At 33.1% G+C, this 72,089-nt stretch overlaps 2 protein-coding genes across 3 annotated transcripts; one reads left to right on the forward strand and one right to left on the reverse strand.

The window, feature by feature from the left end:
• Nucleotides 1–1,256: 1,256 nt before the first annotated feature.
• LOC148271752 (uncharacterized) lies at nt 1,257–16,748 on the reverse strand. 2 transcript variants are annotated; one of them, XM_088240986.1, is made up of 9 exons: nt 16,588–16,748; nt 16,425–16,498; nt 14,085–14,419; nt 12,495–12,572; nt 8,645–8,875; nt 6,512–6,642; nt 5,984–6,104; nt 4,060–4,148; nt 1,257–1,623 (listed from the first exon to the last, which is right to left on the reverse strand). In XM_088240986.1, the coding sequence occupies exons 1-9, from the start codon at nt 16,613–16,615 to the stop codon at nt 1,427–1,429; spliced, it is 1,284 nt and encodes a 427-aa protein (XP_088097112.1). In that variant the 5' UTR covers nt 16,616–16,748; the 3' UTR covers nt 1,257–1,426. The 2 variants fall into 2 exon arrangements, with proteins under 2 accessions (XP_088097112.1, XP_088097111.1); XM_088240985.1 differs by having other exon boundaries at nt 16,326–16,498.
• Nucleotides 16,749–17,938: 1,190 nt separating this feature from the next.
• LOC148271753 (uncharacterized) lies at nt 17,939–24,835 on the forward strand. Its single transcript, XM_088240984.1, has 3 exons — nt 17,939–18,215; nt 20,470–21,899; nt 24,326–24,835. The coding sequence occupies exons 1-3, from the start codon at nt 18,048–18,050 to the stop codon at nt 24,696–24,698; spliced, it is 1,971 nt and encodes a 656-aa protein (XP_088097110.1). The 5' UTR covers nt 17,939–18,047; the 3' UTR covers nt 24,699–24,835.
• Nucleotides 24,836–72,089: the final 47,254 nt, after the last annotated feature.

A 72,089-nucleotide genomic window follows, 5' to 3' on the forward strand; every position in this document is an offset into this window, starting at 1 on the left:
GATAAATGCGAGGCAACGAGACAATGTCCTATTCTCATTCTTGATATTAAAGAGATGTTCAATTTTGATTGCTTTTCGATTTCAAACCATGGCGTAATGGGGATGGAGCATTGAATACTCTTATAAAACAACCCAGTCGAGGAATTCTGCCAGAAAATTGTCCACTCAGATCTGATTTTATTAATTATAGTTGGTACACAATCATCAGTAGGACGACTAAAAGAGTGCGGGATGCTTCCATGAAGGCATGCTTCCTTGACAGAAATTATCAAGAAGAAAAATGTTGAAGTTGGTTGATATGGATATGGAAAATTGTTCCCATAGCAACCGTAGCTGCCCATGGCTAAAGAGACGAGGAGAATAACAAACATTGAAAGTTGGGAGATCACCGGTGGTCCATCCAGCCACAGACCACTCAATCCCATCAACCACTCGCGCAACCAATATCATTTTTTCATTTATTTATTTAAATGCCTTTTAGGCTTTTACGTGTTTTACATACATGTATACAAATAAAGACAGACGTGTATTTTACAAAGAAGTAGCAAAAAATATATAAATGATTTTTAGAAGAAAAAGGAAAATATCATCTTTACATTAGTATAAAAGTGGAAAGAACAGAAGTGCATCTTTAAATATGAAGACAGAAATGCATTTTACACAAAGCAAGGAGCAAAAATAAAAATGAATTAAGAAGAGAAAGAAAAATAAAAATTAAATAAAAAAATATAAAAAAATCATTACATATTAGTTGAAAATATATGAGGATACATAATAATACATGCATGTATTGCAGTGGAGAACAGGTGTACATTTTTGCGAATAAGTTGCATTAAAATAATCTTAAAATTATAAGTTAGAAAAATACTTATTTAGAATACATATATAAGTCAATAAACGGTAAACAATTGAAATCAACATAGTATTATTTAGGTATTACAATTTGAAGATAGTCAATTGATACACTGCCTTTTAAAATTCAAAAGTGTTATATTAAATATATCTACGTCATTTGCGTATTCATTTGCAAATGTACGAATTCTCCTTATTGGCGAGTGTGCGCTGTAGTTTGTTGTAGATACATTTACATAGAATAGTTTATTAAATCGGGTAACCCGGCCCGGAACTCGCAAGTTAATCGGTTGTAACGAAGATGAACAGTATTGGGCCCAAATGGGAACCCTGTGGCACACCACTAGTAGCACATAAAAATTGGGATAAAGTGTTGCAAATTTTCACCGTTAATGTTCTATCAGTTGAGTAGCTTTGAAACCATTCATAGGACCACTTATTCCTAGTTTAGATAGTTTGGCAACAAGAATTTTTAAACACACCTCGTCAAAGGCCTTGCTAAACCCAGTGTAAATAGAATGTAGCTGTTTCCGTAATGTAAATGAGTTGTGAGGGTTTGACGGAGATTCTTTTATTACCTGTAGTGGCAAATTTTGCACACGTGTTCCCTTTCGTGCGTCTTCTTATGCCGCTTCAAGTCGTGCGTCGCGGTGGTGGTGTACTCGCACAGGTGGCACGTCTGCGCCGGCGGGTGGACGCGGGCCGAGTGCCGCTTGTGCGCGGACTCGTTAGAAAACGTCTTCTTGCACGGGAGACATTCGTACAGTTTAACTAAAATTAAAAATAAAATTGTCCGCATAAATATTACATCACTCGATAAGTTCATAGAATGTCATATAGTTATATGTTTGGATAATTTATATTGGGCTATTTTTGTGAAAATCACCTCAAAGGCGCTGTACAGTAAATAAATATCCTAGCACGTCTTGCAGCTACAGAGCGCATGGACAGTAAGAAATCTAGCCCCTATTTACATTTTTTTTTTTATTTAACAGTGAAGTTAAAAGTTTAAGTGATATTTTAAAAACGAAATAAAAAGCAAATTTATTTATTTTTTTTTTTTTTTTTAAATAAAAAGAAATATTTGCGTTCTTATGATTTACCCAAATATTTAATTTTGAGGGCCATTTTCAACGAGTTGTAAATAACTCACTATTAGAAAATGGAATCAAGTTGGGGTAGAGTGGGATTCGAACCACGGACCTTCGGTCCGTGAGTCCGAGACACCAGCCACAGGACCACAACCCGATTTCAAATAATAGAAGTAAGATAACAACAAGTCTTGCATCTACTGAGCGCATGGACGGTTGAAATTCTAGACCCCATTTACTAAATTTAGATATTTGATAGTTGATAACATTTACAAAATATGATAAATATAATATGATGGCTAACATCACAAAAAGTCTTGTAGCTTTAAAACGCATTGACAAGTGGAATTTCAACAACATAAGAATGATTTTAAAAAGTTAACAATAAAAATAATTTTATAAAACACAATAATAATACATCGAGCAAAGAACTAATAAGTATGGCAATTAAGTGAACATGTCACAGCACAAAAAGTAAACGATAAAAAACTAAACAAAGATAGCATTCCTTAACTTATAATTAAGGTTAACAAGATGATAGACGCTACTCAAACTCGAAGGGTCCCCGTTTTATTTAGGTATGCAGTTTACAGGATCTATTGTCCTTTTCCTAGTAAATAACTAAAAAAAATTGGTTCACATTTGGCTGTTCCCTGGGAGATGATAGTAGAAACGCATCTGTGTGCGCAGTGTAGAGTGTAGGTACCAAGGGATCTATCCGCTTCTTGTCAATTTTGGTTGTTATTATTATTAGACGCATGTTTCCCGCTTAAAATTTCTGACTATCATTATTTTACTTTGATTAAGATGTCTGATAAACTGTGTATTACTTTTGATATTTGAGCAATTTTACGTGATACAGGAAAAAAAAAGTGTCATTTGTATTTTTAAACGAACGTAGATAGGTAGCACTATATTATTATACAAAATATACAAAACAAATTATTCTTCAATGTTTCCAAATGTTTTGTAATGGCATACACAAGAGCATCCAAAACAATAAACTATCGTTATCTCATGGACGGAGTGAGGCTTGAAAGGGCTTCAACGTCCAGAGATCTCGGGGTGTTGTTTGATGCTCAGTTATCTTTTAATCTTCATATGGTTAATCTATGTAATGACTCCCTTAAAATGCTTGGTTTTGTTCTTAGAAATGCCAAGATCTTTTTTAACACTCAGATTATGAGGACATTGTATAATTCCTTGGTAAGAAGTCGTTTGGAGTTTAGTTCCATTATTTGGTCGCCACATAAGGCTCGATACTCTTTGATGGTGGAGAGAGTGCAGAAAAAATTTCTGCGCTATCTGTACCTAAAAGAGTGTGGATATTATCCTCGGCTCTTCCCAACCGACTTTTTACTGGGAATGCTAGGCTATCAGTCATTATGGAGGAGGAGGGACGTTCATTTGGGTGTTCACTTTTTCCAGGTGATCGGTGGTCGCACACATAACTCAGAAATTCTGACGGATGAAGGTCTGTTCGTACCTGATAACTATCTTCGACAAAGACAGCATCGATTGTTTTACCTACCCCGATGCAGAACCAACCTGCCAATGGTTATGCCGGTTGGTAGAGCAATCTTGCTACTTAATCGCATCGCCTCGGATGCCGACATATTTCACGACAGTGGGCCTTCCCTTAGGAAAGCACTTTCTAACTTTTAATTTTTTTTTTACATTTTGTTATATTATTTTAGTAACATAACTATCTACTGTAATTTGTGATCTATTATTGTATTTAGAATGAATTGGGTCTTTTTTCTGTAATGTTCTAAATATCTGAATAAATAAATAAATAAATAAATGAAATATTATTATTCAGAAATGGTTTTATAATAAATAGTTAAATTTCGGCACTTGATCTTCACAAATTCAGACATTTTCAAACAGTTTTAACAGAAGCACAGTTATAAAATAACGAGAGTTTGTGGCGTTTAAATATATTTTGGTTAGAACAAAGCGTTGAATATAATAACATGTATAAAACAATGCTTTAAATTAATTATTTTTCTTCTCACTCATTGTTTATAGAATGTCCACACCTTAAACACATATTTTTGAATTTTATTTTATTAATGAGCCACTATTTAAAAGAAAAATATACACTCATTATTACCTGGAGCATTTTGTCTGAGAGAGAAATCGGTATCGTCTATCCCATGTTTAGTGCTGATATGAGAAGACAGCTTACAGGAATCCACAGACCTGATAATATAAACAAAAATATAAATATACATTTTATATTTGAAGCACTAACTTTGTTGTTATTCATTATAATAAAATAAATAAATAACTACTTATTATGAAATCATTACCAATCAGACCAATTACAGATTTCACACTTATTTATTATGAATACAGGAGGAGAGGGGGAAAACAATTGAATTCTAAAAAAGTCAAAATATAAATATTAAATAAAAAGTACATAAAAAGGAGAAGACATTGTATAGCTACTCTACTTTCCTCTCTCTCTCTCTGCTTCCATGAACATTTAAATTTATTTGTAAAAATTCACAACCAACAATAATTTATTAGATGCAGGTAGTAGATGTAAGTAATTATAAATGAAGAGTTGAAATCAAAAGTTTAAATTAAAATTAAGTTAAAAGTTTAAATTGAAAGTTAAAATTAAGAATTAAAATTAAAAAGTTAAAATTGAAAGATAAAATTAAAAATCAAATTAAAAGTTAAAAGTCAAGCAGGAGATAAATTTAAAATGTCTTTAACAGATCTGATAAAAATATGGTAGTCACTAAAACTGTCATTATAGGTAATCTGTATTCTTCGAAGAGTGCTATTTTTCATATAATTAGTCATTGAGTTAGGAATGTCGAAGAGTACAGATTGACGAGTTCTACGGACAGGGACTCGATATGAAATGCCTCTAACAATTTCTGGGCTATCAACTAGTTATAAACTCAAAAGGCGTGAAACAGAGATAAATAATGTCACCATGGTTGTTTAATCTATACATGTACATTGCAAGCAAGGTATTGAATAATGCAACTTCATATATAAAAAAAAGAATCTATACATGGACAACTGTATGGAAGAGATAGAATGTGTGGGGTATTGGAGCAAAAATGGACAGTTTTTCAGTAAGCTGCTTGTTGTATGATGATGATGCAGTTCTGTTAGCAAGCAGCAAGGATGATTTGCAACAAATAGTCTCTAGAATGTATGATGTAAGCCTGGAGATTTAATTTGCGATGAATGAAAGTAAGCCAAAAATGATGGTGTTTGAAAGGGGGAGTGAGGTTACTGACAACATAATAAATGTAAACAACGAATGTCTCGAACAAGTAGAAGAATTTGTGTATCTGGGAAGCATATTTTCAAGAGATGGAAGAGTAGAAAAAAATGTTGAAAGGAGAGTGAATGCGGGCAACAAAATGAATGGCGCACTGAGCACAGTAATTGCTAATAAAAATATGTCAATCGAAGCTAAACAGGCAGTGCACAGCGGAGTTTTAGTGCATTTATGTATGGAAGTGAAACGTGGAACTGGCAGAGGAAGTATGACAGGGTTACGAATGATGAAATCAGGCAAGAATGTAAATCTGAGTCAAGTATAATTGATAAGATTAAGGAAGGGTCTCTGAGATGGTTTGGTCATGTAAAACGAATAGACGACAAAATAATGGTAAAACAAGTATATATGTTGAATATGAACGGTAACGGAGACGAGGACGACAAAGGGAGACGTGGCACCATCAGATAAACCAAAATCTTAAGTCTGGTCATGTCAAAAGCAGACAGAACCGAAGGGCATGTATGACAAGATGTATGAATGTGGAACAAGGATAGACGTGTGTGGCGGTTCATTCACTCTGCCTATCCCTACGAGAAATGGCGTGATGGTAGTATTAATTTTTAACAAAAATTTAATTTCAATTTTAATAATTTATTTTGTTAATTTTATTTAAATACGTATTTTATTAGTGTTTACGTAATTGATGAAAAATGTGTAATGTGTGTCTTTTTTATTTGAATATTATTTTTTACTGTTTGTAGGGAATGATGAAAAATGTTTGTTTTACCTATACGCGCAGTGTTTACAAGAAAATGGTTTGATTCCACGGTGATTATTCTTATGGACTCGGAGGTATCCTTTGGTTGTACACCGGAAACTGCATTCATCACAAGAATACGGCTTCTCCCCTGAAAAACAACATATTTACTACTGTGATCAAAAAATAAGGTGAAATTTTTCATTTAAAATACGCGGGCTCTTCGACTCTGGCAAATCTTTTTTTCAGGTTGGTAGTGCTGTCATCGGTGACCGCATCTGTGTCAGATTTCATGTCAATACCTGCATTTGTCCAATAGTTACGCACGTGTTTTGCCAACAACAAAAAGTTAATTTGGCGATTTTTACGTCTGATTTTGTCGAGCAAAGAAGTTTCATTGAATTTTATATGCGGAATGAAATTTTAGCTGCAGAAACGTTCAGAATGTTGCAGGAGACCTTCGGTGAGCAGGTTATGTCGCAAAAAATGTTTGCACTGAGTGTAAAATAGAGTTCCAAGGGTTAAGAAATAAGCATCGGACTGTTCCCAATGGATTACCTGAATGCTTCCGAATATGAATGATCAGGGTATGCTTGGTGGCCGCTGAGTACGGACACTGATCACATCTGTACGGCCGCAGACCGCTGTGAGTCCTTAAATGCTTGTTCAGAGACTCCTTTTTCTTAAAACTGTAAAAAACACATAGAGAAAATAATTTAAGTTAATTTGGTAATGTGTCCAAAATAAAACAAGTTTATTGGATTGTAATTCTACTTTATTTTTTATAAAATATACAAAGGGTATATTGTGACGCGTTTCGTCTTGTTAGGACATTTACAAAATAAAACTGTATAAATGAAATCAATATTTTTTAACGATGTTTGATTATGTCCAAATGCTTGCAGACTGGCTGGGTTTCCTCCCTAGGGAGTTGTTCATATTTAAATTCATTTCAACAGAGAGGGAAAATTTTTTTGAGAAGGGAATATGGAAGTCTAGGCATTTACAGGGCTTATGACCTGTCATTGGCTGGTTTAAGTGGCCACTTTACACACTGTGTAAGATTCACCATTCTGCCCATGTTTGAACATCCACATTTCCTCAACTCTTCCATCTGTTGACTTTTGTGAAGTAAAAGAGCTGAAACCTTTATCAATGTTCAAACATGGGCAGAATGGTGAATGTTACACAGTGTGTAAAGTGGCCACTTAAACCAGCCAATGACAGGTCATAAGCCCTGTAAATGCCTAGACTTCCATATTCCCTTCTCAAAAAATTTTTCCTTCTCTGTTGAAATGAATTTCAATATTTTTTTATTATTACATTAATTTTAAAGTCATACCCTTACAAATAGTTTTAAATAATGGAAGGTTTTTCCCCAATATAACCAAAATATGCCTCTAATATACTCAGTATACCCTAATTGAATTTTAATTACTCTACTTATTTTGGCTTGTATAGAAATCCACAAACATAAAATAGCAATTATTTTTAGTATGTAAGGAAACTTTGTAAATATTTAAGTTAGTTTGTTTGAAAATGTCCTAACAAGACGAAACGCGTCACAATATACCCTTTGTATATTTAATAAAAAATAAAGTAGAATTACAATCCAATAAACTTGTTTTATTTTGGATACATTACCAAATTAAATATGGAATTCTACCAATTGTCTGCATACACAATAAATAATTTAAGTTAAGACAATACTTTATCCTTTATTAGTGTACCGGTTTTTATTCTTCATTCGCGTGGCACAGGCGGTGGCGCGCGGACCGCGGCGCCATTATATATAATATTTCTAGTCTACAAAAATGTAGAACTAATATTGACTCCATATATATGTTCGGCATTCTAAATGGTATAATCGATGTTCCATCATTACTGGGACAAGTAAAATTCAATATTCCGACTCGTGGGTTGAGAAACAATGAAGTACTGTTCATCGATCAGCATAGAAGAAACTATGGCCTTAATTCTCCAATGACCCGTCTTTGTCGTATTGTTAACTCAAGACAAGATCTGGACTTTTTGGTTGAAGTTTACAAGGATTTAAACGAGCACTAAATAAATAGTCCAGATCTTGTCTCGATGTCCCTTATGTTTGTCAATGCTTCTTTCTTTTTTTTTTCAATGTTTTAAACTATTCTTTTATTGTAATATTTAAACCTTATAAATTGTATACATGGACCATGCCCGTTAATAAATAAATAAATAAATGATGTGAAAAGAAGATAGTTAAAACAGTTATTATAAAGTGAGAAACCGTTTTGCCGCGATGTAAATGACAGTTGAAATTTTGTGGTGCCATACTAAAAAAAGTGATGCCATATAAATAAAATTTCACAATATTTAGGGAAAAAATCGTTGTATGCATTTTATGCAAATTAAAATTTTTATTTTTGTGTTTTTAAGGTCGAGTACTTACATAAAATTATTTAAACATGTTTTTTTTAATTCAATAAAAAATAGCACATTGTAGTATTATTTTTAAAAATACAAAATATTTTAAACTTAATCATTGGTAAATATATGTATGAATAATCCCCAATTAGATTATTAAATTAAATTAAATAAATAAATTATTGTTTATAGTTTGTAAGAGTAAAATATGAATAAATAAATTAATAATTCATAACAAAATGTTACAAAGTAAATTCCAATTCAATTCAAATAAAAAAATGTACTTACAAACTCCCGCAAAAATCACAAATCCAAGAAACTTGACAGGTGTGCTTGGCGTTTCGAAGACTAACTTTGCAATCCACTTCAGCAGCTCGGGTAGCGTCATTCTCATCAGCACACGTCTTAACGCTGTCCGAGTGACTTCCCGTAACTTTGGATTGATTGGTTCTCTCGCAAGCGAGACAGTTTGCTTTGGAAGCCGCCTGGCGTAATTTACGGCGATGGAGAATTTTATTTCTGAAATATAAATAAATAATGTCGTGAGCGCTCACCCCCTACCTAATAGCCGCTTACTTTAAGGACGTATATTTATTAAGGCCAATTTAAATATGCATTCTAAATTTCACGTCTCTACGACTTACCGTTAAAAAGTTTGATTCTGTATCGAGTAGAGGTTGAGTCAAATTTGATTTGAAAATATCACCGTTGACCTAGAAACCGTATCTACTGTACATTCACGGAGACTGGACCGCCCACGAGCCCGCTGCGTGACATCGCATGATTGGCCCATTTCACACCACGTCAAAAATCTACACGGCATGATTGAATACTATACAGTGAATCGATATTTATTGTTTTACAATTATTTATTTATTTAACGCCTGGCAAACGCAATAACGCAGATGACTTAGACTTAATTATTATTATTATTATGGATAACTTATATAGCGCCATTTTCATAATAAAATACCTCAAGGGCGCTTTTACATAGTGATTCTATTGTTAAATTAATTTAATTGAAGCTTTTTATTTGTAATTTAATTAAAACAATTTATTTTGTTGTCACATGCTACAGATTTATTCAAATGATTTAGAGAACAAGTGGGTTTTAAGTTTTTTCCGAAACATCACTTCACTTTCACAGCCTCGCACCTCTGCTGGGAGAGCATTCCATGCCATAAGGCCTGCGACCGCAAATGCGCGTTCACTAAATTTAGTGCGCTGTTTGCGTAGAGGTATAATAACTTTTCCTAGACGGAGCTGATTTAAGCGTGAGACGCCTGTCAGCTAGTTCATCTGGAATGCATAGTTCCCTTAGATATTCCGGAGCAGAGTTGTGCAGTGACTTGTACATAAGCCAACAGAGTTTGTATTCGACCCTCTGTGGAAAACGTAGCCAGTGTAGTTTCCGAAGTAGTGGAGTGATATGACTGAACTTAGAGATTCCGAAAATAAGTCTCGCTGCGGCATTCAATACAGATTGCAGGCGAGTCATTTTGTTCATTGGTAGACCTGCATAGATACCATTACAATAATCGACTCTAGACACTACAAACGCATTTATTAATTGACGGGCGGCATCAACCTCCAGAACTGTGATTAAAAGATGATTTCTTAAAGCTTGAAATGGCTGCAAATGACATGGGTCTTAAAATAAATACATCTAAGACTAAATAATATTTGTTTGCAAGAAAGTCACAAATAAAGTATGTACAGCAGGCATTTGACGTTGGGTCACACCGCATAGACAATGTCGAAGCCTTTAAATATTTAGAGGTACTGAAATGACTAATGATAACAATTATAGTAGCGAGATTAGAGCACGGCTATCGGCAGCAAACAGATGTTATTATGGCTTGCTTAAACATCTGGGATCCAAATTGCTCACTAGAAAAACTAAGACCATTATTTACAAAACTCTCCTCAGACTGGTCATTGCATATGGTGCCGAATGTTGGGTTATGACCAAAAGAGATGAAAATATGGTATTAGTATTCGAAAGAAAAATATTAAGGAAGATATTTGGTGCTGTCAACCAAAACGGAGTGTGGAGGAGACGGTTTAATCACGAATTAGAGGCACTGTATGGGGAACCTAACATTGCGCAATTTATCAAAATAAGAATATTACAACAAAAGTGATGGTATTTGAAAGGGATAGTGAGGTTACTGACTGCATAATAAATGTAAACAACGAATGTCTCGAGCAAGTAGAAGAATTTGTGTATCTGGGAAGCATGTTTTCAAGAGATGGAAGAGTAGAAAAAGATGTTGAAAGAAGAGTGAATGTGGGCAGCAAAATGAACAGAGCTCTAGGCACAGTGATTTCTAATAAAAGTATGTCAATCGAAGCTAAACTGGCAGTGCACAACGGAGTTTTAGTCCCAACACTTATGTATGGAAGTTAAACATGGAACTGGCAGAGGAAGGATGAAAGCCGAGTGAACGCAGCTGAAATGCGATCTCTTAGACGAATGTGTGGGAAATTAATGTATGACAGGGTTACGAATAATGAAATCAGGCGAGAGTGTAAATCTGAGTCAAGTATAATTGATAAGATTAAGAAAGGGTCTCTGAGATGGTTTGGTCACGTAGAACGAATGGACGACGAAAGAATGGTGAAACAAGTATATGCGGCGGAAATTAACGGCAACGTGAGACGAGGACGACCGAAGAAGACGTGGCATGATCAGATAAACCAAAATCTTAAGTCTGGTCACGTCAGAAGCAGACAGAACCGAAGGGCATGTATGACAAGATGTATGAATGTGGAAGAGGCTAGGATTGTATGCCAGGATAGGCGTGTGTAGCGGTCCATTCTCTCTGCCTACCCCTATGGGGAAATGGCGTGATGGTAACAATGGTTGGGCCATGTGCACAGAATGAATGATAACCGTACATCAAAAATACCACTCCGGAAGGCAGACGAAGCAGAGGCAGACCAAAATTAAGATGGCTGGAGAATGTGGAAAGTGACACAAGAGCGATTGGCCTGACGAACTGGAGAGGAGCCGCGGGGTGCAGGGAGGAATGGAGACAAATTCTGGAGGAGGCCAGGGCCCACAACGGGCTGTAGCGCCACTGATGATGATAAACGCAATAACCAGTACACCATGAGACCGACTAATCCCCAGTCGATTTTCTTTTGCAGAATTTTTACCTGAGAGTACCCCGCTAAATTTAAACAATCATTTTATATAAAATTATCATTAAAATCTCTTTTGTTAGGTTTCACTATATTATTTTAATCGGGTTGTGGTCCAGAGGTTAGTGTTGCCGAATCACGGATCAGGGGTCCGAGGTTCGAATCCCAATCTACCCCAACTTGATTTCTATTTTATAATAGTGAGTTATTTACAACTTGTTGAAAATGGTCACCAAAATTTAAATATTTGGGTAAATAATAAGAATAAAACATTACAACAGAGATGAAGAATAGTTAAAAGAAGGTAATATAGAAGTCTAGGCATCTACAGGGCTTATGACCTGTCATTGGCTGGTTTAAGTGGCCACTTTACACACTTTGAAACATTCACCATTCTGCCCGTATTTTAATATCTATATTCTTTTAATTCTTTCATCTGTTGATGTTTGTGAAGTCAAAGAGCTAAAACCTTTATTTATGCGAGTGAGATTCATCTAATTGAATTATTTCACCTACATACTAGGCACTGCCTGAAAATTTTATTTTTTCCATTTCTATACTTCTTCATGGACCAGGTGGATTTACAACAATATTCATATATTTGAAAAAATATATATATAAATAGAGGCATTTTTATTGATATTTTTATAAAAATCATCAACTATTGAGTTTTATAAAAAAAAAAACAAAAAACATAATTATTATCAAATTTAAATAGGTACAAACAAATTTAATAAATTTCAATCCACTATAATTTTTCCGTGCTGTTTAGATTAAGATGATATGTGTGAATTAGGCTATTCTCCGTCAGGTATCACGCGGCTGGCTTGTTTATTTGAAAATTCTTGTAATACTGAACAGACTTTAGAATGACATGTCCAAATTTGATGTAGCTACAATTTGCCATTTCAGAGCGGATGTTGTGACAGACAAATAAACAGACACACCCATGGTGTTTTACAATATAGATAAGTTAGGTCAATATCAATACCTTTCGTTTGGATCAGAAATCGCTATGATACCAAAATGCTTCTCCCTGTGGTTCACCAGCATATCAGTTCTGTAGGTCCTGAAAAAGGATAATTTGATAATTTTAGAAATAAATTTCAACACTCGAGTTTGTTAGCGAAAATTCACGGTGTAAATTCGTCGTATAATGGTAAGCAGCGCATAATCGCTTCTATACACGGTTCGCCCCTGGTTTCCACGCATAGGCCCCCGAGTTCGACGATGTCGGCAGTTCATCGCCTCTGCGGTCTCCCTACTTTCCTTTTATTCTCGTTGGGCCTCCAATTTGATACCCCTGATCTACTGAAATTGATTTCATTCTATGTACCACCTAGATTAAGCGGAACATCTACAATATTTTATTGTCAAAATTCTCGAACGGTAGCTCAATATAACTCACCTATTGTTAGATTACAGAATACCGGGAATGAATATGCATCACATTTTGATATATTTAGTTTATCTCTGCCTAACTTAAAAAATAAAGTGACCAACATATTTTTATCAAAAAGAGCAAATCATCTTCAGAAGATTGGGTTGGAATAGTTATAATTTGATTGATTAATGTATTTTGTTATTGTATAATTTCTTTAAAATATGTATGTATTTCAAGTAATTAATAATGTGTACAGTACGAGTATATTAATATTTCATACTCGATTTTTTTTATTTTTAATATTTTTATTTCTAAGCACTCTTTATACCACATATATGTAAATGGCAGAAATGCCGTATATAAATAAATAAATAAATAAATTTAGTATTCTGGGGTCCACCGAACAACCTGTCTCGCCACATGACCCGCCCACTGCCATTTTTGTCTTCCCCCTCTTTCTGAGACATCTGTCACATTTGTACGGTGTCTTTTCTCCTCATTCCTTAGTCGGTCTCTTAAGGAGACGCCTGGCATTTGCCTTTCTATAGACCGCTGAGTGTACACAATTTCATGCACACTTCCGCCAGTGAGTGACATGGTTTCAAGACTGAATGCTGTCATCGGCAGAACACAAGAGTTGTAGACTTTGACCTTTAGATTGTTTGGGATTTCCTTATTTCAGAAAACGTGTTTCAGCTTTCCAAAAGCAAATTTCTTTTACATACTTTAAAAAAAAGCTAAGAAAAATATGCATTCATTTTATTTTATTTTATTAACATAAACAGCAAATCTGCCTTTTACAAAAATTTATAATATCAACATATTTGGCTTAATATTTTTTTCCTTTTTTTCAAAAACATGAATTTTAAAAACAAGATTTATAAAAAAAAAAAAATCAAACCAAAAATTATACAAGATTTATATTTTAAAAAAAAACCTAAAAATTATACAGCATATTCAGTAGAAAGTTTAAATAATAAAACATCCTACAAGTACTGTTTCACACAGCTAGGCAAAGTGAAAAAAAAACTGTACATGAAATGCATGAATAAATAAATATAATTACCATTCACCATCTTTGAAAAAGTTTTAAGTTTTTTTTCTCTTTTTTTTTTTTTCAAGACATAAATAACATAATTCAAGAAGAAAAGTTCAAAAATCTACTAAATCAATGTTCGAGGGTCAAAGGGTACTTACGTGTAATTACACCTGTCACAATTGTATTTCTTGCCTTCTGCGTGCTTCGCCGAGTGCAGCTTGAGTTCGTACTTAGCTACGAACGATCGGTCGCAAACCCCGCAGGCGTACGGCCGCTCTCCAGAGTGACGCCGCGCGTGGATGTCGAACGGCGTTCGCTTCTTGCATTTGAAGTCACATTTGTCGCAGAAGAACTTGTATTCGGGTGCCGTGGCTTTCACCGGGAGAGAGAAAATCCCGGGCGTAATGCTTCCGACATCTTTTTCCGAGTTTGCTTCGCGGAATACTTTCGATTCTGGATTTTGAAAGTCATTATTGCTACTGATATTTTCAACCTACATAAAAAAAAACATTCTTACTTTCACATATAATTAGAAAATTGTGTAAGCGACTAAAATCAACAATGATGAGTAATGTAAAACAATACTTCAAGTATGTCCATATGTTTTTAAATTTACCAGAAGGCATTTAAAAAAACAACATAAATTAATTTGTCGATAAATTACCTGGTCCATGAAGAAGTAACGAAATTGAAAAAATAACATTTTCAGGCGTTGCCTAGTATGTAGGTGAAATAATTCAATTAGATGAATCTCACCCGCATAAATAAAGGTTTCAGCTCTTTAACTTCACAAACATCAACAGATGGAAGAATTGAAGGAATATAGATGTTCAAATATGGGCAGAATGGTGAATGTTACACAGTGTGTAAAGTGGCCACTTAAACCAGCCATTGACAGGTCATAGCCCTGTAGATGCCTAGACTTCTATTTTACCTTTTCTTAAATGTTCTTCATCTCTGTTGTAATATGTTAATATAAACAGCTCCCCGGGGAGTTGAATCCAGTACTTGTCTACAAAAATTTGGACAAACTCAAAATATTGTTGATACATTACCTGGTCCATGAAGAAGTATAGAAATTGAAAAAATAACATTTTCAGGCGTTGCCTAGTATGTAGGTGAAATAATTCAATTAGATGAATCTCACCAGCATAAATAAAGGTTTCAGCTCTTTAACTTCACAAACATCAACAGATGGAAGAATTGAAGGAATATAGATGTTCAAATATGGGCAGAATGGTGAATGTTACACAGTGTGTAAAGTGGCCACTTAAACCAGCCATTGACAGGTCATAAGCCCTGTAGATGCCTAGACTTCTATATTACCTTCTCTTAATGTTCTTCATCTCTGTTGTAAAATGTTAATTTAAAAAACGTACTTTTAATTTTTGCTCGATACTGCCTTTTTGCTTGGAAAAATTATAAAAATTAGAGCATTTATTTAAAATTAAATGTAAAGAAATTTTTTGAACCTGAGTAAAAACAGCTTTCTGTTTTAATTAGTATTACTGTATTATTATCAGTTTTTCTTTTTATTTTGTATAATTTTAATTATTTTTTATGTATTTAAAATTACTAAATAAATATAAACGTGTAAGTCACTCTCCAAGCGCAAGAGCTATTTTTTTTAAGTCCCTTTTTTGGAAAGTTACAGTTATAACATAAATTAATTATATCTGTAGATTGCATAGAAAAAAAAACATGATTATCTTTATTATTAAAAATAATACACTACAGTCCTTAAAATATAGCTCGATCAGAATGACAGCTGTCAAACCAATTTTATTAGTGATGGGAAATTACTGATCACTGATCAAATCGATTTTATCAGTTGTTTCATGCAATCATGAAACCCTGTTTCCGAAAATTGATATAAAAAACGCAAAAACAAGTCTATTATAGTGTGTTGAACACAATTATTCACCAAAAAATAAGACATTTATACTTTTTTCATGAACAACATCAAATGAATTATTTTTTTATTCGATCAATTTACATTGATCAATTTGTCCCATCTTTAACGTTTTTGCAAAATGATGTAACCTTGCAAGAACGTCGTTAATAATTAGGTTAATTTTATTTTTTTTAGTTTTAAAGCTGATTTTATATACTAATGTTGATTTATGTGTCAACCATTGTATGAAAAAAATTAATTAACACGCCAGATACGAATAATTTTTCGTGTGTCAATATAAATAACTCCTTTGACATTACTATTAAGTTATGTAGTCACTTTTTCTGACAAATGTCATTCTAATCAAGCTATATTTTAAGGACTATAGTAGCTCTCCATATAAATAAACTTGCAAATATTGAAATTATTTGAGTTTTTTTAAAAAAACAAATAGTCCACACGTTATTGCCATATTACTTACAAGTAATTAAAAAAAAAATCATACCGATTCGTCATTACGCGATATGGCCTTTTGAATAGACGAAACGAGAGAATTTAATTCAGTAATATCACCTTCGAGTCTAATTCTATTTAGAAACCTTACTCTCATCGCCATCCGAAGTTGTTTTTTCGCCTTCATATTGGTTAGTTTCAAAAGCTTTAACTGTTTTCTCAAATCTACAATAACAAAAACATAGCACTTTAATGAAATAAATAACTAAATATAGACATCAATAATAAAATAAAGGTTTCTCTTAATGGTTTACCGTGGCGGTTTTGAGAAGTATTATCCATTTGATTGTTGTTTTACAGTCATATGTTGTTTTGATCAGATTGTGGATTCGGTGTCGTTTAATAAAAGTTTTGTTTGGTCAAAGTTTCATAGGAATTTGTTAAGATTACCAAGTAGGATATTTTAAATTTTGACTCAAAATTGTTGACATTCGATTCCATAGATTTGGACATTTACGTAGTTTGACTCTTGAAGATCATAGATAAACACAAAAATACATAAGTTTTATTTGTACCTAATAAAGGAAAAAAAACGAACACTTTTTTTCCTTGATTAGGGCCTTCTACTAAAACTTGATAACATCGGCCAAAAACAAGTTACATTAAAAAGCATAAGAAAAACATAAACAGAAAGGAATAACAATATAAATACAAACAATAGACAACAAAAATATGAGTTCAAGAATAACATCAAAATAATAATTGTAATAATAAACACATATCCAAACCAACAAAAATTTCAATAAAATTTATTTTTAAAATTATAGTTTTGAATTCCCGCGAAAACAGTCCATTGCATTGGCCACGCCAATGCAATGGACTGTTTTAATTATTAAATTTTGAACTTGTTTTGTGACCGTTTAAATTTAAATCATCATCATTCCCTTTCCGCACCTAACGGTGCATAAGGCACTTCATAAATAATATTTTAAAAATTGAACAAAACTTAAGTTGTGAAAAAAGGGACGAAAAGAGAATTGAATTTTTTTCGTTACAAGTAATAAAAGTGAATTATTTTTTTTGAAACTATTACAGCAGTTGCTGGTTCCTCATTTTTTGCACGCGTTGCTATATTTCATTATTTAGAAACCATGCATTTCACAGAACAGTTTAATTTGTGAAACAGTAATTGAAAAAATCGTTTTATTATCAAACAATGGTACGAGTATTATGAATATTAAATTTTAAACAAAGAATTGGTTGTCGGCCTCGTGGTATGGTAATCATCACGTTTGCCAACCATGCAAGAAGTCTCGGATTCGATTCCCGACATGGTTGACATGAAATATTTATTTAAAAATGTGTTTTTACACAAAAATATTTTATAATCCCTGGACTGGCACTTAAAGCTTAGAATTGATTATTTTACCTTTATATAACAAAAATGATCAAAAAACGCTACGATTGATGTATCAATGCAGTGCCCTATGCGCCATTAGGTGCAGAAAAGGAATGAAGATGATGATGAAACAAAGGGTGGGTTTTCAACAAGGCACATATTTTTTATTCTCTTTTTTCACCCTGTGTCATAATCAAGTACTTTTATCCCACGCACAGTACGTAGGTTCATTATTCGAACAGCCACAAAGCATTTGAAAAAAGAAACACCGGGGCACGCAAATTGTGACTTGTCGGCGAAAACGTAATTTTGATAACAAATATTTTTGACAGTAGCCAGCGCGGTAAATATCAGTATTTTGACATTTTTACAGCCATGAACGAAGAATTGATCATACGGCACTTGCTCGCGGGGTCTTTAAAGCATAAAATATGTCGGATTTGTTTCTCTGAAGAAGACAACTTACTTCCACTCGATGGGGCAATAGACGATCATAACGTTTATACGGTTAAAGATATGTTACTTTGTATATCTTCATTAGAGGTACGCATTTTGTATTTCATTTATAATTATTTACTGGAATTTTTCAACAACGAATGTTTAACTTGTCTTGAATTTTGCGCGTCGTAAAATATCCGGTGTTAACATAAGTAAAACAAAATGGTAAAGCTGATATGTCATTTGAAATAAAATTTTCTGCTCTATAAGATGTTGCGTTTGGTTTTACTTCGCATATAATTTTTTATTTGATTTATTTATTTATTAAGCGACATTCTAATGTATACAATTTATAGGGTTGACATATTACAATAAAATAATAGTTAAAAACATTTAAAAAAAAGAAAAGAAGCATTGACAAACATAAGGGACATCGAGACAAGATCTGGACTATTTATTTAGTGCTCGTTTCAATCGCTGTAAACTCAAACCAAAAAAGTCCAGATCTTGTCTCGAGTTAACAATACGACAAAGACGAGTCAATAGAGAATTCAGGCCATAGTTTGTTCTATGCTAATTGATAAACAGTACTTCATTGTTTCTCAACCTACGAGTCGGAATATTGAATTTTACTTGTGCCAGTAATGATGGAACATTGATTATACTATTTAGTATGCCGAACATATATATGGAGTCAATATTAGTTCTACGTTTTTGTACACTATAAATATTTAAACATTGACTCTATATCAGCATAAAAATAATTACCTCTCTCTGGTCCAATCATCCACGCTACTTTTCGAAGCAAGCGATGCTGGATTGATTCAATGTGACTCATGCGATTGACATAGAATGGAGACCAGACCACGGAGGCATATTCTAGAAGAGGGCGAACAGCTGAGCAATATAGAGTTTTGATTGTACGGACATTATAGTTATTCCCACGTATCTGATTTATTTAGTGTAGGGTATTGTTCCTATAGAACAAACCCTTTGAACTTTTTCAAAGATGGTGAATGGTAATTATATTTATTTATTCATGCATTTCATAATATACACAGTTTTTTGTTCACTTTGCCCAGCTGTATGAAACAGTACTTATGATTTTCTTGTTGTATTACTGTAGAATGTTTTATTATTTAAACTTTCTGCTGAATATGCTGTATAATTTTTAGGTAATTTAAAAAAATATAAATCTTGAATAATTTTTAAGTTTAATTTTTTTAAATATATCTTAGGTATAAGGAAATTCATGTTTTCAAAAAAAATAAAATATTAAGCCAAATATGTAGTATTATAAATGTTTGTAAAAGGCAGATTTGCCGTTTATGTTAATAAAATAAATAAAATTAGTAAAATCAGAGGATATTCTGTTAATGAAGCCAAGTAATTTCAGTGATTTATTTACTGTATTATCTATATGCTCGTTGTATGTCAGTTTGAAAATATACATTTCCATTTTTGTATCCAATTTATGATCATGTCCATTGATTTTGAAGAAATGCAAGTCTTATTACGACAGAACCAATGTATTAAGATACTTAAATTTATTTCAACAGAAAGGGAAAACATTTTTGAATAGGGAATATGGAAGTCTGGGCATTTACAGGGCTTATGACCTGTCAGTGGCTGGTTTAAGTAGCCACTTTACACACTGTGTAACATTCACCATTCTGCCCATGTTTGCCCATGAACATCCACATTTCCTCAACTCTTCCGTCCGTTGACTTTTGTGAAGTAAAAGAGCTGAAACCTTTATCACGTGGGTGAGATTCATCCGGCTGAACCAAATCACCTACTAGGCAACGCCTGAAAACAGTTTTCCAATTTTTATACTTCTTCTTTTACCAGGTAGTAATTCAACAATGTTTGATTATGTCCAAATGCTTGCAGACTGGCTGCTGTTTTCAGGCGTTGCCTAGTAGGTGATTTGGTTCAGCCGGATGAATCTCACCCACGTGATAAAGGTTTCAGCTCTTTTACTTCACAAAAGTCAACGGATGGAAGAGTTGAGGAAATGTGGATGTTCAAACATGTGCAGAATGGTGAATGTTACACAGTGTGAGAAGTGGCCACTTAAACCAGCCAATGACAGGTCATAAGCCCTGTAAATGCCCAGACTTCCATATTCCCTTCTCAAAAATGTTTTTCCTCTCGGTTGAAATAAATTTAAATATGAACAGCTCTCTTGGGAGGAAACCCAGCCAGTCTGCAAGCATTTGGACATAATCAAACATTGTTGTATTAAGATACTGATCATACAAATTTTTGCAATGAATGATTGGAAATCATTTAGAGAAAGTAGATTCTCTAGGCTCTTGATGTTTTATCTATTAATTTTTATTTAATCTCCTTTCAGATTGAAGATAGTGAGTCCATGCCGGAAAACGTCTGCCAAAATTGTTTGGAAACAATTCACAATTCATACAAGTTCAGAATCCAGTGCGAAGATGCCGACGTTACTCTTAATAATTGCATCAACGCATTCTGTGATCAAGTCAAGAATATTTCTCAAGATAATCCGACGGAAGATCAGACCATTCTCATCATACTCCCAGAAGAAAAAAATGAATTGAAACAAGAGAAAGTCGGCGCGGAGCTGTTAAACAATCATTCGAATTCAGAACAGAATTTTTTCCTTGACAGCGTAAAAAAAGAAAGCTCCGGAACGAATCCGGCAACATTTTTGAATCCTATAATTGATAAAGACGGGGTGATTTTGAACACTTTATTCAAAGAAGTAGCCTGTGATAATTTTTTAAAAACGAATTCTGTTTATAAATTAGATTCAAACGATTATGAATGCTCGATGTGTTTAGAAATTTTCAGTAGCAAAAATGATTTTAAGGAGCATAAAAAAAATCATTCGGAAGATTCGAGACACATTTGCAAAATTTGTTTTAAAACGTATCGAAAGCTGAGCATTTTAAAAAGACACATGGTTACACATACAGGTAACAAATTGTATACGTGTAACATATGCGGAAAGTCGTACTATCACAGAAATGCGCTTAAATGCCATATGCGATATCATCAAGACAAAAGATACACTTGTAAAATTTGTGACGCTGCGTTCTATTTCAAATACATGCTCGTCGATCATTTGTCGGAGGAACATCCGAACGAATTAGAAAATGGCGGAGATAGCCTGATCAATATTGGAGAAGTGAAAGATTTGAAAATGGACGATTCGCACCATTGCCCGATGTGTCGTGAATCTTTTTCCAACGAATTAGAGTTGAACGTGCATAAGGCGACGCACCCGGAAGGAACGAGGTACGTTTGCAGAGTCTGCGACAAGTCGTACATAGAAATGGGAACCTTGAACCGTCACATGATAATGCACAGCGGAAAAAAAACCCATCTATGCCCCGTTTGCGGAAAGTCTTTTTATTTCAAAAACGTCCTCAAGGCGCATATGGTGTACCACGGCGAAAAGAAGTTCTTGTGCTACGGGTGCGACAAAAGATTCTACACTGCGCACATCCTGCGCGAGCACGTGCGGCTGACGCATTCGTCGAACAAATACAATCACATTTGCGAAGTCTGCGGGAAGCTGTGCAGCTCGCAGAGCCGGCTCGCGATTCACCGGCACAGCCACACGAAGGCCTTCTGCTCGCTGTGCGGAAAGAGCTACCGTAATCTGCGATACTTCAAGGAGCACATGCAGAGGCACAAGGGGGCCGTTCTGAAGAAGAAGGAGTTCTTCTGCGACTATTGCGGGGAGCCTAGAAGCTTGAAGACTCTGTTGGAGTTGCATATTCTCAGCAAGCATCTAAAAGAGAGACGGTTCGTATATTTATTTATTGTTTTCTTTGAAAGTTGTCCGTGAAACAGAACCAGGATCCTGGATGTGAATTGCCAAACTGTATACTGCCACAGCAATGAACCGTTTGGAGAAGATTTGGCCAGATCGAGGTATACCAATAAGTACAAAAAAGCGGTTGATGGAAGCCCTAATATTCTCCATTTCCTATATGGGGCTAAAACGTGGACAATTGTTCAATTTATTTATTTATTTAAATATAACATATGTGTTCATTACAAACATACATTTAATACGTACATATTATATTTGAAAAAAATACATGTAAGAGACTCATGTCAAAGTAGTAGGAGAATCCTGCTCCGGAAAACCACTTCGGATACATGGAACAGATCAATATCCAGAGCGATGTTGTTCAGCATAGCGGTAGCTCTTCCAACAGGCATAATCATCGGCAGGTCGGTCCTGTATATCAGAATATGAAACAATCTATGCTGATGCTGTCTTAGGTAATTATCAGGAACATACAAACCAATGCTCATCATTATCTCAGAATTATCTATCACACCGCGCAACAATAAAAAAAAATGTGTAGTCAAATACACATTCTTTCTAGTCTCTAAACTGTTGTAGCTGAGCATACCCTGGAGAAACTCGGTCGGGTAGAGCCGAGGATAATACCCGCACTCTCTCATGTAGAGATGTTTCAGAAACTTCTTTTGGATTTTCTCTATCATAAGAGAGTACTTCAGTTCATGTGGCCCCCAAATCATCGAGCCACTCTCGAGTCTACTTCGCTCCGAGGAGTTGCAAAGAGTTCTCAGTGCGCGGTTATTTTCGAAAAACCCTGGCAGTGCGCAGAACAAATCCTAACATCTTCAATGCATTACCACTGATTGTCTCTATGTGTTCATGAAATGTCAGGGTGCTCACAAATCTAACGCCCAGATCCTTAAAATTCGATGTTCGTATCAGATTCTGGTCATTCATTTTGTAACGAAAAAATTGAGTTTTTTGGGCCCTAGTGAAGGACATGACCGAACACTTGGAAACATTAAACCCAAGTTTGTGTCGCCTTCAAATTCAAATATATTAGATATATCCGCTTGGAGAAGACGAAAATCGTCAGAAGTTGTCACCTTTAAGAATAATTTTTTGTAATAAATAAATTGTCAAAATTACTAACTAACTAACTAACTAACCATCACGCCATTTCTCCGGAGGGGTAGGCAGAGAGGATAGAACGCCACACCACTCTGTCCTGGCACACTCCCTTTGCTTCCTTCCCATTCATACATCTTCTCATGTACGCACGTCGATTATTCCGACTTTTCACATGACCACTTTCAAGAATTTGTTGTACTTGATCATGCCATGTCTTTCTCGGCCTTCCTCGACTTCTACAACCAGACACATTCGCATCATAAATCTTTTTAGCCGTTCTTTCATCATTCATTCGCTCCACATGACCGAACCATCGCAAAAGACCTTTCTTAATTTTGTCGATAATGCTTAACTCAGCCTTGCATTCTGCTCTAATTTCGACATTAGGGCACCTATCATACATTGTTTTTCCGCACATTCGCCTGAGAGTCAAAATTAATGTAATTTCATGTACCAATAAGTAAAACATCGTATGTTAAAAATGCTTTTTTTCGTAGGACTTTTTCAATGTACAATACAAAATTTAAAAATATAGATTACACAAACATCACTCTGTCAGATTTAAAATTTACACTAAAAATGTATTATGTAACTTAGTAGACATTATAATAATAAGTACATCTCCCCTCCCCTCCTTATCCTCTCTTCAAGCATTCTTGTCCTAATCCCGCCCAATTTACAGTAACTTAATGATCTTAAAATAAATATTTTAAAAATCTTTGATTATTGAGTACATGAAAATAACATTTTTATATGTATAAATTGTATGTATTTATTTGATATGTAATATATATATTCTTTACTAACTTTGTATACTATGTGGAAATCTGTTATTAGTTCTGAGTTTATACACTATATCTGTTTGTTTACTAAAAATATGTATGTAGAACTGTTGATTTCCCTAATAAAATAAAAATAAATAAAATAAAATAGTTAAAAATTACATTTTTAATATTATTAATAAAAATTGAGAACAACAATGGACCCAGGTTAGAGCCTTGCAGGACACCCGAGAAAGTATGGAAACACTCTGACGCAAATAGTCCGTAGGAGACGTATTGGAGACGTGTTTCCTCATTATATCCGAGGTCTCGCTATTTCTGTGATCGTAATAACCAAATTCAACTGTATATGTGTTCAATTTTATTTTTTACTGCATGTCATATTTTGCTTGGTGTAATGTGACATTACTGTACTGTCTCCAGAGGTAATTCTTAGCGCAGTCTTTTGAGAGTTAATCTACTCAGTGCGTTTCTCTTATGGAAGTATTCTGTTTCTGTTGCAGGTACAAATGTCTGATATGCGGCAAAGGTTTCTTCAACAAAGGCAGCCTCAACGAGCACGGTATAGTCCATACGAAAGCCCGGCCCGAGCAGTGTTCCGACTGCGGGCGAAAGCTGGTCAACAAGAAGGCCCTCATTCTGCACCAGCGACTGCACACCGGGGAGAAGCCTTTCACGTGCAACGAGTGCGGAGAATGCTTCTCGTCGGCCAGTCGGAGGACGGCGCACTTCAAGAGCCGGCACGGAGAGAAAGAACAAATGTGTACAGTTTGCCCCGAAAAATTCCATCTCAAAAGTCAGCTGAACAGACATCTTTTGGAACATACCAGGCAGCCAAAAATCAATCTAGAAGATATTTATATTGCGCAGAATTGATCTGTGATGTTGATTTAATTTATATCTCAACAATGATTTGAGTATGTCCAAATGCTTGCAGACTGGCTGGATTTTCTCTCTAGGGAATTGTTCATATTTAAATTTGTTGCAACAGAGATAGAAAACATTTTTGAGAAGGGAATATGGGAGTCTAGGCATTTACAGGGCTTATGACCTGTAGTTGGCTGGTTTAAGTGGCCATTTTACACATTGCGTAATATTCACCATTCTGCCTATGTGTGCACATCCACATTTCCTCCACTCTTCCATCTGTTGTCTTTTGTGAAGTAATAGAGCTGAAACCTTTATCATGTGGGTGAGATTCATCCGGCTGAACCAATTGACCTACTACATAGTTAAGTAGATGCCCAGACTCCCATATTCCCTTCTCAAAAAAGTTTTCCCTCTCTGTTGTAACAAATTTAAATAATTCTTATTTTGACAATTTTTCATCAGGTAATTGAAAGGTTCTACTTGGAGAGAAACCTAGAAGAGGCTTAGACTTCTATATTACACTCTCTAAAATGTTCTTCATCTCTGTTGTAATATTTAAATATACAAAGCATTAACTTTTTACTTAATGTAATTAAATATTTATATAAACCACTTACCGACTTTTCTATGTCTACCGGTTTCGCCAGGACACCAATTAAACCAACATGCAATCCACTGTATAACTCACGCCCCTCCTTTCATTCCCTCCCTTTTTTTTCCGCTGTTTCTCCCACTACACATAGTAACTACTTTGAAGCGTCACAACTTATTGTAAATAATAACCGATCAATGAGGAAGTTCAGCGCTACGGGAAATTGGATATTAAAAATGTGTTCTTACGCGCGGTACAAATTAGAGCATTAAAATGTAGAGCAGTTTCTTGAAAATGTATGAAAAAATAATATAAATGATTTTAATAAACACGAACCACTTTGCATGACGTCACAAGTTCTTCTAAAGCCACCAATGATAGTGTTGTGATAGGTTTCCGGTTTTACGGAACGTAAGAGGAATAATTTTAAAATTTTAAAACTTAAAAAAAAAAAAGGTTTTGATGAGTTTGTTAGCATATTAATAAATGATAAAAAAATCACTTTTTCCTTGTTAAACATCCAACAATACACTTAAACTGATGTTTACACTTAAAACCCGTCAACAAACTATTTTAAACAATCTACAATACCTAGAATATGCGACCCTTCTCAAAAGTGTCTTCCCTCTCTGTTGAAATAAATTAAAATATGAACGACTCCCTAGGGAGGAAATCCAGCCAGTCTGCAAGCATTTGGACATAATCAAACATTGTTGAATTACTACCTGGTAAAAGAAGAAGTATAAAAATTGAAAAATTGTTTTCAGGCGTTGCCTAGTAGGTGATTTGGTTCGGCCGGATGAATCTCACCCACGTGATAAAGGTTTCAGCTCTTTTACTTCACAAAAGTCAGCAGATGGAAGAGTTGAGGAAATGTGGATGTTCAAACATGGGCAGAATGGTGAATGTTACACAGTGTGTAAAGTGGCCGCTTAAACCAGCCAATGACAGGTCATAAGCCCTGTAAATGGCCAGACTTCCATATTACCTTTTCAAAAATGTTTTCCCTTTTTGTTGAAATAAATTTAAGTATCTTAATACATTGGTTCTGTCGTTATAAGACTTGTATTTCTATGTTAATTTTTAGTATCACAAAAAATGTTTTCGAATTTGTAATTCTGAATTCCCGCAAAAATGGTCATTCCAATGGCCACGCCCCTAATACGTCACGATTCATGGAAGGATGTTTTTTTTTGTGTTTAAAAAAGTTTGTTTTTGAATGTTTACAAACAGCATTAGCTTTTTATGGATCGCAATCAGATTCTTTCCTTACATTCCTTATAATCTCTTCCGATTTATTTCTTTAACTGGATTTTTGGTAAAAGATACTAAAATAATATTAACTGACATTAAATACATTTTTTAAAACCGCATTCGTGAATAAAGTGCAGAGAAGAGCCGAGTTTGACATTCGCAAAAAGAATTCCATATTTGAAAATGAATTATTTTATGCTTTGGAACTCAACCATAAACAAGGACCTATAGTCCTTAGAATAAATAAATGACATTTGTTAGAAAAAGTGACGACATAACTTTGTAGTAACGTCAAAGGAGTTATTTATATTTACACTAAAAATTATCCGTATCTGGCGTGTTAATTAATTTTTTAATACAATGCTTGACATATAAATCAACATAAATGTATAAAATTAGCTCTAAAACTAAAATTAACCTAATTATTAACGACGTTCTTACAAGGTTACATCATTTTGCAAAAACGTTAAAGATGGGACAAATTGATGAATGTAAATTGATCGAAAAAAAAATAGTTCATTTGATGTTGTTCATGTAAAAAGTATAAATGTCTTATTTTTTGGAGAACAATTTCGTTAAACATTATATAATAGGCTTGTTTTTCGTTTTCTATATCAATTTTCGGAGAAAGAGTTACATGATTGCATGAAATAACTGATAAAATCGATTTGATCAGTGATTAGTAATTTCCCATCACTAATGACAATAGTTTGACAGCTGTCATTCTAATCAAGCTATATTTTAAGGACTATAGGTGCTTACTTAAATTCAATATTTGAATATTCAAAATTTTTTATTTTGGAATTCAATCGTTAACAAGTACCTAGGTACCTACTTATTATTGAAAAGTATTTTTCCAGGCAAGCCAACGTTCGGACAGGACAACGTCTCTCGGATCCGCTAGTATTGTCCGCTAATATTCAAATTCTTAATCTAAAAAGTAATTCATAATTTGCGACAGTTTTGCAAGTCTGATGTCACCTTTTCAGCAAAGAGCACAGCATTTTTTAACGTCTCCCGGAAACCGGAAGTGTCTAGCGCAGCGGAGACCGGAAGCGGAAACCAGAGCCGGAAGTAGCTGCGCTCCGTATGTACCCCCAACAGGACAAAAGATTTAAAACCAGGAAAATCATTTCCAAGAAAAACTCAGTTTGGATAATGGAAACATGCATATTTTGTAAATCTTCATCATTCCCTTTCCGTGGTGCATTAGGCACTGTATTTGTAAACCAAATGCAAGGTAGTTTGGTCATCTGTTGCATGTTAAGGTGACCAGTCTTAGGCTTCGTGTGCCAATCCAAGATTCTTCTTCATTATTTTATAACAAATTATTTAATAATGTACGTTCCTTCGTTATTTTACAACAAATTAGTCATAATGTATTCTCTTTTATTATTTTACAACAAATTAGTCATAATGTATTCTCTTTTATTATTTTACAACAAATTAGTCAATAATGTATTCTCCTTCATTATTTAAAAATAAATTATAAAATAATGTATTCTCTTTCATTATTTTACAACAAATTATTCAAATATGTATTCTCCTTCATTATTTTATAACAAATTAGTCAATAGAGTGGTCTCCTTTATTATTTTACAACAGATTAGTCAATTATTATACAACTAATTTAGTTTATAGTTCGTAGCATCTTCATCCAGCGTTGCCAGCCTCCATCAAACGAAAATCGGTAGATATAGAAAAAGAAATCGATGATTTCGGTAGATTCATTGCCCTAGAGACGGGGCGGTAAGGGGATGTTTAACCTGCCCATGACAGGTCATAAACCCCGTAAATGCCTAGACTTCCATCTCCCCTTCTCAAAAATGTTTTTCTAAATAACTCCCCATGGAGGAAATCCAGCCTGTCTGCGAAAAAAACAACTTTTTCAAAATTGAAAAACAAAAACAGAAAAACGATTCTTTCTATTAATTTCACGATTACAAAAATATACGGCAAATAGCTTTAATAGGTAATACTTGAGTTATCGAGTTAAAATTGGTCTATGGGGGATTCGAATCCCCCCTTCGGTCCGGCTAGGTTACTATAAGTTTAATAGTATATCTTAACACGTTGATTACGGTGTGCGCACATTTGTGCATTTCAGAAACCTTATGTTGCTGCGGGGTGCACATTTTTATGCATTTTGGTTACCTTCCAAAAACACGTCTTAAACTTATAATTTATTTCATCATGTTTGCTTTACTCTGGAGCGGATAGATGTCACTATAATATATATAATATAAAACAAAAATCGCCGCAGACAGTAGTTAAATAAATAAAAATAAAAAAAATAAAATTACGATCAACTTCCCTATTAAACTGTCATTTGATTAAACCTTACTGTACGTAACCTTGTTTTTCATCATTTTGCTCACATTTGCTCAAGAGATCGCTCTTCAATACTTCAATCAGTTCTATAGTACAAGAAGAATCGAATTTCACCCCCTGTGGCTAATTGAATCCCTTGTCCAATTATAGCAAATACTCCCCTAAGAACAGGGTGGCACTGGGCGACGATAATCAATTTACCAGACGGTCAAACTGCATAAGAATTTTCAGTTTTCTTCGCTGAAATAATTAGACCCCAATAATACGAGGAAATCACAATTTATTAAACAATGTTTTGAGTATGTCCAAATGTTTGTAGAAAGGGTGGATTTCTTCCCTGGGGATTTATAGAGATAAACATTTGTTGCAACAGAGACATTTATTTAACAATGTTTTGAAGTACAAATGTTTGAAGACTAGACTTTTATATTGCCTTCTCTAAAATGTTCTTTATCTCTGTTGTGATATGTAAATATTCAGATAGGTTGACAAATTGCAAAAACAAAGAAACTTTATTAAATCGTGCCTCTCTAAAACAAAGAAAATGGTCTATATGACTAATCAATAAAAAATAAATATACACGGTGTTTACATGAATTGTGTCTGTTTTTTTTCTTAATTTTAAAACGAGCAACAAAAACAAAAAAAATGGTAAAGGCCATTCGAAAGAACATTTTCGGCTCTACAAGTTTTTTTTTATTATTATAAGCTTTCAAAATGGAATGACAAGTAGGCGAAAGTAAGCATTTTTGACACCTTGAGTTCGCGTTAAATCTAGAGATAAAGCTGACGACGCTGCTTGCGATATTTGCACAATGAACGGAGAAGATGCTATAAATTATTGACTAATTTGTTGTAAAATAATGAAGGAGAATACATAATTGACTGATTTGTTGTAAAATAATGAAGGAGAATACATTTTTGACTAATTTGTTGTAAAATAATAAAGGAGAATACACTATTGACTAATTTGTTGTAAAATAATAAAGAATACTTTATTTACTAATTTGTTGTAAAATAGTTATGGAGAATACATTATTGACTGATTTGTTGTAAAATAATGAAGGAGAATACATTATTGACTAATTTGTTGTAAATAATGAGGGGGTTTCGGATTCATTTTCTTTTATTCAAGTGTCAAGCCATTCCTTCCTTTGATTCCGTTGGTCCTTGTTTTGAATCTCAATGTACCTACTCCTCCCTGACGGCGAGTCAAGAAAGCAACGCGTGACAATACAACAATAAAACACAACACAACGAAAACCGTACCGCGAGCGTGACAGTGATTTCGACTCATCAACATACAAGAAAACGTGCAAAGTGACCAGTGCAAACGATAACGATGTCTTTCTGGACCAGTGCCAAAGGGAGGAAACCGTAAGTCCTTACTTCTTTCATTAATTCCAGGATTGACACTCAAAACCATATCGTCAATTAGTTTACCTAAAATCAAACGTTCCCGGTTTTTCTTCGAACAAGCGTATCGCGTGAGGGCAGGCCTTGTTTACAGTCCCGAGGTCGAAGGTATCGAGCATCCAACAGAAGGAGAATACATTATTTAATAATTTGTTGTTCCATAATGAAGGAGAATACATTATTGACTGATTTGATAGAACAGAGATAATTAGAATATAATATAATTGAATAGAGAGAATTGAGTAATTCATTGTATTTTTTTTGCTGAGTCCTTTTGTTCTCTTCATTGGATTTTAATTAGTCAATAATTCATATAAACTTTACCGTAAACTGCGCAAATACCGTAAGCAGCATTGGCAGCTTTATTTCCTCGATTGAACGCGAACTTCGGGGTGTGTCAAAATGCTCACATTCGTTTACCTGGCTATCCACTTTGAAGGCTTGTAATTAAATAAAATAATAAACTTATTGTAAAAACAAACGCAGTGTCTTTTAGAACAGAAAATTTGCTTTCTAATGACATAATTTTGTTTTTTTTTTTTCTCTTTTGGAGCTCATTTTTAAATTCGGAAAAAAACTGACGCAACATGTACGAGTAATATGTTTACCTAATCCGAAAATTCTGAGTATTTTTTGTCAAACTGTGTAAAATAGGGTGGGCCAATAATATATTTTCCAAATGTCGAAATAAAAGCGGTCTAAATAGTTGCCTTTTGGATTATTCGGAATGCAAAAAATATCATAAAAACATATTTGATACTACTTTTAGCCCGCAACTAGAGTTTAAAGTTTTCGAAAAAGTCTTTTTTTGCGCTAAACCGGCTGTCATTTCGTATTTATGTAAGAAAATCAATCCAATTAAATTTTATAATGTGCAACAATGTTTTGAGTATGTCCAAATGCTTACAGACTGGCTGGATTTCTCCCTAGGGAGTTGTTCATATTTAAATTTATTGCAGCAGAGAGGGAAAACGTTTTTGCGAAGGGAATATGGGAGTCTAGGCATTTACAGGGCTAATGACCTGTCATTGGCTGGTTTAAGTGGCTACATTTCAGTTGAAAGAGTTGAGGAAATTTGGATGTTAAAACATAGGTAGAATGGTGAATGTTACACAGTGTGTAAAGTGGACACTTAAACCAGCCAATGACAGGTCATAGGGCCTGTAAATGCCTAGACTCCCATTTTTCCTTCTCAAAAATGTTTTCCCTCTCTGTTGCAATAAATTTAAATTTATAATGTGCATTTGGCTTTATTAAATAAGCATCTAAGGGCGTGAACTGCACTTTATTCTGTAATAAATGGGGAGCACTGTTTTAATGAGCCATTGTTTTCATCAATATTAGCCAGGCGCTCAACGGAATCAGTTCCACGGTGTGTAAACTTTTTGCGTTTTGGTAGTTTTAAAACGAGTTCGAATTTGTAATGTGATTAAGTTATATCTTTACTAACAAAAAAGTCCTTATTTATTTTTATTTATTTATTTATTCAAAATTACACTAGTTTAAATATTAATGAACTTATTAAGGCTTTTTAGGCTATACCCGTGTCAAGCCACAATAAAAGTAAATAGTAAAATTAATTAGATCAAATTATAATGACATAGAATAACAATCTAGAAAAAAAAGGTAAATGTAATAAATAATAAAATTCCAAAGAATACATTGCAAAAAATATAATCAGAAATAATTTTTAAAATATAAATTATACAAATTAAGAATCACACAAAATCAAATATATAAAATAATGGTATCATTAAAATCAACAAAATAATAGTAAAATATAGTAGTATTAAAAACAAAACAAAATATGAGTATCATTAACAGAAAAATAATATATTTAAAAACATAATTTAAATGATAATTGAGATATGTTTTCTAGAAACTTACTTAATACTATTAAGAAATATAAGAAATGGGAGCAATAAATCATATACCAAATAATAGTACGTACTAAATTAAATATCAATATAGATAATTAACAAAATATTCAGACAGTTATTTACTTCAAACCTCGGTTGAGAGCCAAAAGTGGTATGGAATATTTAAAAAAAAAAAAACATGCAAAGGGATCCAAAATGCAACTTTTTAGACCCCTTTTAGTGTATATATATATAAAATAACTTTATACACCATCGGCCCACTCTAGTGAAAGTTAATTTATTTATATATACGCCCAATGAGCATTTTTATGGATACATTTATACATAGAAAATTATTATAACAAAATTAGAAAGACTCGGAAAAGAATGGTTTCTAGTAGACTTTGTGGGAGTGGAAGCGGGAGAGAGGTGTTTATAATTGAATTTGATTCAGTGATCGTTTGAAAGAAGACAACTTGTGATCAAAGAAATCAAGACTGGTATGTTTGTTGGCAGACCTAAGAATTCTGGGCATAGGGGAATGAAAACCATAGTTAGTTCTATGGTTATCAGTATGAAAGAGTAAGTTTTGTCTGAGGTTTCTAGTTGGGATATTTATTTTTATTAAGCTCAGTAGTTCAGGCGCATCAAAGAGTGAGTTGAGAATTTTAAATAGGACTATAAGGTCGGATTTATTTCGACGCTCTTAAAGAGAGGATATATTCAAGGTAGTTTCTAACTCATTATACGTATATTGGTCTCTGGATAAGCCCAACCTCCAGACTATTTTTCTTAAAAATCGACGTTGAACTGATTCAATATTCTTGATATCAACATCATAATATGGAGATCAGATAACAGAGGAATATTCTAGGTGCGGGCGAACTAGGGAACAGAAGAGAGTTTTAAGGGTATTGATATTTTTGAAGTCAGCTGTGCTTCTGTTAATAAATCAAAGAAGTTTTAAGGATTTATTGATAACATGTTCAATATGAATTGTAAAAGAAAGTTTAGTGTCAAGTATAATTCCCAAATCTCGTATACTAGACACAGGATGATAAATGTACAATAGACGCGTTTACGACGGTGGATACATTATTTTAAATGTTTTTTTTCTGGGAAAGCCATCTTGTAGAATGTTCAGCGAGGGGTGTATAAAAAATGTGACGTCACTTCCGGTCCTGGGAATCCGATAATATCCCTTCCCGCCCAAATCAGCGGGGAGAGGCAATTTCCGGATAACGCGAAGCGATACATTACATATTGCGCGCGTAAAGTATACTAACTGACAATGTTCGAATGGCCGATATTCGAATTCAAAAAGGCAAGGTAGGTTTTTACTATTGCCTATTACAGTAAAAAATGTTCCTATTTTGTAATATTCATTCATTCTATTCATTTCACACTTTGAGCACCGGCCGAAAAAACATAGAATTTACCCTATGCCCGGCCCATTTTGGTGAAATTTTATGCTTTGTGAAGGGTTTCTTAAAAGTGTCATAATTATGAAAATACTTGGCTAAATCACTTCTTAACACTAAATGCCAAGAAATGCAATATAATACATTTCGAAACACAAAAGAAGAACCATAACATGAACATAAAAATAAACAACGAAACTCTTAAAGAACTAGAACATGTGACTTACCTAGGACTCACAATGGACAGACAATTAAAATGGACAAAACACATAGACGGACTCACTAAAGTAATGGCATCACTACATAGCCTCTTCTACAAAATTAAAGATTTTATACCGAGAAAGGAAAAAAATATGATGTACGAAGCCTATGTCAAAAGTAAATTCAGTTACATGATCGCCTTCTGGGGAACTGGTAACAAGACAAACATAACAAGAATACAAAGACAACAAAATAAAATTCTTTAACTAACATACAACCTACCTTACCTGACCTCTACGACTGAACTGTACAAAAAAACACACCAGTTTGACATAAACTACTTGACTAAAATTGAGACCTTAAAAATTGTGCACAAAATAACACTGGGAAACATACAAGACGACGACATAATATTAGTCAAAAATGCTGACATAACAAATATAACACCAGACAACAACAACACTATCATATTGAAAAAGCAAAGACAAACACAGGACAGTCAAAAATACTACATAATGGACTTAAACACTACAACGACCTACCTTACTACTTGAAAACTTTTACTGGAGACAAATTTAAAATCAATCTGAAAAAGCACATGATGACTGAACTAACTAGACTAGACGAGACATAAAATGACTAGACAATATTAAATTTCTAATGTAACCCTAACGGGTTTTCAAAAATTGTAAATAAATAAAAAAAATAAAAAAAATAAAAAAATAAACTTCTAATATTTATTTGAAATAATTAAATTAGTAATTTTTGTATGAAAGTTTCGCCAACATTGGCCTTTATGGAGAGCCACATTGCGCATTGCAATGTTCGCACATACACTGGGCCTTACTCCTTTTTCTGTTCTTTGTATCGGAGCCGTGTAAACACGTGATTATAATAATCATGCGTTGTGTCCCGGTCCCGTGTTTTCACGTGGTTTACCAGCAGCAAAAAGAACTAATAAAAGTCACTAAATGTCAATAAAATGCTCTTTTTTAGACAGCTGGTAAACCACGTGAAAACACGGCAGACATTTATACTTTTTTCATGAACAACATCAAATGAATTCTTTTTTTATTCGATCAATTTACATTGATCAATTTGTCCCATCTCTAACGTTTTTGCATAATGATGTAACCTTGTAAGAACGTCGTTTATAATTAGGTTTTCTTTTAGTTTTAAAGCTGATTTTATATGTTAATGTTGATTTTTAATTTAAATTGTTAATATATATTTTTAGTTTTTTTACTGATTTAATTTTTAAGATCCTCATGACTTTTTAACTTGTTTTAACTATGTATTTATTTTTTAAAATTTTTATTACATCTTTTACTTTATTTTTTAATATGCTGTTTTTTTTCTTCTTTCTTTAAATATGCTTTTTGCTATACAACATACATTCATTTTTTATTATCACTTTAAATATGTTTCTTACTATGTATTCTGTTTTTATGTTTTCACTGCATTTATTACTTTGTTTTTATAATTTATTTTTTTTTGCTACGTTTTTTTTTACTACATTTTTTAATATGTTTTTACTACATTTTTACTATGTTTTTACTACAATTTTACTATGTTTTTACTACAATTTTACTAGGTTTTTACTACAATTTTACTATGTTTTTACTACATTTTTTACCATGTTTTTACTCCATTTTTTACTTTGTTTTTTACTTTGTTTTTCACTTTGTCCTGTATCTTTATAACTGTTTCTATAAATAGATTACTGTTTTTTTATATTTTTGACTGTTTTAGAACGGGGTAAATAGCCCTAGTTAGACAGTCAAAGCAACTTTACATAAATTATAATTTTGTGTATAAATAAATAAATTTATGTTACAAGCAAGAGAACTTAAATTTAACTCACATTGTAACAAGAGCAAAATAAGAGAGTGGCTACTCGACCAAGAGTTTATACATGAATAGTAGCTTAAGTGTAAATATTTTAAATTATCATATATTTTCTTGTATTTAAAAAACAAATTTATGAATTATTATTTGTATAAACATGTTTATTCTGATCTTTCCGGCTGTTAATTTTTATTTGTTATTCATTGTTTGTATAAATGTAAATAATATTATTAAGTTAGCATAAATATAATCTTCACCAACAAGCTACAGAAAGTGGCTTGGTGGGATTTTAGTTTTAGTAAAAATATAACGAGTGAAATTTTTTTTAAATTGTAAAAATGTATAAATATACTATTAAAATAAAATAAAAAAGCATTGTATTAAAAAAATAAATTAACACGCCAGATACAAATGATTTTTCGTGTGTCAATATAAATAAGTACTTTGACGTTACTACAAAGTTATGTAGTCGCTTTTTCTGACAACTGTCATTCTAATCATGTTACATTTTAAGGACTCTAGTCTATGAACATTTAAACATTTTCTAAATATCATATACAAAGTGTAATTGACTTTAATCAGATGCAATTTCACAGCGTCTAGCTAATTCACGGGGGAATTCCTATTCTAATGTTGTTTCTGTTTGACAGTTGAAGTTTTGCCGAGTCGGGTGAGAATTGTCGCTAGTTAACCGCGGACGCCGCCTGCGCCTGCGAGGAACCCCCGCTAACTCCGCTTAACTTACTATTGTCTGCGGAGAATTAGACGCCCGAGTCACGTAGCGTCGCGACGCCGGCGTTTGCTATAAACAATTTCGAATGTCCGCTCTAAATTATATACAGAAGTGCATCGAGCGAAATAGGTTTTATTTGCACATTCAGGGGTAGTAGGTAGAAACTCCACCCTTTTATTTTTGCTAAAAGAAAAGGCGGAAAAAATATGGCAGTAGAGAAATGTTTTTTTTTACACATCATTGGCGTGTCTCTATCGTTTTGATTTTTTTATAAATTTATCTATTTAAACTTTTTTTTTTTAATTTTTTTTTTATTTATAAATCATATTACACAAAGTATTTTACAAGTATAATACGTTGAATTAGATTCCTAGGAGTTACAACAACTCATTTCGGGAAGTAAATAATATTAACATTTAGAAAATAACACATATTGAGAACAACAAAGAAACAAAGCAAGACTAGCACCTTTATAACTAAATATAGCACAACAATATATATATTGATAAAGAGTGTGAATAAATAAATAAATAAATAAATAAATAAATATTATGTTAAAGGATGTTTATGTGATAATCTTTATCACATAAACACTCTGCTTTCCATTCTATGATACATCGGCTTACTTCAATACCACTAAATAAAAATAATTTTGACTTAGAATTAAATACTATAAAGAGTATTGCTTTCAATAATGGTTATGAACTAAATTTAATTGACAATATTTTGAACAAAAAACTTAAACTATAGGAAAAAATACTTATACAGTTCCCAAAATATTTCCAATAAAAATGAGAACTGGCGTAGAATTTTGTACATTAATTCATTTTCTAATAATATAGCACAAATTTTACCTAACAATATTAGGCCAGCTTTTTATACTAATAATAACATAGGTAAAATATTAACAAATTGTAAAGATAAGGATGATCAATTAAATCATTCGGGAATTTATAAATTAAATTGTTTAAATTGCCCAAATTTCTATATTGGAAAAACTTCACGTAAATTTAAAGCTAGAATCAAAGAACATATAAGATGTCTGAGTAATAATAATTTTTCTGAATTCGCAAATCATCTTATATCCGAAAACCATGAATTTAATCAAGAAACGTGTGTAGAAATTTTGCATGTCAATAAAAATGGTTTTCGTTTAGATAATTTAGAACGATTAGAAATTAGTAAAGCCATTAATCAAAAACTTCAAATAATAAACAATCAATTAAATTTAACTTCGAGTCCTCTTTTAAAACTATTCGCGTTATGATTTATTTTATCTTCTTTCTCTCTCTTTCTTTCAATTTTCTGTCTCTTTCATACAATATTTTATTATATAAATAGCAACGCGTGTAATTATAAGTTAGTTAAATTCCTGACGACGAGGTAGTATCCTCTAAACCGGTCGAAGAGTAATTAAATAAATTAAGTGGTTTATACAAATTTATAAACAAATAAGTGCAACAATATATACGCCTAAAACCTTATCTTACACCAGCAGAATAAGAATATTAAAAAAAAACGCTTTTAAGAATAAAAAAAAGTAGTGATTCTACTAAGGGAGATAAGGTCATTAACATCGCATGCCATGCAGATGATGCTGCCATAGTGATGATGAGAATATATCCATCTCAGTTTGTAAACATTTGGATGCCTAAGAAATGTCGTATAGTACAATGAACACAACAAAGAAAAATGCCTTCGGCGGACTTATTTTTAAAGGCAATATCTTCCAGCCAACCAAAAAAGAGACTGGTCAAAAGAAGAGTTGGTCAAAAATTTGAACTGAAAAATCATAAATATATATCAAATATACGTACGCCCCCATCTTGAATATTGCACTGCTATCTGGTCTCCTGTTTATAAATAAAATACGAGTATTAATAGAATCGAGTGTTCAAAAAAAATTCCTGAAAAAACTAGAATACAAATTTCGTTTGCATTTTCCAAATTATTTACCTTCATTAAAATTTTATAACCTTGATTCATTAGCACACAGAAGAGATATATTTGATCAGATCCTGCTCTAGAAAATTGTCAATAATAAATTCGATTCCCCGGAACTCATTAAGCTACTTGCTTACCGTGTCCCCTCCAGGCCAACTAGACTCTCTGACATTTTCTATATTCGTAAATTTAAAACTAATCATCGGAAACATACTACGATCCCTCGTATATGTGAAACATTTACCAAAAAATTAATTGTCATGATATATTTAACACTCCATACAATATGTACAGAAGAGATTAATAGGCTTGATTCATGTTTTTCATTCATAACTCATTTAATCATTAAATCTTTCCTTCAATCATCCTTTACCACTCCTTATCAATTTCCTTCTTTTCCTTTCCACTATCTCCTTGTTTTGTCCATATTTATCTTATTTTAATAAATAGTATGTTTATTATTAATATAGTTTAAACTTCAAGCCGTCGTCGCTTTATTACAGTATTATTTAGTGAATACATAAAATTGGATGGCAGGCCCTACTATGTATACATTTTATACAGTTTTTTTTAAAAAAATATTCATTTAACCTGTACTTCTGTTTGTATTCGAAATAAATAAAAGAAAATAAAATAAAATAAAATAAAATAAAATAAAATAAAATAAAATAAAATAAAAAAAAAAAATAATAAAAAAAAAAAAATAAATAAAAAAAAAAAAAAAAAAAAAAAAAAAAAAAAAAAAAAAAAAAAAAAAAAAAAAAAAAAAGCCGTTTTTTAATTGTGATTTAATTTTTTTTTAAATATAATGTTTTTAATAAGACTGGCACATATTAATTTTAAAAAAATAATTATTTATTTATTTAATTGTAATTGTTCATGTACACATAAATAATAATTCAGACAAATAAAACAAAAAAAAAAACCTAATAAATATAAACACCTCACCAAGCCACTTTTTGTGGCTTGTTGGTAAAGTTTGGCTTTACAAATATTAATCCTACTTCAAAGAAATAATTTTAGATAAACAATTACAGTAAAAATAAGGTTTAGTAGTTAGACTGTATCAGCTTAATCAAGAAATGAAAAATAATATGAAAAACAAGTATATCATTAAAAAAATGATATACTTACATAAATATAAATCAAATTTAAACAGATCTTAATTTGTTGCAACTGAGAGGGAGGAACATTTTTAGAAGAGAATATAGAAGACTAGGCATTTACAGGGCTTATGACCTGTAATTGGCTGGTTTAAGTGGCCACTTTACACACTGTGTAACATTCGCCATGCCTTTACCAGCCAATGACAGGTCACAAGCCCTGTAAATGCCATACTTCCATATACTTTTTTCAAAAATATTTTCCCTCTCCGTTACGACAAATTTAGATTTTAATAACTCCCTAGAGAGGAATTCCAGCCTGTCTGCAAACATTTGGATATACTCAGAACATTGTCAAAAACATTATTTATTTTATTTTTTATTTTTAACACATTTTTTTAAAAATTTTTAACCAACTTAAAACAGGAATATTGCATTTGCAAAATAGAAGGAGTATATTCTACAACAAAGAGAAAATTAATTTCAATTACTATGGCGTCTGGTTTTCTTGACATTTGGCTTGCCAACCGCCGGCTAAATGCAATAAATATTATGACAAGTAATAAATAAACAAATAAAAATAGCAGTGTTGGAATATTTTCCATGTTTACACCGGTGAAATTCAAATATGTGATTGCGCAGCAGGATTATGACTCGACTGTGGAATCATCTCCCATCCACCATCAAAGATGTTACTACATTATCTCTGTTTAAATCACGTCTGAAGAAACATCTCCTTTCTCTTCCTTAATCTCTCCTCCTTTCCTTTTTCCTCTTTCCTCTTTTTTCCCCTTTCCCATTGAGTAATAGTTTTGATTTAAGGTAATTTATAAACAAATACGTTTATTTCTATTTTTATATACTTTTAGCTTTTTAATCTTTTTTTTTCTTGTAACTTGAATTATAAAAATAAAACTTTTATTTTATTGGTTGGTTGGAAGAAATTGCCATTTGGCTATTGCCATTTGGCAATAAGCCCGCCAATGTACAAAATAACATTAGTACAAAAAGTTAAATAAATTATACGTCGCGAAACGTAAATATTTTGACATTCAATATTAGGTGTTCACGGATGTTCTATTGTGATTGCGATACGATTAACAACCATGGTGATAAATGCTATCCCGTCGCTTATTAGCACGTAGATAGTCGTTTGTGATTGAGCTACTGATACACAAATTCCTCTACCTGTTTAGTATAACCCCACCCCATTCACAGTGATTTCACATCTAGTATACTTTCATTTCTTTTCAAAAACCATCACATTTGATTTATCGACATTCATCAGCAAATCGCTTCCCTCGCATACATCGTAGACCTTAAAAATTCAATCAATAAAAATATCTAACAGACCTTACGATAATACTTCCTTTTCGTCATTCAAGAAGGGACAATGCCATAAACACGACCCGCCGTTTGATTCAACGCGTCGTACGCACAACTGGATAAGAAGTATGTGAGAATTTGGACGATACACACGGTTAATAAGGGCCAGACTGCGAAACTTCAAAGGAACTTTCCTCCTAGTAAGCTTTTAAAAAATCCTAAAAATTTTAATCCAAGAGTATTTTTTATTTATTTTTATTTATTTAAATCTTAAAGTAGGGCACACATATCATACATATTGTTTATGTTGTTCTAATAATAACAATGCAAATATATTTAATTTATAAATTGTTTATCACATATGTCTTGACCATTATTTAAATTTTGATAGGTTTTTTTCTTCATAAATATTTTTTTCCATTTCGTAATACTTTTTAATTGCTTTAAATAAAATTGAATTTTGTGACTTTGCCTTTTTCCTAAATGGAAGTCTAATTTTGTTCTTTTCTCTAGTATTGTGATCGTGTCATGCTGGTTCCGATCAATTTTTTCCAAAATTCTGTTTTTTTATTAGAGTTTATAATTTTATGAACAAATATCATTGTATTGTAAAATATTCTTTGTTTATATGTTAATAATTTCATTTCATTTACCATCGACTTTACCCTCGTATATCTGTTTTTTTTCAAAATGATTCTAAAGGCTTTATTTTGTAATACAGTTAGTTAATCTATGTTTTCTTTGTTTGATAAAAATAAAATGCTACTACAGTAGTTAACGTGTGGTTCAATAATTGCTTTGTAAATAGTTTTGCAATTTTAAAAAAATTTTTTTTTTTTTTTTATGACTTTAATGGAGTGAATCTTTAATTTAATGTGATCTCGCAGGTGAATGTGTGGTAAAACTTTGTACGACAGATGCACAATGTCGACATCCGTACATTATGTGAGGCTGAGACATGCACAGGACAGCGGAAGAACGGCCAAGACTATTCCAACGCGAATGTTGATGAATGCAGAAATAGCGGGAAGACCGAGGAAGACATGGCATGACCAAATCCAACAAATACTTGAAGATGGACATGTCAAAATCGGAATAATCGGCGCGCGTGCATGAGAAGATGCATGAATGCAGAGGAAGCGGAGATCTGTATGCAAATATGATGATGTGGCGATCTTTTTCTTACTGCCTATCCTTACGGGGAAACGACGTGATGGTTTGTTGTGTTGATTTTTTTAAGATCCTCATGTCTTTTTACTCAGTTTTAAAAAAATATGTTTTGTTTACCATACATACATTTTTTTCAATTACATCTTTTACAGTGTTTTTTTTTCTATTTACTAAGTCTTTGCTAATTTTTTTTTTGATTGGATTCTTTTTTTAAATTTTTTTTTATTTAGTCTTAAAATAGTACAAACATTCTAAATGAATGTCCTGATATTATTTTATATCTTATTATTATTAAAAGATTATTAGTTATTAACATTTCTAAACAATATACGTACACTTAAAAAGAAAACTTCTATAAAACTTTTACTGTCTAGAAAATATGACATTGCTTCATCGGTCATCGCACTATTTCAAAAGAAATGTTTTAGCACGTGTGTGCCATCGATTATGGACTATGAATTCTTCTGTAGCAGAAGAATCATTAACATTTTTCAGTTTCAGAATATCTGATTGAGTTTGATGATTAATCTTACTAAAGAAACTCTCAATAAAATGGAACAATTAAAATAATTACATTTTTTCCATAAATCATAGCGCTGGTGTATTTAACAGTTTTAAACAATCTACATACAAAATAATGTATGAACAAAATGAAGATATTTCTATGATTTAATATATGGATAACATGTTAGAAGTATGTACGCATTTGTGTACAGGATGCTTCAAAACAATATTAAATGTATTACAACAGAGATAAAGAACATTTAAGAGAAGGTAATATAGAAGTCTAGGCATATACAGGGCTTATGACCTGTCAATGGCTGGTTTGAGTTGCCACTTTACACACTGTGTAACATTCACCATTCTGCCCATATTTGAACATCTTGATTCCTTCAATTCTTTCATTTGTCGATGTTTGTGAAGTTAAAGAGCTGAAACCTTAATTTATGCGGGTGAGATTCATCTAATTGAATTATTTCACCTACATACTAGGCAACGCCTGAAAATGTTATTTTTTCAATTTCTATGCTTCTTCATGAACCAGGTGGATTTGTCAACGAGGGAGTTGAATCCAGTCCTTGTCTAGAAAAATTTGAACAAACTCAAAATATTCTTAATATTAAATGTGTTTTTTAAGGGACAGATACTTATTTATTTATTACAGCCTAAGTTAATTTGTACGGCAACAATGAAGTGCTCCATATAAGAAATAATCCGAATAACTTTGAAGTGAGTAACAATTTCAGTCCATTAAACTCCACTCCCCTTTGTTATCAGTCTAAAATTCCTGAAAGGCATTGAGCTGACCAAACAACCCTTTTTTTTAAACTACGTGTTCAAACGGCTAAGTATTTACCCCCAGCTAAATACTATTAAAATGGTATATTATGCACTTATATAGTCATCGCTTCCTATGGAATAATGGGATGGGGACGAGCTTACAACAACCATATTAAACCATTAATTCCATAAATCAAAAAAATACTTGTTTATTTTTATTACCATTTACCTGTTTTTTATTTTTTACTATTATATCAAATTTGCATTGTAGTATTGGCAAATACGCATTTCATAGATACATATTTTTATTTCTTATTTTTTCGTGATAATATATGCTCGCTTGTTTATTAATTTAACTAAAAATGTCTTTCTTGCTTACCGTAACACTTTATTTATTGTTTGCTTTCCATAATTTATTTCATAAGCTTATATCTTTGCTTTTTTTGTTTATATGCTTACTGTTTTTTCTTGCATACTTTGTTATTATCGTTTTTTTTTACTTTGTAAAACTTTTTATTATATCCTTTTAAACTAATTTCACATATTTTTTCTGTATATTCTGTGTTTATTATTTAGTAAGTTAGCTTGTATTTCATTTTTATTTTTTGTAAATGTCTTTTGGGCGCTAATGAACGAAGTAAAATAAATAAATAAACACTAAACATTAGTTCAAAAATTTATATTAAAAATAATGCTCCACAAAAATCGCACTTTTCCCTCTTTCCAATTGTTCCAAGAAGCTAAACTTTTAGATATAAGACAAATATACAAATACTTTTTTAACCTATTCTCCAAAATTAATCTCAATGTCCCCTTTTGGGTGACACCAGCAAGTATTTGTTCCATCTGCCAGTCTGTAGCACTAACTATGCACAACACTCTTTCTTCTATTGTTTTTGCTCCAACTATAATGCTTTTTTTATCTATTGATATATTTTACATGCCCTAAGGGGACATTAAGATGTATTCAAAAATAAATTAACTCCTTATTTCTGGCTGCGATACGATCCCACTTACTATTTAATGATGCTCACACTTACACACACCTGAACACTTACTCCTACACTAAAACATATAAACACACATCTACACTTACTCTCATACGAATACACATAAACACACCCTTTTGTTGTAACACAATTTAATAATATATATGATTATTATTTAGAAACTTTGCTGGTCTGTCTTTAAACTGTATTTTTTTTTAATGTTACTATGTCATTGTCGACTGTTTGTTTCTTTAAAATAAATAAATATATTCTTGTCAATGTTTTAAATATATATTTAAGAACCAACATTTATTTACGAGTAATTAAAATAGATCAAGTCAAAGAAGGAATCGTGCGCTAGAAATACCACATTGTAAAACGAGGCCCGCACAGAAACATGCATATTCTATAGGTCGAAATTTTTTAATTTTTTTTTACTGATAATATTTAATTGATACCAAACTTTAAAAATTTTCCTTGTTATAAAAAAACACGCACTATCCTGGATTCAAACTAAAGATATTAACTCTTTTTTTCTATGATATATTTTGTCACCCTTTAATCATAAGGAATATTTTTATGTTTTCGAATAATTTTTATTTCCTTTTTTAATTACTATGAAAAAAATATACCATACAATCTTTTACAGAATATTTTATCTCATCGTTCTTATATATATTTATTTATTTATTAAGTTCTATGTAACATAGTCTAATATATATTTACAACACAATATTTACATCTATACTTATTCTAACATTATTTATCACTATTATACACTTAATATCCTAATTTATAATATTAACTGTTTCATATGTACATTTTCATTAATTATATTCACTATTTACACTATATACTACCTAATATTTTTCACATATATGCTTTTTACATTTAATTTTAAATATATTTACATTAATTTCATTTATGTTACACAAAAATATTAAAAATGTCTATTTATTATAAGAGCAAAAATTCTTAAACATTTCTTGTATACCCACGAGTAGGCCATGCCTTTGTGCGATTATTTGTTTACTATTAATATGTATTTCATTGTCATGTAATTATTCTTTATTTTTTTAATACTCTGTTTTACTTTTATGATGTATATTGAAAAAAAAAACATTAATTAACATATTTTTTTTAGGAATAACCCGCTAAGCTTCTATTTTAAGACTTGTCCGCTGGTGGGATAGAGGGGATATTTAAGAGGTAATGAAAAATACACCATAACACCCAGACCAATTGAGAAAAAAATATTTCTTCGATTTTTTTCTTGCAACTTGGCAAAAATCGAACCCGCGACGTCAGTTTCACAGATAGCCGTCTAACCAACCGCGCTACGGCGCCTGTCGTAATAATTAAAAAACATAATTAAATTAAAAAAACTACCATCACGCCATTTCCCATAAGGTTAGGCTGAGAGAATGGATCGCCACACACGTCTACCCTGGCATACATTCAAAGCTTCTTCCACATTCATACATCTTGTCATGCATGCCCTTCGGTTCTGCCTGCTTTTGACATGACCAGACTTAATATTTTATTTATTTATTTTATTTATTCATATTTTTCCTAACAAACTATAATTAATAATAAATATAATGTGACCTCACTGGGGTTTCCCGTGCCGAGGACACTTAACAATTTAGTTTTTTTTAATTACATTTGAGAATAAACAAAGAAGACTCACTTAAAAAAAAACATAAGTAACGAATAACGGTTGTGGTCCCGTGGCTAGTGTCTCGGACTCACGGACCAAAGGTCCGTGGTTCGAATCCCACTCTACCCCAACTTGATTCCATTTTCTAATAGTGAGTTATTTACAACTCGTTGAAAATGGCCCTCAAAATTAAATATTTGGGTAAATCATAAGAACGCAAATATTTCTTTTTCCTTTAAAAAAAAAAAAAATATTCAGACAGTTTTAAAAACAAGGTATTTTTATGTACATCTATATTATTTATATTACAAAACACACAATAAAAACAACAAAAACCTAACATAAGCTATACAGTTGTGGAGCAGTTGATTCAGCATTGGTATGGGCGAATGAGACAATCCATTTTACTTCTACCTAGCTCCACTATCCATTTTTTTATAGCCTTTTTAAACATTTTCTCATTACTAATTGCTTTAATAGATAGTGGAAGTAGGTTATAGATTTTTATTGAATAATACTCGAAATCCCTTTGTCCGAAAGTGGTATTAGTTTGTATTTGTTTAAGTTGTTTATGTGTTGAGGATCTAGTGATTATATTATTTGTATGTGATGTATTGTGGGGGTTATGTCTTTCATTTGAGCAAGAGTAGTTTTTTAATCTATAAGTGAGTATTGTTTTAGCGTTATTTTTATTTCATTGGAAAGACAACAGACATTTATAAATTTATAAGATACAATTATACCATAAATACATATGATAAAGTCCAATTAGAGGCTTCCACATAATATTGTTATTGTAAATGTTGTCACATCAAAATTATACTTAACGTAAAATAACTAATAATACAAAACTTATAATATTACTAGAAATGTAGTGGAAGTAGGTTATAGATTTTAATTGAATAATACTCAAAATCCCTTTGTCCGAAAGTGGTATTAGTTTTGGTTTATCTGATCGAGCCACGCCTTCATGATCGTCCTCGTTTCACGCTAACATTCATTTTCGCTATATAATATTGTTTTACCAATCTTTCGTCGTCCATTCGTTCAAGCTAACAAGCTCGATTCAGAATTACAGAGAATGGACGTTTTGTCTTTTTTCTGCTACTTTTTTCACCACCGAATCAAATGCAATTTTCCTCTCCTACTTTCCTTCATTCATCCTCCATTGCGTCTCGCCATTTTACGTATTTTCCGTTCCCACGATCTCCTTGTTTTGTCGCTATTTTTTTTAAAGATTTTCACTAAGAATGTTGTTTTAATTACTTTTTTATTCAATATACAGTCGAACTCGGTTATAACGATCACGGAAATAGCGAGATCTCGGATGTAACGAGGAAACATTAGTTGACATTTTAGTTCATGGTTTTTTCCATACAATTGAACGAAGTTATACAGAAAGCAGCCAGCCATAGAAAAGTGAAACTGAGATAATAGCCATTTTGTGAAAATAATGAATTATAAAATCTTTACAATATCTTGAATGTTTTTGACTTTAACAAACGATAAACAATGAATAGTAGGTTTTTTATGCATTACAAACAAGAATCTTATCGTGTTTTTGACTAGTTTAAAAGATTTTTAAAGTACCGTAAGATTTTTCTAGTTTTGTGGGCGTTTTCTGCAAATTGAGAAATGCCATTTTTGTGATCGACACCTTTTTCCAGAGGTGATTAATACAGTATTTTATATGAAAGCGGTCTGGCGGTTTTTAACAGAACATAGAATCGATCTTTCTGCACCCGATAACATCAATATATCATTTTTCCAAAATTGTGGACTAGCTGCTTTCTGCATAACTACGTTCAATTATTCACTGTTATAACGAGCTTCTTCTCGGACCTACCGAACACAAATATTGTCAAAAATTACACAAAAAATCTTCAATTGTTAAAAACATCTTTCTCGAAATAAGAAACTAAGTAATACAATGCAAACGGTTGGCTAACGTAAAGAATAAATGGATCGGATAATGTTTATGATAGCTATGTAAGTGTCTAAGTACCTAATAGCATTTTTTGCCGACAATATTGAAAAAAGAACACACACGGTTTTTAAAAAATCCAAGTTTTATGAACTTAGTATGTGCCGGTTTGACACATTGTTACAATTTCCAACTGTTTTTGTAGTTTATGTATGACATGCTTGTTTCGGGTTTTTTTTAGATTTTTAAATATTCTATGCTTATTTTAATTATTTAAAGAGCACATTATTAAAATATCTAACAAAGCTGTAAAATTATTAGGATTTGTACTTAGAACCGGAAAAGATTTTAATAACATAAACACATCAAAATATCTTTACACATCTCTAGTTAGAAGCCAACTAGATTATAATTCTCCAATATGGTCACCTTATCAAATCACTTTCTCAGATTCTATTGAGAGAATTCAGAATCAATTTCTTAGATATATTAATTTTAAGATGGGTTTTTCTACTAATCAATTAAATTATAACAAAATTTTAGACTCTCTTAAATTAACTAAATTGCAAGAACGAAGAACATCGACCGATCTTACGACTTTATATAAAATGATAAAACCAATGTTTGATACCCCTGATCTACTGAAATTGATTTCATTCTATGTACCACCTAGATTAAGCAGAACATCTACAATATTTTATTGTCAAAATTGTCAAACGGTAGCTCAATGTAACTCACCTATTGTTAGATTACAGAATACCGGGAATGAATATGCATCACATTTTGATATATTTAGTTTATCTCTGCCTAACTTAAAAAATAAAGTGACCAACATATTTTTATCAAAAAGAGCAAATCATCTTCAGAAGATTGGGTTGGAACAGTTATAATTTGATTGATTAATGTATTTTGTAATTGTATAATTTCTTTAAAATATATATGTATTTCAAGTAATTCATAATGTGTACAGTACGTGTATATTAATATTTCATACTCGATTTTTAAAAAAATATATTTATTTTTAAGCACATATATGTAAATGGCAGAATTGCCGTATATAAATAAATAAATAAATAAATTCACAATAAACATTACAAGGGGGTGATATCAAATGAGTTCTAGATCAGATCAGTTAAATCCTAACCCCTGAATTATAAACATGTCTAATAACAAAAGGAAGTGTCTCTCAATTCGTGAAAAAGTGGCAATTATTAGTGAAATCGAACGGGGCGCAAAAAATGTGGAAGCGTGTACAAAGTTTTCTCTATCTTTATCCACAGTGTGAACATTAAGGAAAAATAAGGATGTTTATTTGTCTGCATATGAAAAGAATATCACGGACACGAAAAAATATAGAAAGTGCGATCGTACTGATGTCGAAGAAGCATTTCCCCAATGGTTTTGTAACCGAAGAAACGCAGAATTTTCCATCGATGGACCAGTATTGAAGGCACAAGCGGAAAAGTTCGCAAAATAATTTGAAAACGATGTTTTAAATGTAACAATGGTTGGTTCGATCGTTTAAAAATCGACACAATAATGTTTATGCAAAAATAAATGGAGAAGCAGCATCTGTTGCAGGTGTAGTGGCAAGTGAATGGGTTAATAGCGTTTGGTCAGAACTGAGAAAGGAGTGACAATGTGCAATAGCGATTGCATAAAAAAACCTTTCTTTGGTATAACGAGTAACGCTAATAACGAGCAGATTCAATCGATAACCAAGTTCGACTGTAGTTACATAAATGCTACATGTTTTTAATTCTATTACCATCTAATTTTATGTATTATCTAGTTAATGTATTTGTAAATCGTTAGAGTAGATTCAATTAAATATTTAGGAATTTATATAGTTGGGAATTTAAGATGGACTAATCAAATCGAACATATTAAAAAAAATCGAAAAAGCAAATTTACTCTTTTAAAACTATAAAATAAAAACTATAAAAACCGACAGCAGACGGATCGCGTACTAGCGTGTAGAGGCACTTTAATATACGATCGATAAACGCTTCATTTAGTGCAGTTCCCTATGCACCAATCAGGAGGGGGCAGGCGTAAATTTTAATTTTGAAATCTATTTTTAAAAAATAGTGTTTTTTTTTTAAAATGGTATTTTAATTTTAAATAACAACAGCCTGTTACTTTGGTTAAATCAAAAATAATGATTTACGTATTGTGGAACAAATCTATTGTTTCACTGTTAATTGTTCTTGTAAGACATAGTTTGGTGAATTTATAACCTCGTGTGAATTCGCAATGAAGAAGTTTAGCTCTACAGGAATCATTATCATCATTATTCCAAGTCTGCTCCCTAGTTGCAGCATATGGCAGGGGCGAACCGTGTATAGAAGCGATTAAGCGCAGCTTACCATTATATTTGACTGACCATAATGATGTTTTACTGTAACTTTATTTACAGAAAAACAAATAAATAAATACTATTCATTTTAAATCATTTCCACCGTTTGTATTTTTATCCTAATATAAACAAAACGCGCCCAGCGCCTGCGGTGAGCTAAGAAACTAGCCGATTATTCCAGCTTATTTTTTCATACAAATAAGTATACTATATTTTTAATGTCTTAACCCCAGTGCGGGTTTTTTCTTTTAGATTAAACTTGCAGATTACACAAATTATTTGAAGATTTTCGATTTGGAAAACAGTATTGCAAACAATATTTCGTAAGGGCTATTTTGACATAAGACCATAATTACTTTTATGCGTCAAATTGCAGGACATATTATGGCGCTCGACGCGGCCGTTTTTACCACTATTAATTTCTAGAACAATTCGGCCAGTTTACATTTTATTTGAGTACCTAACATCGACTGCATTCAAAGTGATATTTTTTGTTTATTTTGTAATGAGTTATGTATTAAAGTAATGGATAATATATCACGAAGTTGCATCATTTGAGTTGATTGTATGGATGAGAGTTGTTGTACCACACAGAACCACATACAAATATGAATTTATAGTAAATATTACTTACATTATATTATGTACCTTCTAAGTAGGTACAAATATGTGATATTTTTTATGGCTTACCTGTAAATAATATCACCATTCGCTCCTGGCATATGGTATCCACAAAGAGCCTCCATTAGCTGCTAACTTATTTGCGTCCTCCCAAGTCAGGTTCGCGTCCCGAAGTTCTGACATAAATTACCGACGAACAGTCAGCTGTGGACGTCCAGGACGTCGAGAACCTGATGCCTTGTAAAGTAGGCAAGCGTGGTTAAGGCTCTCAGGAGGCATCCGCAGTACATGCCCAAGCTAACCGTATTTTCTCCTCTTGACCACAATGGGATCACACTCATAACGATGTGATCACAGCAGATAACGAGAGGATGAAAGGCGAGTTTCTGGCGCCTCCAAACCAGAACCAACTAGCCAAGGAAAGGTAAACCCTGACAGAAAAAAATACCAGAGAAGGCAACGGGAAACCACTCTGGTCATCTTTTCCCAGGAACCACTATGGCGAGTTCATCCAATAAGCAGTTGTCCTGACTTCGGAGTAGCGCAGGGCCAAAATGCTTTCGCTGCAGTGATCGCCAGCGTCGGGGGGACCTGATATTTATTTATTTATATTTATTTATTTAACTTTTTGTAAATAATGTTATTTGTACATTGGCGGGCTTTTTTCCAAATGGCGATTTCTTTCAACCAACCAATAAAATAATAGTTTTATTTTTATAATTCAAGTTACCGAACATATTCAATAGAAAATAAAGATAAAAAAGCAAAGAAATATAAAAACATAAATAAACGTCAACAACATTTTGAGTTTGTCCAAATTTTTGTAGACAAGGACAACTCCCTGGGGAGCTGTCAAAATTAACATATTACAACAGAGATGAAGAACATTTAAGAGAAGGTAATATAGAAGTCTAGGCATTTACAGGGCTTATGACCTGTCATTGGCTGGTTTAAGTGGCCACTTGACACACTGTGTAACATTCACAATTTTGCGGCTTAATTCATTATAACCAGGCGAGAGAAATGTGCTTGTCAATTTAATTGATGGATGCATCGAGAAAATAGGAAACTGGATAGCTGAAATCAGACTAACATTAAACCCATCAAAAACGGAACAACTATGGGTGGCTTCAGCCAGACGACAGAATTTGATCCAGGATACGGCCGTACCCAATGTAGGGAGTACCGCTTTACCCACCGTTAAACTACTGGGAGTTTTACTCAATTCTGACCTTTCTCTTGACGCTCAAATTAGTAGAACGATAAGTTCATGCTTCTACCAGCTGAGACAAATTAAATGAATACGCAAAAATTTGCCGGCTGATGCCGCCTGTCAATTAATAAATGCGTTTGTAGTGTCTAGAGTCGATTATTGTAATGGTATCTACGCAGGTCTACCAATGAACAAAATGACTCGCCTACAATCTGTATTGAATGCCGCAGCGAGACTTATTTTCGGAATCTCTAAGTTCAGTCATATCACTCCACTACTTCGGGAACTACACTGGCTACGTTTTCCACAGAGGGTCGAATACAAACTCTGTTGGCTTATGTATAAGTCACTGCACAACTCTGCTCCGGAATATCTAAGGGAACTATGCATTCCAGATGAACTAGCTGACAGGCGTCTCACGCTTAGATCAGCTACGTTTACGGCGAGAGGAAAAGTTATTATACCTCTACGCAAACAGCGCACTAAATTTAGTGAACGCGCATTTGCGGTCGCAGGCCCTATGGCATGGAATGCTCTCCCAGCAGAGGTGCGAGGCTGTGAAAGTGAAGTGATGTTTCGGAAAAAACTTAAAACCCACTTGTTCTCTAAATCATTTGAATAAATCCGTAGCATGTGACATCAAAATAAATTGTTTTAATTAAATTACAAATTTACAAGCTTCAATTAAATTTACTTAACAATAGAATCACTCTGTAAAGCGCCCTTGAGGTATTTTATTACGAAAATGGCGCTTTATAAGTTATCCATAATAATAATAATAATAATAGATGTTCATCCATTAGTGATAAGGCACCGCACGAGAACAAATAGTCTTTAAAACCACTGAATTTGCTTATTAAGTCATTTTTCTTTTATTCGTCCACGGCTGCTCTCAGAGAAAATCCTGGAAAAGAAAACTGAGTGCGTAGCAGTGGTTGGCGCATTCGACGACCGCGCTCGAGGTCCGGGTTCGTTCTGTTCGGTGCCGAGGCGAATTTCCACGTCTGCATGGGCGCCCAGCTGAAGCGTGCTGCCCATCAAGAACTGATCTGGGTAACAGTAATCAGCCGTGGGAAGCGGGTCCCGCCTAACTGTGATTTGTATCGCGGAACTGTGAACGCTGAACGCGCAAGAAATGCAGATAATTATCTATTGTTCCCTCGGATCAAATCATGACCTAACACAGATAGGAACATCAACAAAAAACGAAAGTAAACAACCATTGATTATACATTATTGCTCGAGTACATTTGAGATAGTAAATTTCTAAGCGGCCCTCATTTAAAAATAATCACTTTTTTTCTTTATTTACAATTTTAAAAAACCCGTTAGGGTTAACATATTACAACAGAGATGAAGAACATTTAAGAAAAGGTAATATAGAAGTCTAGGCGTCTACAGGGCTTATGACCTGTCAATGGCTGGTTTAAGTGGCCACTTTACACACTGTGTAACATTCACCATTCTGCCTGTATTCGAACATCTGTATTCCTTCAATTCTTTCATCTGTTGATGTTTGTGAAGTTAAAGAGCTGAAACCTTTACTTATGCGGGTGAGATTCATCAAATTGAATTATTTCACCTACATACTAGGCAACGCCTGAAAATGTTATTTTTTCAATTTCTATACTTCTTCATGGACCAGGTAATTTATCAACAATATCTTGATGAGACAAGATGCCTAGACTTCTATATTACCTTTTCTTAAATGTTCTTCATCTCTGTTGTAATATGTTAATATGAACAGCTCCCCAGGGAGTTTAATCCAGTCCTTGTCTACAAAAATTTGGACAAACTCAAGATATTGCCGTTAGGGTTACATTAGAAATTTAATATTGTCTAGTCATTTTATGTCTCGTCTAGTCTAGTTAGTTCAGTCATCATGTGCTTTTTCAGATTGATTTTAAATTTGTCTCCAGTAAAAGTTTTCAAGCAGTAAGGTAGGTCGTTGTAGTGTTTTAGTCCATTATGTAGTGTTTTTAACTGTCCTGTGTTTGTCTTTGCTTTTTCAATATGATAGTGTTGTTGTTGTCTGGTGTTATATTTGCTATGTCAGCATTTTTGACTAATATTATGTCGTCGTCTTGTATGTTTCCCAGTGTTATTTTGTGCACAATTTTTAAGGTCTCAATTTTATTTAAGTAGTTTATGTCAAACTGGTGTGTTTTTTTGTACAGTTCAGTCGTAGAGGTCAGGTAGGGTAGGTTGTATGTTAGTTTAAGAATTTTATTTTGTTGTCTTTGTATTATTGTTATGTCTGTCTTGTTGCCAGTTCCCCAGAAGGCGATCATGTAACTCAATTTACTTTTGACATAGGCTTCGTACATCATAATTTTTTCCTTTCTCGGTATAAAATCTTTAATTTTGTAGAAGAGGCTATGTAGTGATGCCATTACTTGAGTGAGTCCGTCTATGTGTTTTGTCCATTTTAATTGTCTGTCCATTGTGAGTCCTAGGTAAGTCATATGTTCTAGTTCTTTAAGAGTTTCGTTGTTAATTTTTATGTTCATGTTATGATTCCTTTTTTGTGAATAAAGAAATAAACCTCATATCGTCATCCTTGTTAACTGTCGTCTGGCTGTAACGTCACACTAGTCTACATATTTATTCATTTATACTTTTACATTGTTCGGATTTTTTTTATATACAGAATAATGTTCCCTCACTGGGGTGTACCGTGCCGAGGGAAACATTTTACAAAATGTAAAACATGTCTGAGATTAGTTATTTAACAAAATTAACATAATAATAACAATAAAAAAACGTAATTAATCCAATTAACCTAATTATAATAAACAATAAAAAACAAAAATATTTATAAAAATCATAACCAATTTATACAGACCAATTAAAAAAAAATCATAAACAGTGCATACATTTTACCTGTTTGGATTGATCCACTTATCGATCCGTGCGCAACCCACCTCCACTATCCATTTTTTAATGGCAATTTTATATTGTGAGAACTTACTAATTGTCCTTATGGATAATGGAAGTAGATTGTACACTTTAACCGAGTAGTAGGTCAATCCTCTTTGACCAAAGGTTGTATTTATTTTTTATTTTTTTGCAGCATCAGGGCGGAGTATCTAGTAACTCTTGTATTTGTAACGGAAGGAAGAGAATAATGTTTACGTGCGTATAGTAACAAAGTTTTAACATAAAGTTGTTTTATAGATTTGACATTGAGATTTTCAAATATACCGAGGGAGCTAGTTCTGATTGGGACTCTTGAGATAATTTTTATTAAAGCTTTTTGTGGAATTATTATTTGCTTGATCAGTGTGTCATTTGCACATCCCCATCCAATTATTTCATATTCCAAAACTGATTGAGTTATTGCGTTATATATTTTTACAAGTCCTTTTAGGCTAATTATTTTTCATGCAGTTTTAAAAAAGGAAATTTGCTTTTTTAATTTATTTTTGATATGATTATTATACATATACTATATTCCTTCAATTCTTTCATCTGTTCTAATTGAATTATTTCACCTACATACTAGGCAACGCCTGAAAATGTAATATAAACAGCTCCCCAGGGAGTTGAATCCAGTCTACAAAAATTTGGACAAACTCAAAATATTGTTGATAAATCCACCTAGTCCATGAAGAAGTATAGAAATTGAAAAAAATACATTTTCATCTTCATATTTTAAAATAATAATTGAGCTTTGAGTATTTTAATTTGTTAATAATATATATATATATATTTTAATTGTATTTTTATATTTGTAAATTGTTAATATCTACGTAAATGTAAAAGCGCTTTGGACGTAAAAAAAACAACACATAATCCAGAAATCAAAAAGCAAATTAATATATATTTTCAAATTTAAATATAATTAAAAAAATATCTATTAATAAGTCAAAATATTAGAGAAAAAAATTTACAATATTAAACATAGTAACAGGTATTATAAAATGATTTAAAAAAAAAAATATTTGTGTTCTACACCACTAGGCCGACAGGTTATGATATATGGCGGCCTCCGTGGTGTAGTGGTCAAGACGTTTGACTCACGCACGGAAGGTTCCGGGTTCGATTCCCGGTGAGAACACAAAAATTAAAATGTGATTTTTCTCAAGCCTGGGTGCTCTGTGATGTAATTCACCACTGTAATTAGGCCTCCTGGCCTGTTGTGGTGCAAAAAAAAAAAAACGAATTTTTTTTGGCTTTTGTCAATTTTTATAATTAGTTAACAACCGACCTTCCTTATTTAAGACCTAGATAACACTGCGTAAAAGTTGCAATTTGCTTTACTAATTTAAATAAAATACTGCAAAAACTTTTACTGTATTCGGTTTCAAAGCCCGAACTAATTAACAATAAAAACTCTAATTAATTACTTTAAAATTTAAACGAATCCCTTGACACAGTTGTACGGCGCAGTTTGATATAAAAAAGGTAATTGGTTGCCCAAGAAAATGGGTATCGGGTAATTTGGAATTTTACGGTCAGAGGCGCCAAGAAATTATACCATTGAGTGTTAACATAAGTTGTGTCCGATTTTTCAAAATTTAAAAATGAGCACAAAAAGCAACAAAAAAAATGCTACTACTACTACTACTATTACTACCATCACACCATTTCCCCGAAGGGGAAAGGCAGAGAGAAAAGACCGCCACACACGTCTATCCTGGCAAACATTCCTAGCTTCTATCGCATTAATATATCTTGTCATACTTACCCTTCGGTTCTGTCTGCTTTTGACATGACCAGACTTAAGGTTTTGGTTTATCTGATCATGTCACGTCTTTCTTAGTCGTCCTCGTCATATATACTTGTTTTACCATTCTTTCGTCGTCCATTCGTTCGACGTGACCAAACCATCTCAGGACCCTTTCGTAATCTTATCAATTATACTTGACTCAGATTTACACTCTCGCCTGATTTCATCATTCGTAACCCTGTCATACATTGATTATTCACACATTCGAAAGAGATCGCATTTTACCGCGTTCACTCGGCTTTCATCCTTCCTCTGCCAGTTCCATGTTTCACATCCATACATAATGTTGGGACCAAAACTCCGTTGTACTGCAAACTTCGATTGACATATTTTACATGTCCAAACCAACGCAGCACTCCTTTATTGAGTAAATAAATAAATAAAAATATTACATTATTTGAGTTAACAGTACAATATTACATTATTTTTTATAGAAAATGCCGATTTTTTGCCAATGAGCTGTATTTATTTACGAGAAAAACAATAAACAAACCGAAACGAGCGTTAACTTAGAGATTACACACGCGTCGGCTTATTTATTTATTATATATATACGGCCTAAGCCAATTACAACAGTTACATGAAGAAACATAAATGCAAGAAACTGAACAAAAAGAACATAAAACTATTTAGCAAAGACAAACAAGGGCAAAACAATAATAGTATACAATATATTAAAAAAAACGAAAGATCAAAAACTTTGAGCTAAACCATGGCAATTCAACTTCATCCTACACTGTTTAGTCGCGAAGAGATCTACGAAAAGCCGGAAGATCTATCCCAAAAAATTCCACGTCGTGTGATGAATTGACTAATCTACACATTCTGGACATTGGGGCATAAAAACCAAAGTTGCTCTTAGAAGATTTTATAAATAGCAGATTTTGACTTCTGGTGACACGGTTGGAAACATGAAAAGAAATTGACTGCAACAGAGATGGAACATCACTTAAAGCATTAAGTATTTTGAAAATGCATAAAAGTTCCATCTCAGTTCTACGTCTCTCCAATGAAGACAGATTAAGAGATTGCTCTATTTCAAAATAGGAATAATTACGCCTTTGTAATCCGAGCAACCATGCCACTTTTCTTAGAAAACGGTGTTGGACAGACTCTATATCATTCATCATTATGAGTCCTGTAGAATGGAGACAAATAGGAGAAGCGTATTCTAGATGGGGTCGAACTAGTGAGCAATAAAGAGTTTTGATGGTATTAATATTTTTGAAGTCCTCCGTCACTCTATTGATAAAACCGAGAAGTTTGAGAGATTTGTAACAATATTATTAATGTGTTTTATGACTGCGATAACTTAAGCATGTTCATTATACTTAAGGATAGATAACATATACATGGATAAATGTATGAAAGAATTGAAAAGTATGGATGTGGGAGCGAAAATGAGTAATCTAACTGTCAGTTGCCTTCTGTACGCCGATGACGCAGTCCTCCTAGCTGACAGCGAAGAGGAACTGCAATCCTTGGTTACAAAGGTTTACGAAGTGTGCAAGGAGAGTGATTTGCTAATGAATGTGCAAAAGTCGAACGTCAGTCTTTGAAAGAAATGTAACTTTGACTGAATGTAAGATTGTAGTAAATGGAGATAGTTTGAAACAGGTCGAAGAATTTGTATATCTGGGTAGTATGTTTACTAGAGATGGAAATATGGACAAGGATATTGAAAGGAGGGTTAGTGCCGGTAACAGAGTTAATGGCGCCTTGAAGTCTGTCGTAGCAAATAAGTGTCTATCGCAAGAGGCTAAATTAGCAGTTCATAATGGAGTTCTGGTACCAACCCTAATGTATGGAAGCGAAGCATGGAGTTGGAAAAAAAGGAACGAAAGTAGACTGAATGCTGTTGAAATGCGATCCCTCAGGCGAATGTGCGGAAAAACAATGTATGATAGGTGCCCTAATGTCGAAATTAGAGCAGAATGCAAGGCTGAGTTAAGCATTATCGACAAAATTAAGAAAGGTCTCTTGCGATGGTTCGGTCATGTGGAGCGAATGAATGATGAAAGAACGGCTAAAAAGATTTATGATGCGAATGTGTCTGGTTGTAGAAGTCGAGGAAGGCCGAGAAAGACATGGCATGATCAAGTACAACAAATTCTTGAAAGTGGTCATGTGAAAAGTCGGAATAATCGACGTGCGTGCATGAGAAGATGTATGAATGTGAAGGAAGCAAAGGAAGTGTGCCAGGACAGAGTGGTGTGGCGTTCTATCCTCTCTGCCTACCCCTCCGGGGAAATGGCGTGATGGTTAGTTATAGATAACTTTAAAGATTTTTTTAAGCGTACCATGAAGAATGTTGCTCTGAAGTTTCGCAGTCTGACCCTGAAACATGTGCATATAATATATATATATAATAGTTTGATAATCGACACCTTGTTTTGTCCAAATATAAACAGCACGCATTGTTTTAAAAGTTGTTCCAGCAATTCCTATGCGGGATTTATTCCACAATTTAAAATAAAAACATTACAAAAGGCCAAAAGTAAGTCATAAAGATAAATATGTTTATGTGTGTCGGTATAGCAGTTTCCCTTTCAAATCGCAGTCGGTAAAAGGGATTCAAAGGACACCCGAATATAAATGAGTAATTAAAAATCCTCTAACACGCCTCGGTCCCTTTTGTGATGTTTGAATGATCCCTTTTATTGTATATTCAAGGATATTAGCGATAAAAATACTTTGAAACGTCTAATTCAAAATAGCTTTATTTTATACGAATTTTTCTGTGGACCTCACATGTGGGATTTGGGTATAGGCAGATGAAGAATACACTTCTCCGTGTGAAATAAAACTAGAACACTTGACGAGCAATTTCGACTCGATGGTTATTTATTTATTTTTATTAATTTACAGACCAAGTCAATTTTGAACGTGCTTATATAACAGACATCGTAAATTTTTCCTCGATCATCATGATAGGGTCGTGACCCCTTTTGGCCGCTAACTGAATACCCCATAGTCATATAATGGTTTTTCTACGTTTGGGCTCCTCTATAGCTTGGCGCATTATTACTCTGAGGTTCTAATACTCAATGTCACCTCATTCATTCAAAGTTTGAATGAGGTATCATTCAATATTAGATCTGTCTGTTTCTGCGAATCGCATTTACATATAAGTTGTGTGGTCAGCCAGACTTAAGAAAATCCCCAAAACTCCTTTGACACATAATTAAATTATTAAGTTATTAACAATATTTTGAGTTTGTCCAAATTTTTGTAGACAATTGCAGAAATAATTCAATCAGATGAACCTCACCTGCATAAATAAAGGCTTCAGCTCTTTAACTTCACAAACATCAACAGATGAAAGAATTGAAGGAATATAGATGTTCAAATATAGGCAGAATGGTGAATGTTACACAGTGTGTAAAGTGGCCAATTAAACCAGCCATTGACAGGTCATAAGCCCTGTAGATGCCTAGAGTTCTATATTACCTTTTCTTAAATGTTCTTCATCTCTGTTGTAATATGTTAATATTAAGTTATTATAACAAATTAATTAAGCGATTCTTTACAATTAAATACCCTATTAAAATTATAAAATAAAATACTTAATGTTATAAAATATTTGTAGCTAACCTTATAATGCTTTTTTGTCTTTAATATGTGATTATTTTTTGTTACGCACACATAAGAAAAGTTTAGTAAAGATTCGAATAGACGCTACCTACTATTTCTAATCCGACTCGAACCATAAACTAAATCCATAGACTACACCGCAAAAGTTTTAGGTAGAAGAAGAAGACGCAGACACGCTAATCTCCCAACTTCCGGGGAGTTATTTGAATTTTAAATCAGTTCGAAAATGGAACTGCGGCGTTCGTTCCGCCCCATTTTCCCGCCGAATTAACTCCTAGCAACTTCGAAATTTATCTACGCTATATTATATTATTTCTAACGTACAAATAGGTATATTTCTCAGTACACAAAGTTTGAGACTTGGGTTGCTCAGAATATGTAATTTCGATAAGCTTTTCATACTTTTTTAGCCTGTATTGCGTACATACATTTTTTGATTGTGAAGACTTTTTCATTCTTGTAATTTTTTTAACATTTGCACTCTCACACTTGTTCAGCTTGTATACACGGTATTTTAGGGCCAGATCGCGAAACTTTAGAGGAACATTTCTCTTGGAACGCTTTAAAAAAAAACGTTTCAAAACTTTAAAAAAAATGATCTCAAAATAGAGTAAATCTTTAATTTCTCGAACAAGCATACCTTCCGCAAAACTCTGCCTCTCCCCGACAAAAAAATTGCGATAAAAACGTATTTGACCAACGAAGCGATACGCACCAGACGCGGATAAGGGAAGCGGCTGGGTAGGAGAGGGGTAGGGGCTTGTAGAGGAACTGCTTGTCCGAGGAATCAAGTATTTACTACATTTTGGAACACGTTTTTTTTAAATGACTTTTTGGAAAAATTTTGTTAATTTTTTTTTAAAGCTTACCATGTAGAATGTTCCTTTGAAATTTTACCCCTGAAAAACCGTGTATATACATATGAGTGGGTCGATGATCAAAGTGTAGGGGAGTTCCATTTTGGATCACATTGAACGTAAAAATTATTAAAAAATATATTCCATACTATTAACAAATTACAACAGGGATGGATACCTTAGAAAAACGAATATGGAAGTCTAGGCATATACAGGGATTATGACCTGTCATTGGCTGGTTTAAGTGGCCACTTTACACACTGTGTAACATTCAGCATTTCGCCTATGTTTGAACATCCATATTTCTTAATTTCTTCCATTTGTTGATTTTGGTGAAGTTAAAGAGCTGAAACCTTTATTGTTGTGAAGAGATCCAACTGACTTAATTATTTCACATACTAGACAACGACTGAAAACAATTTTTAACTTCTTCTTGGACCAGTTGGTTTTATTACAGTATTTGAGTTTTAATCTTAATCAAAATCCAGTCTTTTGTCTACAAACATTTGGACAAACTCAAATATTGTAATTGTTCCATAGTAATTTTGGCCCCTTAACCGAGGGGTTAAGTTTATAACTGTCTGAACATTTTTTTATTTATTTATAATGATAAAATTATGTTTTGTTAGTAAAGGTATAATTGAATCACATTACAAATTTGAACACGTTTTAAAACTACAAAAATGCAAAAAGTTTACGCTCCGCGGAACTGATTCCGTTGAGCGCCTGGCTAATATTGACGAAAGCAATAGCTCATTCAAACAATGCCACGATTACAAAACAAAGTGCAACTCACGCCCTTAGATGCTTATTTAATAAGGTTTAATGCACATTATGAAATTTGATTGGACTGATTTTCTTACTTAAATGCGAAATGACAGCCGGTTTAGGGCCAAAATTGACTTTTTCTAAAACTTTAAGCTCTGGTTTAGGGCCAAAAGTAGTATCAAGTATTATTTACATTCCGAGTAATCCAAAAGGCAACTTTTTAGACCCCTTTTCTTTCAAATTCAGGAAAAAAAATTATTGCCCCATCCTAATTTAAATTTTAAACACTTTTTTATTTTTTTATTGTATTGATTGATTGTTTTATGTATATATAGTTTTGATTTCATTTCTGTATTATGTTTATTTTAACTTTTTCATTTTATTTTTTTTAAATAAAAAAAAGTAAACATTTGCGTTTTTATAATTTATCCAAATATTTCAAATTTTAGTGACCATTTTCAACGAGCTGTAAATATTTCACTATTAGAAAATGGAAATCAAGTTGGGGTAGAGTGGGGTTCGAACCTCTGATCCCTGATCCGCGAGTCCGCAACACTAGCCACGGGACCCAACCCGATTCAAATTTAAATTTGGGTTGTATCATAATTTCAATTCTGCCTTTGTAAATAATATTATAGTTTAAAAAATAAATACGTCTCTAAATAAATATCTGTCGGCCTCGTGGCGTAATGGTTAGTGCGTTTGCCTATATTTGCGAAGTGAGCGAGATAAATCAAATGTTTTTTTTAAAGGGTGTTTTTACACTAGAATATTTCATAGTCCCTGGACTGGTGCCAGGAGCGTAAGACTGATCCTCTTGCCATCATTTAACAAATAAAAGATCAAGACACGTTGCGATTGGTGCAGCAATACAGTGCCCTATGCACCATTAGGTGCAGTAAGATCATGATGATGATAATGACATTTGGATAGAAGTAACTGCCTAGGAAATCCAGCCGGTAAACAAGCATTTAGACATACTCAAAACATTGTTAATTTTTAACGTATTTAAATAAGTTTCAACAATGCTTTGAGTATATTCAAATGCTTGCAGACTGGCTGGATGTTCTCCCTAGGGAGAAGATCATATTTAAATTTGTTGCAACAGAGCGGGAAAACATTTTTGCGAAGGGAATATGAGAGTCTAGGCATTTACAGGTTACTCAAAACATTATTGAATTAATAAATGTTATTAAATATTTGTATTTAACCACTTACCGTACGAACACGCACAGCGCAAAGATCTTTATTTCTCTGAAAACCGCACGTAAATCAGTCAAGCCGTTTGGGAGGAGTTCAGTGACATCACACGTACAGAGGAATTATAAATATAAAGATTTCTACCAACATATTGAAACCGTTGTAAATATTCTGTAATGTGTTTTGTTTTTATGAGAAAAACCTTACCTTCTCTTAAATGTTCTTCATCTCTGTTGTAATATGTTAATATAAACAGCTCCCCAGGGAGGTAAATCTAGTCCTTGTCTACAAAAATTTGAACAAACTCAAAATATTGTTGATAAATTACCTGGTCCATGAAGAAGTATAGAAATTGAAAAAATAACATTTTCAGGCGTTGCCTAGTATGTAGGTGAAATAATTCAATTACACGAATCTCACCCGCATAAATAAAGGTTTCAGCTCTTTAACTTCACAAACATCAACAGGTGAAAGAATTGAAGGAATACAGATGTTCAAATATAGGCAGAATAGTGAATGTTACACAGTGTGTAAAGTGGCTACTTAAACCAGCCATTGACAGGTTATAAGCCCTTTAGATGCCTGGACTTCTATATTACCTTTTCTTAAATGTCCTTCATCTCTGTTGTAATATGTTAATATAAACAGCTCCCCAGGGAGTTAAATCCAGTCCTTGTCTAAAAAAATTTGGACAAACTTAAAATAATGTTTAAAAAAAATTAGTTGGTTTATACGAGTCAGTGACGTCGTTTGAACTACTGCATTTGTAAAAAATATTTTTTATAATTTTTTCGCACAGTTTTGAAAAACTTTGATTTGAATGCTTTAATTTTTACCGCGCGCAAGAAAACATTTTTAGTATCCGATTTCCCGTAAGGGAGAAAATCCTCATTATGTATTTGTTTCTTTATTGCAAGGGAGCCAACTTATTTGCGCATTTGTCAAGATTTCTATGAAAATAATAATTTTTTTGACACGTTATTCTGTATGTATTTCCCGTCAGGTTGGATCGGGAGGAGTAAGGAAGAGGCTTTAGAAACTCCCTCCCTCAGCGTTCACCCCCCACCCACTCGGGAGGCAGATGGACGGATAAGTTACAGTTATGTTTGCTTTGCGGGAAGAATTGCCGTTTTTACGGACAGACTTCTCGTTGATTGATCGATCGCTCAAATATAATTACTGTCTAAGAGAACTCCCACGTTCGAGTTCAGACGTCCAAAAAATCGCAATTTTTAAAATTTATTTATCTTTTTGTGCATTTTAAATTTTTTTTAAAATTTTAATTGAAAACATACTACACATAATTTTATATAATATTCTCAAGGAGTTTTTGTAAAAAACTCATTTAGGGACATGCAGATAACAATATTTATTTACAGAGGTTTTTATATTAAAAACTATAACATATTAACATATTACAACAGAGATGAAGAACATTTAAAAGAAGGTAATATAGAAGTCTAGGCATCTACAGGGCTTATGATCTGTAAATGGCTGGTTTAAGTGGCCACTTTACACACTATGTAACATTCACCATTCTGCACATATTTGAACATCTATATTCCTTCGTTTCTTCCGTTGATGTTTGTGAAGTTAAAGAGCTGAAACCTTTATTTACGCGGGTGAGATTCGTGTAATTGAATTATTTCACCTACATACTAGGCAACGCCTAAAAATGTTATTTTTTCAATTTCTATACTTCTTCATGGACCAGGTAGATTTATAAACAATATTTTGAGCCTGTTCAAATCCCTGTAGACAAGGACTGGATTAAACTCCCCGGGGAGCTGTTTATATTAACATATTACAACAGAGATGAAGAACATTTAAAAGAAGGTAATATAGAAGTCTAGGCATCTATAGGGCTTACGACCTGTCAACATATTAATAATATTAATAACATATTAATACTAATCTTATTTGGCTTACCTAAGTTCTTCAAGTATGTTTCTTTTATTATGATATCAAAATTTAGAATTGGTCAACTATATTATGAAAATCCCTCTCCTCCACTCCTCCACCCTATTTCCTCATCCCTTAACCTTTTTTTTCTCATGTCTTATATAATATTACTGGTCCCGACCCTGATGTACGGGAGCCAAGTGTGGACTTGGAAAAACAGGGATGAAAGTTGGCTGAATGCTGTCAAAGTGCGATCTCTCAGGCGAATGTGTGATAAAACTATGTACGATAGATGCACAAATGTTGAGACTCACACATTACGTAAGGCTGAGATGAGCAATTCAAGACAGGAGCTTTGCGTCGGTTTGGGCATGTAGAGCGAATGGACAGCGGAAGAACGGCTAAGAATATCTGCAATGTAAATGTTGATGGATGCAGATATAGAGGAAGACCGAGAAAGACATGGCATGATCAAATCCAACAAATACTTGAAGATGGACAATCGAAATAATCGGCGCGCGTGCATTAGAAAATCTACGAATGTAGAGGAAGCAAGATCTGTATGCGAAGATAGAGTGATGTGGCGTTCTATCCTCTGTGTCTACCCTTACGGGGAAACGCCGTGATGGTTTGTTTGTTTGTTTTGTTTTGGACATATTGCCAAATGGCAATTTCTTCCAACCAACTAATAAAATACATTTTTTTGGTTGGTATAAAGAAATAGACCCGTCGGCGTCGGTAAAAACTTCTGTACTTCAAAACTTGGTGAGGGGGGATCGGTAGTGTATCTTTGTAATCGCTCGAGAGGATTTATTTTATACTATAACGTCATAATAAAGCTACGTCTTTTTGGTGCGTAGATATGTGTACCGTGACGTACGCTTTCCCTTGTTAAATATCAAATATATCCTACCTAAAACTTAAAGGTGGGGGTCGATGGTGTATCTTCGTAATTGCTCCAGAGAATATATCTTCAACAATACCGTCACAGTAAAAGTGTGGAGTCCTTAGTTTCACATCATAATCAAGGCCCTGGTATATAATATATCTTACATATAGATATACTTAATGTACGAATCTTGTGATAGTGGCCAACATGTTCAATAGTGGTTCGATGAAAAATGAAAATAGATACAATTGCCCAGATAACTGAATATTGTTCATATTTGATTTATAGAATTTATTTTTTATTTTTTCAAAACCTTAAAAGCAAAATAAAAATACGTTTATTATTTTATGTGTACAAAATTATGTCTGGACTATTTCATTTTAATTTCAATAAAAAACTAGTGTCTGAGCACCCGATGAAAAACTATGCTTTGCTGACCGGCTGGATTTGGTCTCTGCAAACAATTGTACTTACTCAAAACATTGTTGAATTGACTAACTGGTAAAAGAAGAAGCATAAAAATTGGAAAACTGTTTTCAGGCTTTGCCTAGTAGGTGAATTGGTTCAGCCGGATGAACCTCACCCACATGAAAAAGGTTTCAGCTCCTTTACTTCACAAAAGTCAACAGATGTAATGTCACCATGGTTGTTTAATCTATACATGGACAACTGTATGAAAGAGATAGGATGTATGGGTATTGGAGCAAAAATTGATAATTTTTCAGTAAGCTGCTTGTTGTATGCTGATGATGCAGTTCTGTTAGCAAGCAGCAAGGCTGATTTGCAGCAAATAGTCTCTAGAATGTATGATGTATGCCTGGAGAGCGAATTGGCGATGAACGAAAGTAAGCCAAAAGTGATGGTTTTTTAAATATAAATAATAGATAGTGAGGTTACTGACTGCATAATAAATGTAAACAACGAATGTCTCGAGCAAGTAGAAGAATTTGTGTATCTGGAAAGCATGTTTTCAAGAAATGGAAGAGTAGAAAAAGATGTTGAAAGGAGAGTGAATGCGGGCCACAAAATGAACGGAGCACTAAGCACAGTAATTGCTAATAAAAATATGTTAATCGAGTGCACAACGGAGTTTTAGTCCCAACACTTATGTATGGAAGTGAAACATGGAACTGGCAGAGGAAGGATGAAAGCCGAGTGAACGCGGTTGAAATGCGATCTCTTAAACGAAAGAATGTTTGGGAAATTAATGTATGACAGGGTTACGAATGATGAAATCAAGCGAGAGTGTAAATCTGAGTCAAGTATAATTGATAAGATTAAGAAAGGATCTCTGATATGTTTTGGTCACATAGAACGAATGGACGACGAAATAATGGTAAAACAAGTATATATGGCAAAAATTAACGGCAACGTGAGACGAGGACGACCAAGGAAGACGTGGCATGATCAGATAAACCAAAATCTTAAGTCTGGTCATGTCAAAAGCAGACAGAACCGAAGGTCATGTATGACAAGATGTATGAATGTGGAAGAAGCTAGGAATGTATGCCAGGATAGACGTGTGTGGCGGTCCATTCTCTCTGCCTACCCCTACGGGGAAATGGCGTGATGGTAGTAGTAGTAGCAAAGATAGACAGTATGGTGAATGTTACACAGTGTGTAGTGTGGCCACTTAAACAAGCCAATGACAAATCATAAGCCCCGTAAATGCCTAGACTTCCATATTTTCTTATCAAAAATGTTTTCCCTCTCTGTTGTAACAAATTTAGATCTAAATATTTACAGTTCAATCTTATAAACGACGCATTTTTTATAGCGGGTTATGGCATTGTTAACCCTGAATTGTCGGAGTAATGGCCGGTAATTTCGCAAAACGACTCGTTTAAGACATTAACCTTTGCTTCTGGGCATGTGTTGCCCGTTACCCCACAGTAGGCGCTTTGTTATTTGTTGCTAGCGTGTTGCGAGCGTAGGCTCAAATGCAGACGTTTAGCTAAATAGCTGACAGATATAATCTACTCATTTTGAAGTGGGTCGTTAAACTGGCCGAAAAGGACTTTACAAAAAAATACATTCTTGGATTGACAAGGGAATTCGAGAAAGCAATATGAAAATAGGCTTGCAGATTTTCTATTTGTAGCAAAAAAGAGGGAAAACACATTTTTAAAGCGAATATAGTAATCTCGGTATTTACTAGGATTATGACCTGTCATTGGCTGGTTTAAGTGACCACTTTACACCCTGTATAACGTTTACTATTCTGCCCATGCCTATTTTTTCTTCCAAAAATGTTTCCCCTCTCTGTTGCAATAAATGTTTATCGTAATTAAGTTCTAGGGAGTGAAATGCAGCCCGGTCTACAGGCATTCGGAAATATTGGTTAGAAAGGTGATTCTACACCTTAATATTTAATGTTCCTGGACTGGCACCTGAAACGTAAGGCTGATCACCTTACCTTCATTTACCAGATTTTTTGTTTTTATTTTATTTTATTCAGAGTCATACGCAATAAGTATTAAACAAAAAGATTTTATAACACAAATTGACCAATTGAGTTTTCATTAATTTAGTAAAATATGTTATCATTTAATTTGCAGGAAATAGGTTATTGAGGGTTGGTTGAAGCTCCTACCCCAGTTGGAGATTGACAGAGAAGACACGAGGTCGCTGTTTAATGCAGATTTATCAAATCATTTATTTATCATTCTCGAACTGTAGTTCAATATAACTCACCTATTGTTAGATTACAGAATACCGGGAATGAATATGCATCACATTTTGATATATTTAGTTTATCTCTGCCTAACTTAAAAAATAAAGTGACCAACATATTTTTATCAAAAATAGCAAATCATCCTCAGAAGATTGGGCTGGAATAGTTATAATTTGATTGATTAATGTATTTTGTTATTGTATATTTTTAAAAAAATATATATGTATTTCAAGTAATTAATAATGTGTACAGTACGAGTATATTAATATTTCATACTCGATTTTTTTAAAAATATTTTTATTTTTAAGCACTCTTTATACCACATATATGTAAAGAGCAGAAATGCCGTATATAAATAAATAAATATTTATAAATATATATATAAATAAATAAATAAATATTATTAATAGTTTGTTGTGTAGCACGAGCGTAGCGGCGATGATGGGTTGAAGAGACTGCACTTGAACTACATGCTAGAACTGAGTGACTTCGTCGAGCTGGACTGACTGACCGGCGTTGCGTCCTGTGATCTCTTTATAGACCACGTTCCTCTGTAGTTCATTTATTCATGGTAGGAACAGTGTGAATGTATTGCAGAACGATGCTTCCGATTTATGTGCAATAATGTTAGAGTTGCATTATAATGTTGTATTGGATTCTATAGGAAATTATGACATTGCTTTCTTTGGTCATCACACTATTTCAGGTGAAACGATTTTACATGTGTGTCATTGATTATGGACTATGAACCCTACAAATGTGACAAAAAATAAATAAAAAAACTTAAGAGAGAAAATAATAATCCTTAACATTTAAATTTTCCATGAAGGCTATTGAGGGTTTAAAAACTTCCACTAAAAACCGAAAATTAGTTATCGATGCTCAAATAAACTATATATATATTGTCGGCCTCGTGGTCTAATGGTCAGCGCGTTTGCCTTCCAAGCGAGAGGTCTCGGGTTCGATTCCCGACATGGTTGATATGAAATATTTATTTAAGAAGGGTGTTTTCACACTAAAGTATTTCATTGTCCCTGGACTGGTACCTGAAGCGTAAGACTGATCACCTTACTTTCATGTAACCAAATTGATTGAGATATGCTACGATTGGTGTACCAATCCAGTGCCCTATTCACTATTAGGTGCGGAAAGGGAATGATGATGATGACGATGAAATAAACTATACATAAAAACCTCCCTACCTAAATAATAGCGTAATTCAAAACTGTCTCTAAATCTTGCAAAAACAGATTTCAATTATGCCACTTGACACCGCAAACTAAGCGTTCTCCATTGAGTTGGATTTTCAAAGTTTTCCGCAAATATCTCAGCAATTCAATGGAGATTTCTAAGTTCGCTACGAATACCCTCAATTATTTGTAATAAATAAAAATACCAAACGCACACTCCGAGTCATCCATGTATACATATATGAACGCATACATATACACACAATCATACGCACATCCACATGCATATATAAAACACACTCAAACACGTACATTACATGCGGTACATTTACATATTATAAACCACTAAAGATGTACATTCAGCCACTATCCCAAATAATCAACTCCACAAAGAAATTTTCTGTATAAATGCAATGTGCAGTTAAAAATGTTATAATGTTGTTTAAAATAATATTTTTTACATCTTTTGAAAAGTTTGTCTGAGTCTTTTGTTTAGCTTTGTCTGGTAGTTTATTGTATAATTTCAGTCCCTGGTTCATTAGTCTTGATTGTCCTTGTCTTGTTTTAGAAAGTTGTATATGGTATTTGTCTGATATTCTCGTATTATGTCCATGTTGACTACAATTTTTTACAAGTTTTAGTTCTTCGTCTACAATTACATTAGTGGCTAATTTATGGATAAATTTTAATGATTCTAGTTGAAAGAGTTCAGTTATATTTAATTGCTTAGTTTGTTTAAAAAGTTTTCTAGTTGCAGTTAGATAGGGAAGGTCATATACTAACTTTAATATTTTATTTTGTTATGTTTGTAGTCTGTTTATGTCATTTTGATATCCTGCTCCACATAGTAGTTGCGTATAACATATTTTAGTTTTTACATAGGCTTCGTACATTAGAATTTTTTCCGTTTTTGAAATAAAATTTTTGATTTTTAAAAAAAGACTCGATATTAGTTTCTTTGTAGACGTCGCTCAGTACGCAACTCCTGATTTGAATTTATGCCGCGTTGTGTCCTTTTAAAGTGTAGACATACTGCTAGGATCTTAAAGAAACAAGATGGGATCACATTTCATTGTAATTAGCTAATAAATGTGTAAGTAGCAAATACATTACTTGAAAATTTAATTATTTTTCCATCTGTCAGATTGTCGGAGAAACAAAATGAACATTTCGTTAGTGTTGTTAGGGTAGTAATTTTTTAAACCTACTTTGCTCATCTAATGAGAGAACTAATGAAAATTGGACCTCGGATTAAACGATTCTGTGGTACATTTGCCCGACATTATCTTTAAAACATCAAATATTATTTAACATGATATACAAATATCTGTTGTATGTAACATTAAATTTGTTTTATATTTTATATGATTCTACGCTCCGTCTGGACTGTTCTTTATTCTATGGCTCCTTACGTATTTTTTACATATTAGATTGAAGATTCTAATATCTATGAACACGCACAGAGCAAAGCAAAACCGCACGTAAATCGGTAGGGCCGTTTAGGAGGAGTTCAGTGACATCACACGTACAGAGGAATTATGTATATTAAGGTACCCATTAGTGCACGAAATATTTATTTATATTTTAAATATAACAATCTCGAGAATAAAAAGATTATGAAATAAATGTGGCACAAAATATACGAAAGTAAGGTGCCTTTGGTACTTGTAAAAATTTAGTGCTAACTTTGGGCAAGCGTGGGGACTAGGGTGGGTCCTTTTGGAAGCGTTCCAACTTGTCTAGACAGCAGGATAGCTGTATTCCAAATGGGCAGGGTTCCCAGTGCTGGACAAACATCAAAAATTTCAAACAGAGATCTGAATTTAAAAAAAAAAAAAAAAAAAATATAATAAACTGCCCGATGAGCTAAAACATGAAAAATTGAATGAAAAATCAAGAAGTGTCGCAATCAAAAAATATTTCTTAAATCTTTTTGATTGTGATAGTTATTAATGTAGTTTATATGTATGGTGTTTTATGTTTCTTATACAATAATGTTTTCTTTCTGGTTACGCCACATGTGTACACATTGATATGTATTATATATCTAGCACATTTGCTAGATATATAATATCTACGGGACCCTGGTTAAGATGTTGCATTTTTCCTACCATGGGTACCATTATTGTTCCGGCGCCAGAACAACGACTGAACCGACCGTGTGCACATGTGATTTCTCATATTTTCACCACGATCGCTAAAGATATTTTGCCATCAATACGTATTAAATCTACTGTGTGTATAATTCGTGAAGTGCCCCTCCTTCCTGACAGCAAGGTTGGATCGGATCCTGACTGCCGCGACAGAAGTACCAGCAATAGAGGTGCCAGAACCTAGAATAAGGTA

This window comes from Micrasema longulum, unplaced genomic scaffold (assembly GCF_059751315.1).
Source record: "Micrasema longulum isolate JH-2025_06_02 unplaced genomic scaffold, ASM5975131v1 h1tg002677l, whole genome shotgun sequence".
Classification (NCBI taxonomy): Eukaryota; Metazoa; Arthropoda; class Insecta; order Trichoptera; family Brachycentridae; genus Micrasema; species Micrasema longulum.

Coding starts and splice junctions, on each gene's coding strand:
- LOC148271752 (XM_088240985.1), bottom strand. CDS start 16,615: ATGGATAATACTTCTCAAAACCGCCACG. Junction 12,573..14,084: donor TGTGACAGGTGTAATTACAC/GTAAGTACCCTT, acceptor ATCCTTTTTCAG/GACCTACAGAACTGATATGC. Junction 4,149..5,983: donor TGTAAACACTGCGCGTATAG/GTAAAACAAACA, acceptor TTATATTATCAG/GTCTGTGGATTCCTGTAAGC.
- LOC148271753 (XM_088240984.1), top strand. CDS start 18,048: ATGAACGAAGAATTGATCATACGGCACTTGCTCGCGGGGTCTTTAAAG. Junction 18,216..20,469: donor TTTGTATATCTTCATTAGAG/GTACGCATTTTG, acceptor ATCTCCTTTCAG/ATTGAAGATAGTGAGTCCAT. Junction 21,900..24,325: donor AAGCATCTAAAAGAGAGACG/GTTCGTATATTT, acceptor TTTCTGTTGCAG/GTACAAATGTCTGATATGCG.